Source organism: Chiloscyllium punctatum, chromosome 19, assembly GCF_047496795.1.
Source record: "Chiloscyllium punctatum isolate Juve2018m chromosome 19, sChiPun1.3, whole genome shotgun sequence".
NCBI lineage: Eukaryota > Metazoa > Chordata > Chondrichthyes > Orectolobiformes > Hemiscylliidae > Chiloscyllium > Chiloscyllium punctatum.
Window position 1 is genome coordinate 30,745,720 of NC_092757.1, and position 68,706 is coordinate 30,814,425.

A 68,706-nucleotide genomic window follows, 5' to 3' on the forward strand; every position below is an offset into this window, starting at 1 on the left:
CCTCCACCACCACTGTCTTCTACCTTTGAGCCAGTTCTGTATCCAGATGGCCAGTTCTTCCTGTATTCCATGAGATCTAACCTTGCTAATCAGTCTCCCATGGGGAACCTTGTCAAAGCCTTACTGAAGTCTATATAGATCACATCTACTGCTCTGTCCTCATCAACCCTCTTTGTTACTTCTTCAAAGAACTCTTGTATACCTGCAACAAGGCATTCCAACTCCTGTACTCCATTCTCTGCAATTTGTTCAATTGTACAATAAACCGGTTAGTTATTAATTATTTCTTATTATTACCTGTCTTCAGTTGTACATAAAGCGATATTCAACTTGTCATAAACATATGTTTATTACACAAACAGTCATATGTTTAAGTGTGTAATTATTCCCAGCGTTCGACTTTAGTGACAGTCTGTGTTTGACACTGGGTCAGAGATTGGTCAGCGCTGTAACTGTTCCCCTGTGGGAATGACAGGGTCAGCATCAACAGTGTGTGTAAAATCAGTCGGGATCAGGTCGTAGTTTGGAACCAGTGACCATCTGCACGTGTGCCTGTCCCACTCTCATCAAATACACTGGAGACCCCGCTAACAAAACTCTGAAAGAAATCACATTTGTAAGGGAGGATTAATTAAGTAATCTCCCTCCCAGTCCCTAAAAGACCATTTTTTGATGCTCCCACTGCATTCACTGTGACTTCACTTTGACCATCTCTGGTCCCTATCTCATGTCGGGTTGCAGGGTCGGGTCGACTTGTCAGTGTCCAACGGCAATTTTGTCAATTTGTCTGTTAAATATTTGCCTCTAACGCAGATCTCCACAAGGCTCCATTCAGTCTTAGAGTTCAACAAATGGTGCATCGTCCAATGGTAAAGACTGGAAAGGACCCAGCATTTCATTGTGCACCCGTGTGTTCAATTCAGGCTGCACTCAGCTAAATGTTCAGACATCAGTCTCCCACACTGTTGACTATGTATTACTGTAGACAAATACAAAACGTGCACTCTGCTAACTGTCCACATGTCATTGTCACACACTGTAGACAGCATATCACTGTTGGAAGTTCACATTTTGCACACTACAGAGTGTCCGTATATTAGTTATCAAATATTATAGATGTTGCATTACTGTAGATATTGTATTACTGTAGACAGTGCATACATTGCACACTGTGGACTGTCCATACATCAGTTATCTCACAGTGTAGACATTGTATTCCACGCCAGCACTGTAGCTGTACTGGCACACCTTTATTAGGCATGTGACAATTTTTAGAGACTGATGTTGTCAGGATGCACAACCTTTGCAGTATACAGTGCGACCAGTCAGGTGATGGCAGCTTAGTGGAACAGGGAGGGTTGAACCTAGACTAAGTGTGGGATATCCAGTGACCAGGACCCAGCCCGTGCCATCCACACATCCACACACAAACTTCTCTCTCTGTCAGACTAACTTGTTAGAACCAGCCGAGATTGCTGCAGATCTGTTCCAGTCCCAGAGTCACAGCTTCTTGATGCTGTTCAGACTGAGCTGGAGGGAAAGGAATTGCTGGACCCTTCCCTATTCCAGCAATTATTTCACACAATTCCCACGGGATCAACAGAAGGTATGAATGAGATTGACATGAACCTGTAAAGTCAGCAAGTTTTACTTTTTTATTGAGTTTCTGAGGGTAAACATCAATCCTTTTCACAGACGGCCATCCAGTGATTACACAGATTTGTTGTACAAGTTTATTAATTGTACAAATGACCATGAGATTCAGCTCTTCCTTGACAACAAGCTAAGGGACACTGAGGTAATGCCAATGGTTCTGCAACATTATACAATATTGGGGTGAAGATATAGCCACAACTACTCCTCTGTTTTCATTGATTTGATTCCAGTTTCTTCCATCTGTGGGAAAGTTGGCATGGTGGCTCAGTGGTTAGCATGACTGCTTCACAGTGTCAGGGACCTGGGTTCAATTCCACCCTCTGTCTGTGTAGAGGTTGCATGTTCTCTCTGTGTCCATGTGGGTTTCCTCCTTCATTCCAAAGGTGTAGAGGTTAGGTGGATTCACTATGCAGTAGTGTCCAGGGGTGTACAATGCTCGGTGAAGTGACCGTGGTAAATTGGGGTTACAGTGGTAGGTTGATGCACTGAATTTAGGTGGGATGCTGTTTGAAGGGTTAGGGCAGACCCAATGGTCCTAATCACCACCTTCTGCATTGTAGGGATTCTATGATTTCGAAAGATTGGGCAAAGAGAATGAATGAGCAATTGACTTCCGAAACAGGCTGCATAAGAATAATAACAGAGCACAACTTCACACAGAATTACCACCATCTGAAATAGTTTAAGAGAAAAGAAAAAAAAAAATTCAGTCTCCTCACTTCAGGGGCTGATTCTGAGCTGGCTACCCACAGCCAGTGTACTGTGCACATGTAGATAAAAGGTGACCTGATAATGGGATACCAGCTCTGTGCAGTGTTTTCAGAATCACAATTATTTTACCATCTACAACACTACCTGCATCCCCCTACACACCATTCCCCAGCAGCATCTCATTTATCCACCCACAAAATCAGCCAATAGAGAAATGCAAATGTCAAGTTAAGATATTAATAAACCTTCCATGCTTTGGAAACACTAGGATCTGTATTTGGACACTCTATTTGTTCATTACAATGCTGATTTATGGAAAAGAACATTTCACTGCTTTCTTAATCTGGTGCCTGAATTTGGACTGTGTTGCCCCACAAATAAATGCATTTGTGCAACCACTTAAATTCACCAAAATAACTCCGAATTGTTCAAATACGTGTAAAGAATGATTTCCATCGATGGGATAAGTTCGAGGAATAGTATTGCAAATGAAATTTATCATATATGTGGATCACAAAATAACAAAGCTGCCAGAAATGGTAGAGTAAAATTATAGACCTCCTTCTGCTCTCCATCTCTGGATCACTGTAATTCTCTTCTTTGTTCTGACCCCTCAGTCCCTTACGGACTCGACTGGCTATTATAATATGTCTAACTGTCAGAGCGTTGAGCAGCAGAATTAGATCAAATGGCAACAATGGATTAAGAACTGTAAGGAGCCATTTAAATCCCACCCAGCTGGGATTCACTATAATAGCTCGGCTTTGAAATACAAAACCATGGTAGGTTGTTGTTAGAACTACAACAGCATTTCTCTTTGTGCAATATTTAGTTTTTCATTTTCTGGAAGCAAATAGTGACAAAACGATCAAAGCTGAAAGTGACATTGAACCAAACAGAGCAAGAAGTGGCTGTTATTGACAGGACATAGTTTATGCTTCACACAGGAGTTTTATCCAAGAAAGGAAAGGGAAATAATAAACATTGATCTGCCTCAGTATGACCTCAGTGATAACAACCATCAGATCAGATGCTGCCATGGCCACCAGGTAGCAAGAGGTGCAGGAAGACAGGCCACACTTTCCAGAGACAAAATATTAAGTGCCACTAAATTCACTGTTGCTTGGGAGAGAAAAGAAAATAGACCAAAATAGTTTGAAGCAAACATACTGTCCGAGTCCAGGCTATCATATCTGTATTTTGATACAAAAAGACATGGACTTTGAATTAAGCAAATGGTTAAACATCACAACTGTGATCTAATTTAATCTCAGACATGCCTATTCCAAAGTTTAATACACAGAGTTTATGGGATAAACCTTAGTCCACTTCCTGAAAGCTGATTGACATCTTTGTAAGTTTCAATGAGATTTTTGAACCTTGATTTAACTGACTTTACAGTTTGAGCATTTCCCAGACTGGTGTGGGAAATCATGAAGCTGAAAGAAGGCAAACCCAGAATCAGTGAAAATGTAAGCACACTTCTTGTCAGGCTGGACAAATGGGAATGGTTTTCTTTGACTTAGCTCACCTATTTTAGAGTCACGAGAAGCTAAAGCTGCACAATGTTGAAGATCGGATCCCATTCCGGTTGTAACTTCGGATCGTACTGGGACTTGGTCAATTTAAGTTTGGTCATACATTCCTCATTTTAGACATTACCTGGACCAGAATTCCACTCCAGATTCCACCACGTTACCCCATTTCCCATCACACCTCTGGATGATGAGTTGAGTGGCCTCTTGCAGATGAGTATCAGAAGGTCCAAATACGGAAGAGTTGCCTTCTGACCAAAGTTTAAACACATTGCCAAAGAACTATATCATGAGCAGTGATCTCAGTCACCAAAGTGGACCAAATGCAGCTGGACCTCAGTTTGCTCTGGATTCCCCGTTTGGGTAGGGGTGGGAGCAGGAGAGCAAGATGAGCTGGGACGATGAAGCAAATAGAAACAAAACCAAAGCTTTTGGAACAGATTCAATTCTGTAGAAGGGTCACCAGGCTCAAAACGTTGACTTTGCTTTCTCTCCACAGATGCTGCCAGACCTGCAGAGTTTCTCCAGCAATTTCTGTTTCTGATTCGATAATATCAATTTTTCTTTTGCAGGCATTGCTGGTTCAGATATCATTGTACTAAACCGACCAGTTTGAAAATATATGATAAAAAGTGACCTGGTATCTGCAGAAAGACGGTCAGTAGTATCAGTCCCACAGTAAAACCAGCATATTTACACAGTTTCTGTACAAACCCACTTACCCGGAATACCAATGATGGCCAGGATCATGTCATATATTTTGTTGACATTGCGAATAATTCCGTGCATTTTCTGACTGCATTACTCTGCCTCGAGCAACCCGACTGAATTAAACTTGGAGTCAATGAAGCCAATTATCTATATTCTCTGGAAATCTCCACAGGGACATTCAGATTTTCAAAGATTTTGAGTACAGTTTAGAACATAGAAAAATACAGCGCAGTACAGGCCCTTTGGCCCTTGATGTTGCGCCGATCCAAGCCCACCTAACCTACACTAGCCCACTATCCTCCATATGCCTATCCAATGCCCGCTTAAATGCCCATAAAGAGGGAGAGTCCACCACTGCTACTGGCAGGGCATTCCATGAACTCACGACTCGCTGAGTAAAGAATCTACCCCTAACATCTGTCCTATACCTACCACCCCTTAATTTAAAGCTATGCCCCCTCGTAATAGCTGACTCCATACATGGAAAAAGGTTCTCATGGTCAACCCTATCTAAACCCCTAATCATCTTGTACACCTCTGTCAAGTCACCCCTAAACCTTCTTTTCTCCAATGAAAACAGCCCCAAGTGCCTCAGCCTTTCCTCATACGATCTTCCTACCATACCATGCAACATACTGGTAAACCTCCTCTGCACCTGTTCCAGTGCCTCCACATCCTTCCTATAGTATGGCGACCAAAACTGCACACAATACTCCAGATGCGGCTGCACCAGAATCTTATACAACTGCAACATGACCTCAGGACTCCGGAACTCAATTCCTCTACCATTAAAAGCCAGTACACCATATGCCTTCTTCACAGCACTATTTACCTGGGTGGCAACTTTCAGAGATCTGTGTACATGGACACCAAGATCCCTCTACTCATCTACACTACCAAGTAGTCTACCATTAGCCCAGTAATCCATCTTTTTGTTACTCATACCAAAGTGAATCACCTCACACTTACCCACATTGAACTCCATTTGCCACCTTTCTGCCCAGCTCTGCAGCTTATCTATATCCCGCTGTAACCTGACACATCCTGCCTCACTGTCAACAACTCCACCGACTTTCGTATCATCCGCAAACTTGCTCATCCAACCTTCTAGCCCCTCCTCCAGGTCATTTATAAAAATGACAAACAGCAATAGTCCCAAAACAGATCCTTGCGGAACACCGCTAGTAACTGCACTCCAAGATGAACCTTTACCATCAACTACTACCCTCTGTCTTCTTCCAGCCAGCCAATTCTTAATCCAAACCTCTAACTCACCCTCAATGCCATACCTCCGTATTTTTTGCAGTAGCCTACCATGGGGAACCTTATCAAACACCTTATTGAAATCCATATACACCACATCTACCGCTTTACTCTTGTCCACCTCCTTAGTCACCTTCTCAAAGAATTCAATAAGGTTTGTGAGGCACGATCTGCCCTTCACAAATTGGATAAACAAATTCTGGCAGCTATCCACATCAGAACACTGATGAGGGAGAATATGATGATACTGAATTGTTGAGTAATACAACTGGATAATTTATGTGAATCAATGATTTTTTTTGTTGCAAAAGTATGCAGCACTTTATGAAATAATATGTGCAATACAGTCCATTAAAGTCCATTTCAAATCATACAAAACAGAAAAGGCAAAGTGACCATAGTCCTGATCTCTCATTAGACAGAGGTCACTGGTGGTGGTTTAACCTGAAGATCACGACATCTCAGACAAAGGGAAAGGTTGAGAAGGAGAGTCCTTCTTGGTAACCTCAGCCAGGGTGCCATTTGAACTTCTGCTATTAGTATTACAAGCCAGCTGCCCTGCCAACTGAGCTAAACCAATGGCTCATAGTGTTCAGCACTGTGCAGGTTAGGTGCATTAGATTGGGGTAAACGTAGAGTAGTAGGGTAAGGGAATGGGTCTGGGTGGGTTACTCTTCAGAGGCTCAGTGTGGACTTGTTGGGCCGAAGGGCCTGTTTCCACATTGTAGGGATTCTGGAAAAAAAAGGCAATTGTGATTGTTGGCCCTTATTTCAAGGAGGTTGGAGTATAAGAGTAGGGAAGTCTTCCTGTAACTGTACAAGGTGCTGGTGAGACGACATCTGGAGTACTGTGAACAGTTTCAGTCCCTTTATTTAAGGAGAGGCATCATTCCATTGCAGGCAGTTCAGTGAAGATTCGTTCGGATGGTCCCGAGAATGGATGGATTGTCTTACGGACAGTTTGGGACTGTACTTACCAGGATTCAGAAGAATGAGCCGTGATCTCATTGAAACATAGGCTTTGACAGGGAGAATGCAGGGAGGATGTTTCCTCTCATGGGAGGCTTGGCCAGTTCACCGAACCTGCACATCTTTGGAATGTGGGATGAAACTGGAGCATCCTGAAGAAAGCCACACAGACACAAGGAGAACGTGCAAACTCCACACAAACAGTTACCAGTTTGTTGATGGCATTTGGAGGTGGCAGAAATGGGGCTTATGCTGTGTAGAGATACCTAACTCAATTCTGGTTTTCTTCCATTGACCAGTCCCTTCCCACTTACATCTATAATTTCTCTGATATTTTACGTCAGTTTCAGAATTTTCAGTTTGCAGGCTCTAGCCACCTCCCCTTTACCGTGGACAAGCAATCCTTTCCCCATCCATCCCCATCAGGGTGGTCTCAGGGCTCTCTGATTCTTCCTGGAAAAATGGCTTGATGGGCCCTACCCACCACCACCCTCCTCCACCTGGCTGAGCTTATCCTCACCTGAACAGCTTCTCTTCATGGCACTCACCTTCTTCAGGTCAGAGAGGTGGCCATGGATACCCACATAGAGCCCAGTTATGTTGCCTCTTTGTGGGGTATGTGGAGAAGGGAAGAAAAGCAGAATGGAGTTAGGTCTCTCTACACTCCATAAGCCCCATTTCTGCCACCTCCAAATGTCATCAATAAATATGTCCTTCCATCTCCTCTCCTCCTGTGTCAGCCTTCTGCAAGGACCATTCCCTCTGGGAGACTCTGGTGCACTTCTCCTTCATTCTGCAACCCCAGAAGGTGGAATATCTGCCCATTTATTTCCTCCATCATCAATATCTCAGCGGCTAATCACACCTTCTAGATGAAGTCATACTTAATCTATACTTCACTCGATTTAGTTTACTGCAATCCCAGCTCAAAATGTGGTCTCTACTAAACTGGGGAAACAAAGCATAGACTGGGTGACTGCTTTGCAGAACATCCATGTTCTGTGTGCAAAAAAATGTCCCTGAGCTTCAAGTTGCTTGAAACTTCAGCATCCCATCTTGCTCTCTGGCCTACATCACTGTGTCAGGCTTGCTGCATTGTTCCAGAACAGTGCCTCATTTTCTATTTGAGAGCTCTAGAGCCTTCCAGACTCTGAGTTTAACAATTTTAGAACTTGAAACACCTTCTCCCATTCCTTGCCCCAACCCCAAGCCTTGTCCTTGCATGGTCTGCTATTACATACAACCCATTATTAGCCATTAATTTATCCCCCTATTAGCTATTTGATTTCCCAGGCTGCTCCACTTCGCCGTCTGCCCGACTGTTTATCTCTTCTCTCTGGGCTCCATCTCCACTTTACTCCTTCCCTCCCCTACCCCCACCCCCAACCCACTCTATCTTCTGCATAAAAAAAACAATGCTTTCCTAGTGACTAGCAGCTCTGTGGAAGAGTCACTAGACCCAAAATGTTAAATCTTGATTTCTCTCGACCCATCAAAGCACAACCCACCCGGACTCATTCCCCCCGCCCACTTCACCTCATACTACAGGCAATTTAGCATGGCCAATTCACCTAACCTGCACATTTTTGGACTGTGGGAGGAAACCGGAGCAAACCCACACAGACATGGGGAGAATGTGCAAAATCCACACAGACAGTCACCTGAGGCGGGAATTGAACCTGGGTCTCTAGCGCTGTGAGGCAACAGTGCTAACCATTGTGCCACCATACCGCCCAGACTTGCTAAAGTCTTCCACCAAATTCTGTTTTTTTTCTTCTTTTTTTTTCTTTTTTAACATGAACAGCCGTGTATGAGAAACAGCAATTTACAGGGAAAGGGGTGGAAAGCCTGACCCCAAACCCCACCGTTCAACCAGTTTTGAGGGAAAATAAGGGCAACCTAATTCTGTTTTTGTTGGTGATATGTTGTGATTTGTTTAATTAAATGCTGATTGGAAGCTGTTGCGGTTCCAGACCAATCATGTAATGCTCAGTGACCGAGGGGCATCGCGATTTGCTGAAACACTGGGGTTTCTCGTAGTCCCAATGGAGGCTTTGATTACAGAACGTTTAGGGATTGATGGCAGCGAAACGTCCAAGCAGCTTCCACCCCAGTGGATTCGCAAATGGGAGAGTATTTAATTCTATCTTATTTTGTTCATTAAACTATACCTTGTACAGAATCCTGTACAATGATTTTTATTGACCTCAGTATCATTACGGTTATGGGGTTTTAGTGAGGGCTCATTTGATATAATTAGCATTTCTTACAATATGGTACTTGTTTGAATCAAGTTGCCTGTTACCTTCCCTGTTTTACTGTAGTGTTAGATGTGGAGCTGGAGTTGAGCATGATTTTCTGAATTTCCATATCTGCAGAATCTGAGCCAAAATGTAGAAAGAAACACGAGCCTGGATTATGGCCAGAGCTACTTTTACACTTGGATGTTATTCATTCACTCTCCATTTGCCTAAAATAGTCACATTCGCAATAGTGTTTATCACATTGTACACAGATCGTCAGAATACGGTCACCGGGCATGTGATATCAGAGTTAATCACTTCTACTTGCAGTAACCAGCAGTTTCCTTCTGCTATGTTAAAGTTTTAGGTGAAAGTGAGGACTGCAGATGCTGGAGATCAGAGTCAAGATTAGAGTGGTGCTGGAAAAGCACAGCAGGTCAGGCAGCATCTGAAGAGCAGGAAAATCGATGTTTCGGGTAGGAGCCCTTCATCAGGAATGATGCTGGGAGCCTCCAAGGTGGAGAGATAAATGGGAGGGGTGTGGGGATGGGGAGAAGGTAGCTAAGCATGCAATAGGTCAGAGAGGAGGGTGGAGTGGATAGGCAGGAAGGAAGATTGGCAGGTGGGACAGGTCATGAGGAAGGTGCTGAGCTGGAAGGTTGGAACTGGGGTAAGGTGGGGGGAGGGGAAATGAGGAAATGGTGAAGCCCACATTTCAATCCCAGGGCATCAGTGTTCTGAGACGGAAGATTAAGCATTCTTCCTCCAGGCGTCGGGGGGTGAGGGAGTGGCAGTGGAGGAGGCCCAGGACCTGCATCACCTTGTCAGAGTGGGAGGGGGAGTTCAATTTCTGCCGTCACTCATAAAAGATTTTATCTTTGTGACAAATGCTGTACAGAAACGTGAGCATAACTTCAGTACACCATGCACTAACTTCATGTCCCAAAGTTTGACTGTCTGCGAATAATATTACATCATAATTGGAGCATTAACACTTGTCCTCTTAAACTGAAGCAAGTAGAGGTAATTTTAACCTAGTTGCTGTGCTTAATTGGTTAAAGTAGTTTAATACTGAAGAGCTGTGCACTGATACTTCATATATGATTTCCAATTTCTTAAGCTTCATTTTTTGCTAACATAGTGACCATGTGCTATTGCATGAGACAGTTTTGGGAATGTGGCCTGTACCACCTCCACTGGAGGCCTAACCAACACCTTGGTCGGCCAGATTGGTGATAGCCCCTGCATAGGTAAGTAATTTCTCTTGTTGCTTGCATGGTATTCCTAACTTATCTGCTTTTGCACGCTCTATCCATGCAGTCACAGAGCAAGAGAAACCAACTTCCATTCACTGAGGGTGGAGCAAAGGGGAGGTTGGAGGGCTTGAGGGAGACTGGGGGGAGATGTGGAGGTCAAGGAACTATAGGAAGCAGGGGAAATGGAAGGATTGGTGAATGATGGTTGGGGGTGGGGGGGTGGGGGCAGGGAGGGGAGGGAGAATAGGGAATGGGGCTGAATTCTGCCTGGGGAAAAGGTAAATGGAGATGGAGAAGATGGACACTTGGAGGGAAGTCCCATGTAGAGCCAAACCACCTTTTATCAACTATCATTCGTCCATCAAATACATGCACTGGCCATTCATCCTGCTGTCAGTGGAGCCTGTTTCTTTTTCTATAAACAGTTTCTATCAAATCTTCCCTTCACCTACTCTGCTGTAAGAAGTATATTCCTAGCTTCTCTTGATTCCAACTATTCTTGCTATCATCCTTTATCCTCAATACCATTTCAGTGAATCCCCTTTTTGTGCGTTGCCATTTGTCCTATATTATGTTACCCAGTGTTGAGCAGAGTTCTCTGACTGGGACTTAACCAATGATTTTTCAAAATCGGGAGAAAATCTTTTGCTTCATTGTAATCTTTGCATCTATTTGCTCCTTCATAATGTCAGAGGTGAGAATATTTACTGATGACCGTACAATGTTAAGCACCATGTGCAGCTCCTGTCCTTACTGTATCCTGGAGCCACTTGTCAAACTGTTCCTTCCAATTCTTGAATCTCCATCATTGAAAAGGACAAAGTTGACAGGTGCATTCACATTCATGTCCTACCTTAATTTGGAACTAGATTGGTATTCCTACATTGTCACTGAATCAAAGTCATGAAAATCCCTGCCTAACATCAGTATAGACGCATCTTCACTGGAAAGACCAGTTGTTCAAGTCAGCAACTCACCAGCACTGTCTCAATGGAAGTGAATGACAAGTCTTGCTAGTGTTGGCTCTGTTGCAAAACTGTAAGTTAAAAACAAGATTGCTGGAAAATCATGTATCCATAACCTGTCAACACAAATGGAGCTCCATTTCAGGTGCATTGTTTGTAGATATGTTCTATGTTCAAAGTTATTGCACATCTCTGGAGCAGGTGGGATTTGATCCCAGGCCTCCTTGACAAGACACACACATTTTACCATAAGAGACCTTCAAATTATGGATTTATGAGTGCAATTTTGGATTGATTGTCTAATCTATGTTATAACTCGGTCTGTAGATGCGCTATTTAGTTCCTGTAGAGGGAAGTAAACGTTTTGCCTTGGGAGCAGAGCATGATAATTGGAGCTGTTCTAGGAACGTCCTTAAAACAGGTAAACATCTTACAACTCCGACAACTTTTCATAAGACACAACAGGTTTCAAAACTAAATTGGTTGGTCAGTTTGTCTGAAACATCCTACAAAAGCAATAAAAATCATACTAAATATGAAACCTTTCTGCCTTCTCCCCATGCGCAGTAATTGGACTGCATTTTGCAGCTGAGGATGATGTAAAAATGCTGAAAATGTGTTGCTGGAAAAGCGCAGCAGGTCAGGCAGCATCCAAGGATCAGGAGAATCGATGTTTCGGGCATGTGCCCTTCTTCAGGAATGGACACATCTTCAGCTCTGATCTCCAGCATCTGCAGTCCTCACTTTCTCCTGGATGATGTAAAAATGTCCTGTACTAAAAACTTTTAAAATTGATTAATGCTTTGCTGCTTTTAGTTAGAATTTTCCAGACACATCAATGTCAGCAGCGCTTCCACTGACTGCCTGATTTTACAATATCATCTCAAAGGTCTCTTCTGTTTTGAGCAACTGACTATGCAGTGATTTGGAAAAAATAAATGATGTTTTGCAGTGCCCTTCCTGAGTGACTTCTGGATTCTCACCAGAACTGAAATTCATTTTGAGTATATTCTGTCTTCATTTAGATCTCCGTCTAACCTGCATCTTTATGTCCAAGACCTTTCCAAATGCTTGTTCCTTTTCAAAAAAACCTTGAGCAAAGAGAGTTTTAACTACTTCAAGTTAAAGTAATAGTGGTGCAATATAGTTTGTATTTTGAAATACTTCCATTGGAAGCTTTGACGAAAGAAAGAGTAACAGGGATTTTAATGCTTGGCTTTTTATTTAAAACTGAAGACAATTCTTTGAGAAATCTAATCTAATCTAAAAATAAAGTGACAAAGTTGATTGATGAGGGAAGGGCTGCAGATGTCATACTCATGGACTTCAGTAAGACATTTGATAAGGTTCCCCAAGGTAGGCTGATGGAGAAAGTGAAGTTGCTGGGGCTCCAGGGTGTATTAGCTAGATGATGGAGATCTGGCTGGGCAACAGGAGACAGAGGAACAGTGAAGGGAGTTTCTCAAAATGGAGAACTGTGACTAGTGGTGTTCCACAGGGATCTGTGTTGAGACCACTGTTGTTTGTTATATACATCAATGATCCGGAGTGATGTACAGGTGGTCTGATTTGCAGATGACACTGAGATTGGTGAGTTAGCAGATGATGAAGGAGACTGTCAGAGAATGCAGCAGAATATAAATAGATTGGAGAGTTGGGCAGAGAAATGGCAGATGTAGTTCAATCTGGGCAAAATGTGAGATGATGCAATTTGGAAGATCCAATTTGAGAGCAAACTACACGGTAAATGGAAATGCCCTTGGGAAAATTGACGTACAGAGTGTTCAGGCCCTGAAGGTGGCAATGCAGGTCGACCAGGTGATCAAGAAGGCGTACGGCATGCTTTCCTTCATCGGACGGTGTTGAAGAAAATCTCAGATGCAGACCTTGGAAATTGACCAAGCTTATTACATCTCATAATATGTCATGGGTAGCAGCCAGTCCATAAAACAAATGGATCGCGACTGCGCCGAAAAGCTCCAGTTCAGTGGGGATTTATAAATGGCCCAACGACAATTTGCTTAACTAGACTCAGTACCACAAATTAGCCACTAGATGGCCGACTTACACTTGCATGCAGCAGAGTTGAGACCTTGCCAAGAGTGGGTATTAATGGTGCATTATTCTCAGGACTTGTGTCAATACTCTGTATTCACATGCTCATTAGCGACAGTCTCCAGATAAGGCAGTTCATGAGTTATGCGAGAAAGCATTCTATCTCATAGGTAAGGCAAGTCTATTTCTAGAGCAAATTATACAATGATGGAAGAGAAAGTTAAAAATCAGACAACACCAAGTTATAATCGAACAGGTTTATTTGGAAGCACTAGCTTTTGGAGTGCTGCTCCTCCATCAGGTGGTTGTGGTGTATAAGATTATAAGACACAGGTCTTTTTCAATATATCATTTCAGTTACATCACACTGTCAACTTTTGCTATAAATTCTGTGTCTTACGATTTTATATTCCATGACCATTGAAAGCACTACGAAGGCTAGTGCTTCGAAATAAACCTGTTGGACTATATCCTGGTGTTGTGTGATTTTTAACTTCGAACCAAATGCAATATTCTAAGTATGGCTTAACCAACATAATATAAAGCTGCAACATGACATCCTGACTCTTGGACTCAATGTCCTGACCAATACTGGAAGTATGACACACACCTTCTTAACACCCGATCTACATGTGTGGCCACTTTCAGGGAGCTACAAACTTGAACCCTAATATCCCACTGTACATCGATATGTTCAGGGTTCTGCCCTTAACTGTATACTTTTCCTTAACATTTGATCTCCTAAAGAGGAGCACCTCACACTTAGACAAATTAAACGCCCTCTGCCACTTCTCCGACCATATCTGATCTATATGCCGCTCCATCCTCTCACAACCTTCTACAATATCCACAACTCTACTGATCTTTGCATCATCTACAAACTCACTAACCCACCCATCTACAACTTCATCCAAGTCATTTATATCTGTTACAAAAGCAGAGGCCCCAGTCTGATTCCCTGCAGAACACCACTAGTCACCATTCTCCAGCCTGAAAAACACCCTTCCACAACTACTCTCTGCCTTCTATGGGCAAACCAATTCTGAATCCATCCATTACTGTGGATCCCATGCATTATACCCTTCTGGATGAGCCTACCATCAGGGACCTTGTCAAAAGCCTTACTAAAATCCATGGAGACAATATCCACCCGCTCTACCCTCATCGATCACCTCCTCAAACAATTCAACCAAGTTAGTATGACACGACATGCCCTACACAAAACCATGCTCACTGTCCCTAATTAGGCAGTGCTTTTCCAAATATGCTTAAATCTGATCCTGGAGAATTCTGTCAATAGCTTCCCAATGACTGATGAAAGACTCACCAGTGTATAATTTCCTGGATTATCCCTAATTGCAGTCTGGAACAGAGGAACAACATTAGATGCTTGCCAGTCCTACAGTACCTCTCCAGTGGCTAGTGAAGATACAAATGACTTGGTCAAGGTCCCAGTAATCTTCTTTCTTGCCTCACTCAAAAACCTGGTGTAGATAGCATCAAGCCCTTGCGACTTATCAACCTTAATGGTCTTCAAAAAACCCAATAACGCTTCTTTCTTGATCTCAAAATGCCCTTGCATATTAGCATGCGCCACACTAATCTCACTATCCTCTAAATCCTTCTTCTGGGTCAATACTGACACAAAGTACTCATTTAGGATTTTGCAAGCCTCCAAGCACAAGTTACTCCTTTATTCTCAAATGGTCCTACCTTCTCCCTCATTATCCTCTTGTTTTTATTTTTTAATGTATGCCTAGATTGCCTTGGAATTCTCTTTAAACCTATTTGTCAATTTCATGGTCCCTTCTTGCTCTACTAATTCCCTGCTTGAATTCTTTCCTGCTTTCTTTATATTCTTTACAGTCCTTGTCCAATTTTAGCTTCCTAAACCTTCAATTTGCTATTTTTTTCTTTTTGAGTAAATTCACAACCTCCCTCTTTGTCCATGGTGCCCTTACCTTGCTATCCTTATCCTTTCTCCTGACTGGAATATGCCGGTCCCAATATTGACCCGTTGGGAACTCCACTCCAAACCTTCCTCCAGCCAAAAAATATCCACTGACCATTGACTCTCTCTTTCCTATCACTCAGTTAATGTTGTATCCATGTTGCCCGTGCCTCTTGTACCATGACTGTAATCTTCCGCACAATTTGTTGTATGCTATCTTCTGGAAATCCATGTTAATCTCATCAGTAACATTGCCCTCATCGACCCATTCTGTTAAGTCATCAGAAAACTTTAGCAAGATAGTTTACACAATTTCCCCTTGACATTTTTAAACCAACTCACCTTTATCCATGTGATTATCAGTTTTATCACAATAGTTGTTTCCAGAAGCTCTCCCAACACCAGTGTTAAACTGACAAGGCTGTCAATTCCAGGATTAATTTACAAATCTTCACAGAACAAGGTCATAATGTTGATAACCCTCCAGTCTCCTGACACCTCCTCTCAGTCCAGAGGAGACTGTAATGTTGTGGCCAGTGCCCCCTCTCACTTCAATCAGGATCCTTGGATGGATCTCATCCTGATCTGGTGTCCTGTTAACCCCGAGTGCCAACAACATTTGGACAGGTAATTGGATAGAAAACCTTTCCTCCTCAGTGTTTCCGCACATTAACAATTTACTGATTAGTATCATCGCTGTTTTCTCACCTTCACTGGAAAGATTTAAAAATAAACTCGCGCAGAGTCGGTTAAACGGCCGCGCCTCGAGACCCCGCGTGAGCCCTGAGGGCGGGCCTTTACTCACATCCAGCTCTGATTGATCAGAACATCTGTCAATCTCGTGCTTATAGCCAATAGAAGTGCGGTCCCGCGTGGGGACGTCATCGGGAAGTGAATGTGGATGAAAAGAGAAATCGCTGGAGAAACTCGGCGGGTTTGGCAGCTTCTGTGGAGTTAAAACAAAGGTAACGTTTCAGATTCAGTGACCCTTCATCAGGACTGAAAGTATCTCGGAAAAAAAGTGCAGTTAGTGGCTCTCACTCCCGCAATAGGTGGCGATAGAGCCCAGAGAGAGAGAGAAGAGACGCAGATATAAAGGGGATGGATAATTGTGAGACAGGGAGAAATAAAAGCTGATACAGGGGAAAATGTAGGAGCAGATTACTGCAGATACTGGAATCTATTGAAAACAAGTCACATTCCTGATGAAGGGCTTATTTCCGAACTGTGGACGGCACAGCATTTCTGCGTTTTTGGGGTTTCGCTTAAGGGAAGGATAGGATTGATAAATCAATGGCTGAAAAGGTGGTGCAATGTGCAGGGATTCAGTTTCTTGGATCGTTGGGATCTCTTCTGGGACATAAAAGATCTGTTCATAAAGGATGGGTTTCACCTGAACTGGAAAGGGACCAATATCCGACTGGGGAGACTTGCTAGTTCTAGTTTCGGATCCTGTCAACATTTTGAGTGGTGAGGTGGGAGCTTCTAAGTAACAGTACATAGACAGAAATATGAGGATGGTTCTGAATCAGAAAAGAACAAGTTAATTCAAAAAGACAGACATGAGTGGTCAGAGAATGATTTAACTCTCAGGTAAGGCTGATAAGCTCAGCGCATGTATGGGAATGTGGGTTTGGGATGTCAAAGCTACTACAGAAGCTTGGCTGAGGAATTGACAAGAGAGGCAGCTCAACATTTCAGGCTTTAGGTGTTATAGGAGGGATAGTAAGAGAGGAGAGGGAATGGCATATTTAATTAAGGAAAACATTACTACTGCAATTAGAATAAAATTAAAAATCACACAACACCAGGTTATAGTCCAACAGGTTTAATTGGAAGCACACCAGCTTTCGGAGCGTTGCTCCTTCATCAGGTGATTGTGGAGGGCTCAATCGTAACACAGAATTTATAGCAAAAATTTACAGTGTGATGTAACTGAAATTATACATTGAAAAATTGATTGTCTGTTAAGCCTTTCATCTGTTAGAATAAAGTGATAGTTTCACTTCTTTCATGTGTAAATCACAAAACCTTTTTTTTAAAGTTGCATTCTCGGGTTAGCTGTTAACAATGTTGATAGCTAGACAATATGTTGAAAGTGTTAGCCCCCTGTGTTCTCTGTCTATGACCTGATGTTTAGATTGATTCCAATCTAAAAAGTAAGATCAGAGTTTTACATAAATTCATTCAGTTTTGAGCTCAGAGTTCTACATCAATGTATGCAGTTTTTGAGCAAATTGCAATGTAACTCTGCAAGTACAAATTCACCCCACAAAATATATGTGTGCATGTGGGTCTTTGTCTGTTTGTGTGTGTGTGTGTCTGTCTGTCTGGGGTGGGGGTTGTGAGTGTGAGAATGTGTATGTGTGTAGTGAGTGCAGATTGTCTTAAGTCTGCGAGGGGGTGCATGTGAGTGTGGGAGTGGGTGTGTCTATAAGGGTGTGTGTGGGTGTCGTGTGCGCGTCTGTGTGTACCTGTGTCCATGTGTATGTGAGAGAATGTGTGTGTGTGTGTCTGTGTGTGTGTGTAGGAATATCTGTGTGTGTGTGTAGCGCAATGGTGATCACCTGTAATGTGACATGAGCCCACGGTCCTGGTTGAGGCCCTCCCTATGGGTACCGAACTTAGCTATTAGCCTCTGCTCGGCCACTTTCCTCTGCTGCCTGTCCCGAAGTCCACCTTGGAGGATGGTCACCCGAAGGTGGCAGGTCTGGCTAATAGGGTAGTTAAGAAGGCGTAGAGGATATGTGCCTTTACTAGTCAAAACGTCGGTTATAAGAGCAGGGAAGTGCTGTTGGACTTTGTTTAGGCCATAGTTGGACTATTGTGTGTAGTTCTGGTCACTGCAGCATGGGAAGGATGTGTTTGCATTGGAGGGAGTGCAAAGGAGGTTCAGCAGAGTGTTGCTTAGGCTGTAGCAATTTAGCTGTGAAGAGGGAGGCTGTATAAGCTCGGGTTGCTTCACTAAGAACAGAGATCGGAGTATCTATGAAGACCATCGACAGGGTGAATAGAAAGCAGTTGTTCCCCTTAGTCAAAGGGTCTATAACAGGATACTATAATTTTAAGCTGAAAGGCAGGAGGTTTAGAGGGGACATGAGGAAAATTCTTCCCACCTAGTGGTTGGCGAGGGGCCTGAAATTGAAATCGGAAACCTCATGAAAGTCCTTGGAAGAGCACTTGAAATGTCATAACATTCAAGGCTATGGGCCAAGTGCTATATAATTGGAACTGATGTAGATTTAGTGTCATTTTGGTGGGACAAACACAATGGTCCAAAGGGCCTCTTCTGTTCAATGTGATTCTGTCATTTGAGAATTCTGAGGATAAGGATCTGAATTTGTTCCTGTTTTTCTTTGTATTTATTTTAAGAAAGTATTGCCAAGTGTGAGTTCTAGCAGTTGTTGTAGTCAGCATCAGCTTTTGGTTCTGTACCAGGGTGCTCATTGACAGATAGAATTTCTGAAATGAGTTACAAAACTGAATGAACAAGAAAAGCAGTGGGATAACTGTATTTAGTAAAACAGCTTTCAAGGTGTTCTACAACATGAGGTATTGATTGGCTGAATAGCCTCAGCAAAATGAAGGTCATCGCTGAAAGGAATATTGAAAGATATTTCAATATTGATGGGACTGATAGTGGGTGAAATCATGCAAGTCTTATTGTTTGAATACAAATTGGAATTAGCATTTGAGACCTAATAGGTTCAGATTAATCCAGTCTTTGGAGTATTAAAGTACAAACATAAATCTCAAATGATATCATATCATTAAAATAAACCTGTTGTCATTCAATGATTTTGAAAATAATGAGATACCACACAAGATAAAATAGTCTCTGAAACTGTCTCTTCTTCAATTATGAGATAATTCTCCAATTCTGAGACATTGCCAGCAGCAGGAAGGGAGAGGTTATTTCACAAACAACAACATGTACTTTCCAAGGCTAATTATCTTGAAAGTATGCTACATCATCCTTCACATTGTTAGTATGCCTGGTAAATCTTGTAACAACTTATGTTACATAAATCTCTATATTTCCACTGTACACCTGATATGCGAAATGACTGTGTGCTCACTAACTGAGTTTAAAGTGAATAGTTTGTCAGATAGGAGGCTCCTCGGTATTGTGCAGTATTGTGGGTTTCTCTATGCAATACAGAATGTGTATACACTGAGGCCACATTGATGGAATTTAGCTGAGCACTGACCCTATCTGGTCAAGAAAGTGTTCAGCAAGACAGTCTTTCCCTGTAGTAGTTTAAAGCCTGCTATTTCTCAGATGTGTTTTGTAATGACCCACTTCTCAGTGACATCTGGTGTTTCCCATTCCTTGATGTAAAGAGATTTTGTTGGTGGATCTTGCTCAGGCAGCTTACTCCAAATGGGAGCCCAGCTACAATATTAGCAAAAGGTGAGTTGAGCAGGTCGTTATGGAGTGACAACTGATGGTGAGCATGGATGGCATTGACTATCTGTGTGTTTTCATCAATCAATGGATGTTTGGGGACATGATATTTTTGAGGACAGGTCGCTGGGAGCGGTGTTAAGCACAAGGTTCCATTTATGATGTGTATTGTTGAATTATTTGTTTGTCAAAAAGACATGAGTTATGCTATTTGTAGAAAGAGGCATAGTGCTGTGGTGTACAGTTTAACAGGACAAACACTGAGATCTGGAGTGTTGTGATAGCAGCTGTCCCAGAGAGGATCAAACAACTTTGTCAAACAGGACGTTTCCCATCTTGCCCTTTGTTGCTGTTATCCTCTGGTGTTCCACAAATGATAATGGTCTATGTGAAGATACTCCCATGTACATTGGGATTGTTATTTCATTTTAGGCTATTAATTTGCATAAGTATTTATTATTGCTATTATTATTTTGTTAGTACTGACATTTTAGAGATAAATGTCTGGATATATTTTTAGACCAATTCACTGTGAGGCCATAGTGTTACACCTTGATGCAGTACGCCATCAACTTTGTGAAATCTGTTGTTGGACCTGGTCCAGAGGCCTCACCACTGTGGAAATTGGTTGGTCCAAAAGGATTTGTCACAGATGAAAGCCAAGTTGGTTTATGATGACTGACATGTGATTTAGGATATTTGATATTTTTGTGCTGCTCCAAGGCTCCAATCAGGATCAAGAACATTTGGCCCAACAGAGTGAAAGTCAGTGCTGCTATTGTGTATTCCTGATGAAGAGCTTATGCTCAAAATGTCTATTCTCCTGCTCCTCGGATGCTGCCTGACCTGCTGTGCTTTTCCAACACCACACTCTTTAATTTAAATCTCCAGCATCTGCAGTGCTTTCTCTCTGTTGTGCCCTCCAGTTGAACTGAAATTCAACATTGAGAGACTTGTGAGTTGGAACCTGTAAATGGATCATAGTCCATCAGCAGCACACTGCTAAAAGAATATGAATCATCTGTCAACCGTGATTTACAAGATGCTCTTTGCTTCATGGTGTGGGACGTCATTGCACCGATTGTCACATGGGATGTCTGTCCAAGCAGTGATGGTGATTCACACCACAGAGGCAGATTTATACAGATATATAAATTCCAACCGTATTAATTGCTGAAGTACAAGTCAGTTCAAGATCTTGCTGGGCAATTTTAGCCAATCTGCTTCTTAGAATGTTTATTGCATCTTCCTTGCATTCTGGATGATTGGAAAGGAGGAGAGTGGGAATGACTGCTCACCTGTGTTCACTTTATGACTAGTTGTTCATGACTAGACCTTTTGCTGGTTGGGGATGGCTATTCAGGGAACTTACCTCACATAGGGCAGTTTAGTATGTTCAGCTCCTGTTTGGATGACAGTTCTGAGGTAGGGCCACTTAAATTGAAATATTACCTCTGATTTCTCTCCACCAATGCTGCCAGACCTGCTGAGCTTTTCCAGCAACTTTTGTTTTTGTTTTGATTTACAACATCTGCCGTTCTTTCAGTTTTTATCTGTCATTTTTCATGTTGTTTGAATCACTGTGTGAAAGTGAGGTGATTTATTGAAGATCATATTTAGGTGCTGAATAACCCCAGATTGCTTTGTGGTTATTGATGGTTGGAAAGTATATCAGGGTGGGAGTAAGGTAATATTGAAGGGACTTGTTGTTGCCAGCTAACAATGGAAAGTTTATAAATGTTTGCAGTAACAACAACACTGAGCTGAACATTCCCCCAGTACATTGTATATGTCAGGGCAGCTGCTGGCACAACATGTTTTACATCAAGGGAATAATGCAGTGGATCAGACGTTTTGATGGAATAAGAACCTGTTACTTCAATTCCAAAAAAGTTCACTTGAAGGAAATGCTGTTGATGCTTGTGCAATGGCAAGGGGTGTTCAGCAGAGGGGATCATTTTAAACACAAGAGAAAGAGAAAGAGGGAATTAACCCCCAAAACAAAAGAGACTCCATTGGACAGAGACACAGACACAGAGATTACTCACAAATATACAACACACTGATACATTCCCAGGCTGAAGCAAACCTCATGGGAGAGAAGGAAAATGAGAAACCATCAAGAGAGCTGGGACTAACTGGAATATGAGTATCACCACTTCAGTCTGTCCATGTCTTAACTTCTGTTTGTCCCTGTCTGACTTTTCCTCTTCTCTCTCTCTGTGTCCTTTTGTCTGCCTCCGTCTTTCTATCTCCTTCTCCCTGTCCTTCTCTTTCTCTCTGTCTCCATTTTTTTCTTTCTCTCTCTCTTCCCTATCTCTCGCTCTGCCCTATGCATTATCTCAGTGATCAGAGCTACCTCTTTCCATCTGAAATGAACTGATTACTCCATAATCTAAGAATGAAATAAATGATTAATAACCAATCAATTAATAAGGTTAAAATTACAGAATCATTTGTATTTTCCAACTGAAATGCACACATTTTGAAATTAAACTGTAGCAGCTACACAGTAACAAATGGCGTAAATGGTGGGGGAGAGAGAATTGAATGAGCTGCTGTGCACACAGACAGTGCTGTAGGAAACTAAGGTGTTGATATTTGAGGAATAATGTAAATTATGATGTAGTTGGACTGGGGGAACCTCACTGGACTTGTAATGCAGTGACCCAGGATACACATACCAGCAATTGGCAGAATTTAATCTCAAATAATTAATCCATCTGGAATTGAAAGTTAGTTTCATAGTCTCATTGCAGAACCAAACACCAATTGCTGTAAATACACATCTGCTTCACTCATGTCCTTCACCAAAGGGAGTTTGGGAATCTTACCTGGTCTGGCCCAGAAGTGTTTTCAGAAGACATTAAATAGTTCTGACTGATATATAATGTATGGTTAAAGATGTATGTTTCAGACATGAGTGAGGAACGAAAACAGGAATGCTATTAGGTTTCAGCTTCGACATTGAAATTGGCAACACACAAAATGAACACAGTAAAGTACTTCTTCCTAACAACTAGTCGCAAGACAGACATGGTCAAGATTGTTTTTACTGATTATTACATCACTTCCCTCCTAAATGTTGATTCCCCTTTAAACACCACCTCAAAGACATGCTTCAAATGGCAAGGACGGAGAACAGATTCTGACTGGGGAGCATCAGATTCGCAGTTGCAGCACTAGGGACCAAATTCGTCACTTTGTCTGGACATTGTCAACCAGACTAGACCTGAAACTCGCATGAAGGGAACCAGTAAGAGAGAACAACTTACTTGTGTCCCACTCCTCCAATAGATGGAGCCCAGAAAGAGAGAGAAGAGCAGTCTGGCAGACAAAGGGATGAATAATTGTGAGGCAGGGAGAAAGACAAGCTGATCATGGAGCTACAGGTGAAAATGGAGTTGGCTGGGCCTGAAGCAGCCCATGTCATGACCAGGGCCTGGGTTGTGGAGGGTCGATGCAAACTCAATGGGCCAAATGGTCTCTTTCTGCAGTGTAGGGATTCTATGATCTTTGCAAGTTGAGTACCTAATGCAATTAATCATTAAAGCAAACATTAAAAATTAGAGGTATACAAACCCTGTTAATTGAGCTAAATGTTGAACTGGGAACTGAACTGAACTGCATTGCCAAAGAATTCATCAATCTTGGAGAGTTGGCACAGGAAGATTACCAGGAGGGTACCAGAGCTGGAGAACTTTATTTAAGTTTGCTCACAAATGGAAGCATCATTGATTGGGCTGGCATTATTCTCCATCCCCAGTTGCCTAGAGGGGTAGTTAAAGGTCAAGCACATTGCTGTGGGTCTGGAGTCACATGTAAGCCAGACCAGGTCAAATGGCAAATTTCCTTACCTAAAGCACATTAGTGTATCAGACAGGTTTTCACAACAATGTTGTAATGGGGAAGACTCCTTCCTTTTCGCCTGAAATTGAATTCAATTCCCACGATCTGCCGCGGTAGGATTCAAACTCATGTCCCCAGAACATTGACTTGATTTTTTTCTACCCTTGCCCAGTCCCTTCCCACTTCCATCTGTGATTCCTCTGGTTCTGGATGCTGCCAGGTTTATAGTGTTGTCAATCACAGGGACCTTGTTTCAAAAACTCAGTCAACTTCCATGACAGAATAGTCATCTCAATCCTTGTGCTCCTCATGTTGTGGCTCAGACTGGGAACACTTCACAGTTCCCATCTTCATATCCCGCAGTTTGACCTACACTGCTGTCCCACAGGGACAAATCACCTTTGGGTGTAGAAGGATGGACTGGGCAAGGAATGGGAATTTTAATCAGTCACTAAATTAGTTTGGAAATATCTGCTGCACATTATATTCCATCTACTAATTCCTTCCTCACTCAGCGAAGTTGCCTGTATCTTTGGTCATCCCCACAGCTTTCTTTCCCACCCACCATAGGTCTTTTCAGTGAACCTGGAAACATTACATTTGTTCCCTTCAGCTACTCATTGCTATCAATTGTAAGTGCCTGTGTCTTTAGCAGTGACCCTACAGGCAGCCCCACTTGGTACTAGCTCGGAGAAAGTGAGGACTGCAGATGCTGGAGACCGGAGTTGAAAAGTGTGGTGCTGAAAAAGCGCAGCAGGCCAGGCAGCATCTGAGGAGCAGAAGAATCGATGTTTCGGGCATAAGCCCTTCTTCAGGAATGAGGCTAGTGTGCCAAGCGGGCTGAGATAAAAGGTGGGGGGGAATTTGGGGGAGGGGCTCTGGGAATACGATAGGTGGAAGGAGGTGAGGGTGAGGGTGATAGGCCAGAGAGGGGGTGGGGGCGGAGAGGTCGGGAAGAAGATTGCAGGTCAAGACGGCGGTGCTGAATCCGGGGTTTGGGACTGAGATAAGGTGCGGGGAGGGGAAATGAGGAAGCTGGAGAAATCTACATTCATCCCGTGTGGTTGGAGGGTTCCTGGGCGGAAGATGAGGCGCTGTTCCTCCAGGCGTCGTGTGGCCAGGGTCTGGTGATGGAGGAAGGCCAAGGACCTGCATGTCCTTGGCAGAGTGGGAGGGGGCGTTCAAGTGTTCAGCCACGGGGTGGTTGGTTGGTTGGTGCGGGTGTCCCAGACGTGTTCCCTGAAACGTTCTGCAAGTAGGTGGCCTGTCTCCTCAATGTAGAGGAGACCACATCGGGTGCAGCGGATACAGTAAATGGTGTGTGGAGGTGCAGGTAAATTTGCAACTGATATGGAAGGATCCACTGGGGCCTTGGGGGGAGGTGTGGGTGCAAGTTTTGCACTTCTTGTGGTTGCAGGGGAAGGTGCCGGGAGTGGAGGTTGGGTTGGTGGGGGGGTATGGACCTGACAAGGGAGTCGCGGAGGGAGTGGTCTCTCCGGAACGCTGATAGGGGTGGGGAGGGAAATATATCCCTGGTGGTGGGGTCTGTTTGGAGATGGTGGAAATGATGATGGATGATACGATGTATCCGGAGGTTGGTGGGGTGGAAGGTGAGGTCCAGTGGGGTTCTGTCCTGGTGGCGATTGGAGGGGCAGGATTCAAGGGCGGTGGTGCGGGAAGTGGAGGAGATGTGGTGGAGAGTATCATCGACTACGTCGGAGGGGAAATTGCGGTCTTTGAAGAAGGAGGCCATTTGGGCTGTTCGGTAGTGGAATTGGTCCTCCTGGGAACAGATGCGGCGGAGGCGAAGGAATTGGGAATATGGGATGGCGTTTTTACAGGGAGCAGGGTGGGAGGAGGTGTAATCTAGGTAGCTGTGGGATCGGTCAGTTTGTAGTAAATTTCTGTGTTGAGTCAGTCGCCCGAGATAGAAATGGAGAGGTCCAGGAAGGGGAGGGAGGAGTCTGACACGGTCCAGGTAAATTTGAGGTCGGGGTGGTACTAGCTCACCAAGCTGGAAATGACCTTGTTTACTGCCCACCAGCTACTCCTCCATCCTCCAGGGCACACCAAACACTGTGACATTCATGGTACAGTCTCTCTTAACATCGCAATGGTGTCACGAACCCACAGAAAACCCACAGAAAGCAGCGATGAGGGAGGGAGGCAGAGAAGTGAGAGGCAACGAGAGAGAGAGAGAGAGAGAGAGAGAGAGTCACACACAGGAGAGAAATGGGGAGACAGAAGAGGAGAGACAGACACAATATCTATGCTTATGAGGGAGAGAGAGCTGTGAGGGCTCACTGGGCTGAATACATGCCTAAATGATGAAACAAAATTCAGAGACAGATCTATAGTCCTATGACAGTGTGGAGAAGGCATTTCAAACCCATGGCCAAAGGAACAATGAAGGGCACGTAGTTGAGGTGTGTTCTTCCTCTGTACCTAACACCATTCTATCTCTGTCCTGGGAGTGTTTGATGAGGATGGAGTGGAGGGATCAATCCCAGGATTGTTCCTACCCTGGATGTATACAGATGGCATTACATGTGGCATCACAGTGGCAGCATTTCTCTTTGTATAGCTTCTGCTGTCATTGCCCTGTCAATTTTGGTGGGAGATGGATAAAATGGAGATATCTGAGTCCTTGAAGTATGAAGCAAGCTCCATTAAACAATCCCTGAATGTTAGACTAACACAGGACATTCACACACATAGGTCAGCTTCCGTCATTTGTACAGAAACCACCCTGAACCCCTTGATTAGATTCCAGTCTGAAACTCACTCCCGCATATCTGGTATTCTTTATACAAACCACCCCGAGACCCTCAATTAGATGTGGACATTATTACAGTGTTCTGATTTCTGTTCATTAAACAGCCATAATCATTCTCACTCAGTCCCATTTAGTTCCCATTTCTACAAGTAGATTCTATCTCATTTGTTTTCTTTTTGACTGTTTTCATTTCTATCTGCATCCAAATGATATCCAGTGTCACTATTTCCGGTGTTAGTGTCTATAGTTAAAACATCTGACATCGCAATGTCCAGCATTACACTGTCCAGGGTCACAGTCTGATCTCACAGTATCTAGTGATAGTGTCCAGAGTTACAGTGTTGTAACCGGAGTGACAGTGGAGTGTCTGGACTGACAGTGTCATACAGGGAGTGACAATGTCCCAAGTTATTGTGCCCGGAGGTACGGTGTCCGGAGTGACTGTCACTCCCTGTATGACACTGTCAGTCCAGACACCGTACCTCCGAGCACAATAACTCTGGACATTGTCACTCCCTGTATGACACTGTCAGTCCAGACACCGTACCTCCGAGCACAATAACTCTGGACATTGTCACTCCCTGTATGACACTATGTCCAGAGTTATTGTGCCCGGAGGTGCGGTGTCCGGAGTGACACAGGAAAATGAAGCTGAACCAAAACCAACCTCCCAATCACTGGATTTGCAACACAGTGACATTCAATGACCCTCAAAATCGTTCAATTGTTCCTTACCAGAATTTACAAATAACAGATCTTGGATAACAAGTTTATAAGTTAATAAATTGTTAATTTCTGTTTATGTCACTTTAGCAGAATACAGATGATCATAAACCCATGCAAACCTCCCCCCCCCCCCCCCCCCCCACCCACCCCCCCACCCCCACCCCCAATTCGCACACCAGCAGACAGTTAAGAGATAAACCTGTTTAAAATTTTAGTTTCAATGATAAATCGAGGTCATCATGAAATCCTTTGATGCTGGGTTGTATTACAGGCACAAGAACTGTATACCATGTTTGAACTTAAAGTCACCAGTCAATGCGAACAAATTCTGAAGACCTGTGGAGACTAATACTCATTCCCGAAGACTCACATTCTCATCTCAGACCTTTTAACAAGTTAACAACTGGGGAAATAACTAGACAAAGTCAAACCAAAAAGAAGACCAGACCAGTCCAGCAACTTCCAAAGAAGCACTTCCTCCAAGCCCAAAATCCAGTCAGAGCGAGGTCACTCATGGTTTTTGCTTTCTTTCTCACCATTCTCTGTGGTTACCTGCCCGGCAGCATTCCTCTTACTGACTGACCCATTCACTATCCATCCAGCTGTCAGTCCCTGAGCAGAACTACATCTCGGTGCTGAAGCGTCTGCTGTGTTCAGAGAGCAGTAATTCACCTGCATTATCTTTCCTGGCCAGATCCTAACAGCAAACATCAGTCTTTTGTCTCTCCACTTTTTTTAAAAAGAAGAACTAGCCACTGTTCAAAGTTCAATTCTCAATTTGGACTCACAGTTCCAAACCAAAATGAGAAAAATAAAAAAAAGTGATGGTCACAACACTGGTCTTGCAGTGTCCAGCTGTAGAGTGCCCACTCGTGCAGTGTTCCAGTAAGGCAGTGCCCACTCGTGCAGTGTTCCAGTAATGCAGTGCCCACTAGTGCAGTGTTCCAGTAATGCAGTGCCCACTCGTGCAGTGTTCCAGTAATGCAGTGTCCACTCGTGCACTGTTGAGTATTATTAGTGGATGTGTCCCTGTGAGACTGGGCACAAATAACTCCATTGACCTGTAGCCAACCACTTCAACTCCTCCTCCCACTCCACAATGACACTTCCTGCACCACCAAATCCAAGCTATCTGACAACTGGAGGAAGAACACCTCATCTTCTGCCTTGGGACCCTCAACCACATGGCATCAACATTAACGACACTAGTTTCCAAATCTCTCCTCTTCCCGCACCTCATCCCAGATCCAACCCTCTAAATCTGCTCTCTCCTCTTGACCTGTCCATCTTCCTTCCTAACTATATGTTCGACCTTCCCCACCGACCAATCACAATCACCCCCCCCCCCCCGCCCCCCCAACACCGATGGATTTACCGAGCACCTTCCCAGCTACCTTCCCCAAAAGCCCCACCCTCCCTCTATTTATCTCAACCCCCTTATTCCCCCACATTCCTGATGAATGGCTTATACCTGAAATATCGGTTCTCCTGCTCCTCGGATGCTGCCTGACCTGCCATGCTTTTCCAGCACCATACATTTTGACTCTCACAGTAACTAATGTTACAGTGCTAAGTCTCACAGTGCCCAGTGTTACAGTGGATAGTATTAAGGTATCCAATCTCGACAGTGCACAACACTACAGTGCCCAGCCTCTCACTGTCTCGTGTTACAATGGCCATGTTACAGCATGCAGTCTCACTGTGCCTGGCCTCCACAGCACCCAGTGTTATAGTATATAATCTCACAGTGCCCAGTTTCACAGTGCCCAGTCTCTTAGTGTTTCCGATGTCTCACCCACCACCCCTACCACCATTACTGAGGTTTACTCTGTCCCAACCTCCAACCCAGCCCCAATTTTACCAAGTGTCCTGTTTCGGAGATATTCCTCCATGCACTGTACTGCTGTGTTGTCCATATTGGGGTCAAACTTATTTGCAAAGAAACATCTCTGACGGACCACCCACTGTAGATCTCCTGCCCCGTACACACAAACCAAGTGGCGATACCTTCCCGTGCAGGGAGGGTATAGGGCACCCCTCGCAACGTCACCAGCCTCAAAGGACCACTTTACTGCCCGGCCAAGTGTCCTGGTGGCTCCTTGGGTGTACGGGATGGAGCCGGGTACATTGGGCATTCTGTGCAGGGTAGCCCACACATGCTCGTCCGGGCTGTAGGTGTCCTCCGACCACTTGAGGAAGGCCTGGATCTCGGCACTATCAAACACATGGCTGACAAACTCTCTGGAGGCCATGAAGTAGGCGCTGCCCACGAAGATGGAGGTGCTGATGTTCGGCTGGTCTTTCAGTTGCGCTGTCAAGACGACTTGGTCGAGGGTATCATGGTGGTATTGCCAACGTTTCTAAAAGGCAGGCACAAGAGAGAGTGAGAGAGACAAGAAAGCAGAAATGATAGCTTTTCAACTTTGCCTATGGCTTTTTCCCTCCCCAACTCCTTTGCACTCTTCTTGCCCCCAGCTCCGGCAAGATCCATGCACACTCCTTCTCTCAGTTACTCACCTTACAGTGGAGAACAAGGCCATTCAGCCCCTCAGGCTTTTCTCACTCCTATTGCCTAGTGCCAGTCACCTGCCTACTTCCCCAAATCCCTGCCTCCCAAACCATCTCCCAATGCTCATTCGCTGAGCAAACATAAAACTCATCCTCAAACTCTCCCAGTGGATCTGGCTCCAAAAATACACTTCAAGCTGTGCCCTCTGGTCATAAAGGTTGAGAGCACCAGAAAAATAGATCCTTCAGCCCATCGTATCTGTGCTGGCAAAACAGGCTCCTTGCTACTCCAGTCTCATTTTCCAGCACTTGGAACATTGCCTTTCATGCCTCACCAGTGCAATGGAGACACTTTCCTGTGGTCATCAACTCCTGGAGTGGGACTTGAACACAGAGCTTTTGCCTTCGAGAGAAGGACATGGTGTGCAGGGATATAGTTCTTTGAAAGTTGCATTGCAGATAGACAGGGTGGTGAAGTAGGTGTTTGATACCTTTACTTTCATTGGTCCGTGCATTGAGTATACGAGTTGGGATGTAATGTTGCAGCTGTAACAGAGATGGATAGAGCTCTGAAAGATAGTGGAATCAAGGGTTATGGGGATAAGGCAGGAACAGGATACTGATTGTGGATGATTAGCCATGATCATAATGAATGGTGGTGCTACTCCTGCACCTATTGTCTATAAGTAGGAGTATCTTTGACTATCTCTGATATGCATTTGCCATTACCAAGTGTGATCTATTGTCTGTAGAAGACATTGGTGAGGCCACTTTTAAAATACTGCATACAATTCTGGTCACCCTTCGAAAGAAAGGATGTTGTTAAACTTGAGAGGGTGCAGAAGAGATTTACCAGGATGTTGCCGAGATTGGAGGGTTTGAGCTACAGTAAGAGGTTGAATAGGCTGGGGCTATTTTCCCTGGAGTGTTGGATGCTGAGGGGTATCCTTACAGAAGTTCATAAAATCAGGAGGAGCATGGATCCATGTTGAAATGATCAGCCGGATGATAGTACACTTCACACAGCTTCCTTTATCACATACATGCAAGAAGACTCGACCAGCCGGGTCAAAGCCCACCCTTGCCTGGAGAGTCTGAAACAGGCAGTTGCAATCACACTTTTACACACAAATCAGCGTTCCCTTTTCACGAATTACATTTTGATTTCAAGCCTTAGCAACACAACTGATCAATCAGATCCTGATCTATTTACATGACGTTTAGCATTAGATCATTGACCTTAAACTTCTACAACACCTGTTGAGTGTTGTTTCGGTCTTCCTACCTTCTCACTTAGCTGGGGCCAGTTTCAGTAAGCTAGCTAGCTTGCATATGTGCTTGGCTGCACTTTTCTGTTGCTGCTCAGAATTGTTTAGCTGACCTCCTTTTCTGTTCTTGCCCCATTTTGATTCCTTCCACATCGGCTGTATAGCCAAAGGTCTTTTCCCAAGGGTGGGGGAGTCCAAAACTAGAAGCATAGGTTTAAGGTGAGAGGGGAAAGACCTGAGGGTCTTTCATGCAGTGGATGATGTGTGCCTGGAATGAGCTACCAAGAGGTGGTGGAGGCGGCTGGTACAATGACAATATTTAAAAGGCATCTAGATGTGGACATGAATAGAAATAGGTGAGAGAGATATGTGCCAAAGGCTGGCAAATGGGACTAGGTCAGATTGGGATGACTGGTCAGCGCAGACAGGTTGAACATAGAACATAGAACAATACAGCACATAACAGGCCCTTCGGCCCACGATGTTGTGCTGAACACTTGTCCTAGCTTAAACACCTATCTATGTACTTATCCAATTGCCGCTTAAAGGTCACCAATGATTCTGACTCTGCCACTCCCACAGGCAGTGCATCCCATGCCCCCACCACTCTCTGGGTAAAGAACCTACCCCTGACATCCCCCCTATATCTTCCACCCTTCACCTGAACTGAAGGGTCTGTTCCATACTGCATGATGCTATGACTCCATGCTCTCTGGTTATTGAGGTTTAGAGCATCAAAATAATAAGTTGCCCTTCAGCCCATCGTGTCTGCACTGGTCAAAAAGACAAGCTCTGAGCTGTTCTCATCACATTTTGCAGCACTTGGCCCATGCTCTTGAGTGTCTCACAACAGCAATGAAGACACCTTCCTATGGCCATCAGCTCCTGGAGTAGGACTTGAATCCAAAGCTCCTCCCTCAGAGTGAAGGACACCACACATTAGATTCTCTACAGTATGGAAACAGGCCATTTGGCCCAACAAGTCCACACCAATCCTGTGAAGAGCAACCCATCCATACCCATTACCCTACCCGATATTTACCCCTGACGAATGCACCCGAACACTATGGGCAATTTAGCACGACAAATCTACCTGGCCTGCACATCTTTGTGGATTGTGGCAGGAAACCAGAGCATCTGGAGGAAACCCACGCGGACATGGGGAGAATGTGCAAACTCCACACAGACAGTCGCCCAAGGCTGGAATCGAACCCAGGTCTTTGGCGCTGTGAGGCAACAGTGCTAACCACTGAGCCACCGTGCCACCCCTTCCGCAAGACACAAGACACTTTATTTACATTGTATCAAAAGATATCTTTTATCCTCGGTCCTTGTGGCATCATGCATGGGAGATATGGATCCTTGGTTACCAAGGGGAGGATAGATTATCGATGGTATGCAGGAATGTGGATGGTGGAACAGGATCAAAAGGGCCAATGGCCTACTCTTGTTCCTTGTATGTATGGGTGCTGATTTTCTTTTATACAACTTACATCGGAACTTGCCATCATCTCATACAAATGTAGTTTAGGCTTAATTTGCATTTCAATTCCTCAGATCTCCCTACTATGCCTCTAACCCAAAATCTTACGTCTGCATTCCATTGCACTTGTACAATCGGTAAACAGTGAAGTATATTTCCTTGTCTTAATTACCGAGTGCTCACCCATTGAATAAACCTCACTCCAATCTCCTTTATTCCAATGGGAGCATCGTTGACCTTTCCAACTGAGCCATCCAACTTAAACCCTGGCACCATTCTGCGAAATCTCCTCCCTATCCTGAGGGTCCTCACATCATTTTATAGTCACCGGAAATGACCACAACAATCCAACTGGGGCTAAACCAATTCGACATGCAGCATAACTCAACCATTTATTGGCATCAATGCCTCTATTTATGAAGCCTTCTGCTTTTCTACCCTCTTATGGCCTCCCCCATCTTCTAATGTTGATGAATGTTTATCGCCAGATCCCTCTAATCCTGCGCACTCTTTACGATTGTGCCATTACATTTCTATTACCTTCTCCCAAAACATATCACCTTACACTCTTCTGTATTCACCTCTGACTGGATGCTGTCTGTTCATTGTGGTGACTCTGAACAATTCACATCATCCTCACCATTTGCTAATCCTCCAGGTTTATCATTGTCCCGAATATGGGCATTTTGCCACATACTGCAAGATTGATATCACTGACATATTGAATAAAAGCAGTCGTCTATTTAGGGCTGAGATGCGGAAACATTTCTTAACTTACAGGATAGTGAAGTTATGGAATTCTGTACCACAGAAAGCTGTGGAGTTTGAGTCATTGAATATATCCAAGAATGCGATTAACAAATATTTAGGTTTCAAAAGCATCAAAGGCATGGGGAGAAAGTGGTAGTATGGCATTGAGATTGAGCATTAGCCATGATCATATAGTATGGTGGGCCTCATGGAGGGCCAAATCATCTTCTCCTGCTCCGGGTCTTGATGTTTATATGTCCCAGCTCTGTGGATCATTCCCATCTCCCAACCACCCATCCAAAACAAGATCCATGAATCAGGGCTTGTGTTGTCAATTTTGTTGTCCAGCCGTTTTTATCTAGTGTCTAGTGAAACACTTCATTGAATCCAGTTCAGACAACATTCTCTGCATTCGAATTCTCAGCTACTTCATCAATTACCTTTTGAAAACCTGCATTGGCTTCGCTTCATTAATTTGATCTAAGGCAGGTTGGTGCGAATTGCAGCCATAACTGCCAGCATCAATGTCAAGTGCATGATACAAAGTAAACTAGGATCCATGCGGTGTGAGCCTCGGAGACCCAGGTTTAAGTCGCTTTTGCTCCAGAGTTGTGCGATAACATCTTTGAACAGTTTCATCAGTAAATGTAAGACCATTAACAAGTCGGGACAGGAGTCGGCCATTTGGTCCCTCAAGCCAGCTTCACTAGGATCGTGGCTGATTCAACATTCCTCAAGTCCATGTTCTTGCCCTATCCCCATAACGCTTAATTCCCCAACTGAGCAAGAATCTATCCATCTGAACCTTAAATATATGCAAGGACAGCTGTCTGTGGCAAGGAATTCCAAAGATTCACAACCTTCTGAGAGAGGAAATTCCACCTCATCTCAGTCTTAAACTGGTGCCCCTTTATTCTGAGACAGTACCCCCCCTGGTCCTGGACTCTCCCATGAGGAGAAACATCCTTTCAGCATTTATCCTGTCAAGCCCCTTAATCCTGTCCATTTCAATGAGGTCACCTCTCATTCTTCTAAACTCCAGTGAGTAGAATCCTGTTTAGCCTTTTGTTTTTAAGACAATCCCTCCATAATGGGGGCCATCCCACTGAACATTCTCTTAACTTCCTCCAATGAAACAACATGTTTTCTTAAATAAGGTGACCAGAAGTGCTCGCAGTGCTCCGGATGTACTCCCACAAGCACCTTGCACAGTTGCAGTAAGACTTCCTGACTTTTATACTCCAACCACCCCCCCCTTCAAGTAAGGGCAAACATTCCACTTCAGTTCTGAAGAAAGGTCACCAGACTCAAAACATTGACTCTGTTTTCTCTCCACAAATGCTACCCGACCTGCTGAGTCTCCCCAGAAATTTCTGTTTTCATCCAATATTCCATTAGTCTTCCCAATTACCTGCTGCCCCCGTGTGCGAGCTTTCCATGTTTCATTCACTAGTTCCCCCAAGTCCCTTTGTATTGCAACTTTCTGAAGCTTTCTCCATTTAAATAATATTCTATTCTTTTGATTTCCCTTCCAGATGAACAACTTCACATTTTCCCACATTGCACTCCATTTGCCAACATTTTTGCCAACTTAACCTATCAATATCTGACTGTAAAGCACATAAGACAACATTTTTTACTGTAACTCGATTATATATGACAGTAATACATCAGCAAGGTTTGAGAAGGTTTGTAGCTCAGGTTGAGGTTCTAGATGTAGATTTGTTCGCTGAGTTGGAAGGTTCACTGAAGATGTTGCCTAGTATGGTGACAAACATCTGAAAATGAACCTTCCAGCTCAACGAGCAAACCTACATCCAGAGTAATATTTCAAGTCAACCTCCGCGTACAACGGGATCTTGATCAGATGGGCTAATAGGCCGAGGACTGCCAGATGGAGTTTAATGTCGAGAAATGTGAGGTGCTCCATTTTGGAAAGGCAAATCAGGGCAGGAATAATACACTTCATGGTAAAGTCTGGGGAGTGACGATGAAGCAAGAGATCTTGGAATGCTGATTCATAGTTTCTTGAAAATGGAGTCGCAGATAAACAGGGTAGTGAAGAAGTCGTTTGCTATGCTTGCCATTATTGGTCAGTGCATTATGTGTAGGAGTTGGGAGGTCATGCTGTGGCTGAACAGGACATTGGTTTGGCAACTTCTGGAATACAGCATGCAATTCTGGTCTCCCTGCTATAGGAAGGATGTTGTGAAACTTGAAAAGGTTCAGAAAAGATTTACAAGGATGTTGCCAGAGTTGAGTGAGGAAATGCAGGAGATTGGTACTAAATGTGGAATAATTACAGACACAATGGGCTGAATGGCATCCTTCCGCAAGAATTCTTTAATTCTGTGACTGGTGCAGAGGGAGATTAACTTCAAGGTTCATGTTATCAGGAGGACCCTTTCCTTAGCTGAGTGGTCAGAAAACTCCCTACTCTTTATTTGAACTAAGGTATAACCTGTCTCCACCAATATCATAGCAAAAGTCAGCCATTCGTCCCTTCAAGTCTGCTCCACCATTCAAGAAGATCACTGCTCTTCTGGTTGCAATTTCAATTCCACATTTCTATTGGTTGCCCCGGGGTCCTTATCTTTTTTTAAAAAAAGGTCACCTTGCTCACCCTTTCATAACTTCATCAACTCAGCCTTCACAACTTTGTACAGAAGAGATTTACACAGTGCAACAGCCGTCTCAGGGGAAAATAATTCTGCAAGGCATTGGTGAGTTCACTTTTGGAGTATTGGGTAAATAATGTGATCGACCTGCTGTTGGAAGGGTGTTGTTAAACTGCAAAGGATGCAGAATAGATTTACAAAGATGTTGCCAGGACTGCAGGGTTTTAGTTATAAGGAGAGGCTAGATAGGCTAGGACTTTTCTCACTGGAGTATCGGAGGGTGAAGGGTGATCATATCGCGGTTTATAAAATTGTGGGGGAAATCAATAAAAGTGAATAGCCCTGGGATAGGGGAGTCCAAACCCAGAGGGCATAGGTTTAAGGTGAGACCTGAGGGTGGTGCAAATACAGAGCAAGTTGCCAAAAAGAATTGTTGTAGTGGGTACAATCACAAGATTTAACAGACCACATAAATAGGACAAGTTTAGGGGGATATGGACCAAACACAGGATAATGGGACTAGTTCCAATTAGGATACCTGCTTGGCATGGATGAGTTGGACAAAAGGGTATGTTTCGGTGCTGTAGGACTCTGACGATATCTTATTGTACAGAACCTACAAGAGAAAGCAATGTCCCATCAACCACCTTATCATGTCCCCTCAGAGAAATTTATACATTTCAAAAAGATCTCTCAGATTTCCAAACATAAATGTATAAAAGCCAATTTGTTCAACCTTCCTTCATAAGATAAACCCTTCATTCCCAGGAAAAAGGCAGGTGAAACTTGCTGTCAATGTAATTATTTTATGTTTTAAATGAGAGAAAAATGTACAGACTGATTCTGATGTGGTCTCATCAAGGCACTCTCTCCACCCCTCAGGCCTGGAAATGGACACTACATTTTGAAGAAAAATGTCTGTGCTAATGGACTCTGGACTAGAAAGGACTCTGTTTGTTGGTAATTAACTGTCATCTGGTTTGTTGGGTTTATCACCTGCACTGTCTTGCATGTCCCTGGGTCTGGCAGGTCTTACCGTGAGCTGGGAGGCTCATGGGTCGTCCTGAAAGCTGTCACCCCGAGAGCCTCCCACTCAAATATGAAAAGACAGCAACAATGACATTTATGCATAAGACAATCCTGTTACATTAAAAAGTGCAGATAATACAGACCCAGCAAGACCCCGTCCCTCTCACCTTCCGACCACTCTAAGGCAGCCCGCCCCTACGTGCCTTCCGGCTCTCAGTCCGCCCTGACACACCTTTCGACCACCTCTAGGACTGCCCGCCCCAGTACCCACCTGGGGTGAGTGGGTAGGCCATCCTGTGAACCTGAAGGTTGGTAGGCCACCTTATGACAGTCTCCCGAGAGCTAGATGGTGGGTAGACCGTTCTGAGCACTGTCATCCTGAAAAGGGGTAATCGGGACGGGCTGTCCTCGAGGTGGTCGAAAGCTGTGTCAGAGCAGCCGAGAGCCAGAAAGCGCGTAGGGACGGGCTGAGATCCAGAAGGCTTGTGGGCTGCCCTGCACACTGTCGACCCAGGGAAGGGGACAGGCTGTCCTAGAGGTGGCCGAAAAGTGTGCCAGGATAGCCACTGGCCAGATGGCGCATCGGGGTGGGTGAGAGCCCAATGGTATGTAGGGGCAGACCGAGAGCTAGAAGGTTGGCAGCCGTCCTCAGCGTTGTCACCCAGGTGGGTACTGGGGCGGGCAGTCCTAGAGGTGGTCGAAAGGTGTGTCAGGGCGGACTGAGAGCCGGAAGGCACGTAGGGGCGGGCTGCCTTAGAGTGGTCGGAAGGTGAGAGGGACGGGGTCTTGCTGGGTCTGTATTATCTGCACTTTTTAATGTAACAGGATTGTCTTATGCATAAATATCATTGTTGCTGTCTTTTCATATTTGAAACTGGGATTTATGGTTTGTCCTCAATTCCCTGTGAACTGGTTGAACGGTAGGGTTTGGGGCCGAGATTTGCTGCTCCTCTCCCTTGCAAAATTTCTGTTGTATACAGCTGTAAATGTTAACTGTTGTGCTGTAACCTCTTTTTTGTACTTGTTTAATAAAATAAAACAAAAACAGGGGAATGCTCCTCTCCCTTGTAAAATTGCTGCCTCTTGTGTACAGTTGTAAATGTTAACTGTTTTTATAAACTGTTTCATAAAATTTATAAACAGGAGATTCAGAGGTCTTCTCGATTTAGGGGACTGACTCTGTGCTGGCTGGGTCACAGTGTGTTACTGTTGGTTTCTGCTTGTTTTTTGTGTGGGGGATACCTGATTCCTGAACTAGCTGAATTATTTAGCCAGCTTGTTAACTGGTCTTCCTTTAGTGAGGACTGATTGTTAAACTCCTGATGCACATAATGTGTCTCAGGTGTAACTCAGTTCTCATTAGGGGATTGTTGTTTCACTGGCTGGTTACAGTCTGTGTGTTACTCTTTTCTTCACTTTTGAGAAAAGGACAATGTTAATTTTGTGGTAGGGCTTAGCCCTTGGACTCTAGTTTTCTTTGTTTTTTTGTATGTGTCCTCACTGTTTGGACTGAGCCCTTGTGGAAGACATACATTTTATCAGAGGAGCTGTTCCTGTGGGGAGGCCTAGCCCTGAGACTGGGCCTCTGAAGGTTGAACACCTGTGTGTGTGCTGGGAGATGAGCACTTGCTGTATCCTGGAGTTTGGGAGAAGACCTTTCCTTCAGGAGTGGACCAAAACCCCTGTGAGGTTAACTACCTTTACAATGTACTGTGTTCCTGTGAGTGGGCCTGGCTCTCCAAGGATGTGCCAGGACTCCATGGAGACTGAACATCTATGTGCTCTGGGGTGTGCATTTGCTGCCTTTGGGAGTGGACTCTGCCCTTGGTTGTAGACCCTGTTTTTAGCAGTGGTCTCTATTTCTGACAACACATGTCGTAAACTGGAATGGACTCTGTTCCTGAGAACTCTTTTTTTTTTGAAGACTCAATATTTGGACTCTGTTTTTTCACAATTAACTCTATTGTGTTTCTTGTTGGGCTTATCACCTGCACTGTCTTGTGTGTCCCTGGGTCTGCAGGCCTTACTGTGAGCTGGGACATTCATGGGTGGTCCTGAAAGCTGTCACCCCTGAGAACCAAAGGGTGGGTAGGCCACCCTGATGCCTGTTGCCCCTAAAGCCAGTAGGTGGGTAGGCCATTCTGAGCGCTGTCGTCCTGAGAAGGGGTAATCTGGATGGGCTGTCCTACAAGTGGTCGAAAGGTGTGTCAGGGCGGACCGAGGCCCGGAAGGTGCGTACGGGCAGGCTGCCTTAGAGCTTCCAGAAGGTGGGAGGGATTTGGGGGGGGGGGGGAAGGCTTGCTGGTTTTTTTGGGGGTCTGTATTGTATGCTCTGTTTCTTACACAATTGGACTGTCTTATATGTATGAATGTCATTGTTACTGTTTGTAATGATTGAAACTGGGATTTGAGGTTTGTTCTCATTTCCCTGAAAACTGGTTGAAGGTCAGGGTTTGGGGTTGGCTTTGTCATTCCCCTCCCTTGTAAAATTGCTGTTTCTCTGTATATCGCTGTAAATGTGATTGTTTGTATAAACTGTGAATTGTTTAATAAAATATAAATAAACAGGACTGTCTGTTTCCTTTCTTCCTGGTGATGGAATATAAATTGTGAGGAGCAATTACAAATGTCTGCGAAATCACAAAGCTAAATCATGAAAGAGGAAGGGGAGTGTAGGTTAAGCTAGATATGCTTTGTACAAACACCGAGAAGCATCTGTTTCCCGCTTCTGCAAAAACAAAAACCACAATCAAGAGGCCATAAGGCTCAGTGTGGACGAAGAATGAGAGGAAATGTTGCTTTAGAAAGCAAGGAAGCAGATGGCAGTGAAGGAGGATATACGCCAACAATAGACCACAGAGGGATGTGGTGAAATGGCCAAGCAAAACCTGTACTGTTACGCACAAGGCCAGATAAGGCAAGAGATAAACAAGAGGAATGGGTGCTGGGTTTAGAGTAGTGGGAGGAGGGAAAGAGAAATGAATTGAATCAAGGTTTTGTACTGTGTGCCTATCTTGTAGACACCACTCTTGCAAGAGTATATCAGATGATACTGCTGCTGCAGATCTTGTCTTGGACTGAAATTATGAAGTGAGTGGGTTCTATTTCCCACATAAATTAAGATTTACACACTTGTTGTTTTTCACTGCATCTGACACCTACACACATGACATGGGTACAAGGGAAAAATACGCACGACTGCTGTTGGGTGGTAGTGGAAGAAAAATAAACAGGCATGTCAAGGGATCTGCTCAGAGAGCTGGCTCAGCATATGAAGGACTCTTCAATCCTCTTGAGAAGAGACTGACTTTGAAATAGCCTCAGTGTGTCTTATGTGCTGCTGTTGGTGTCCTCCTCCTGAGGAGTTTATTTTTTTTTTCATAGTTTGTTGTGGTTTCTTTCTGCTTATTTCTTCTGTTAATTTGAAGCTGTGCTCAGCTACTACCACCACTGCTGCTACAGTCTGGGTCTGTGCCTGCTCCTGCGACTGAAGCCTGGACCTCACCTGCGCCTCTGCTGCTGCTGCTGCCTGGGCCTACCTACACCTGGGGACGACTTCGACTGCTACTTCTGAGGCCGCTTCCGAAAAAAAAATAAACAGGACGATCAGATGCTCTGTTCACTCTGAGCTGGCTCTGAGGAAGTTGGATCCGTGTCAAGGGCTCCATGTGTAAACAAAAGGGTGAGTTGGTGACTGGATAATGGCCTCTGTGAAGTTATTCCTGATGTAGAGGTTTCCTGCTCCTCGGATGCTGCCTGACCTGCTGTGCTTTTACAACACTGCTCTAATCTTGACAGTAATCTCCAGCATCTGCAGTACCCACTTACAGTCCTAGAGATGTACAGCACGGAAACAGACCCTTCGGTCCAACCTGTCCACGCCGACCAGATATCCCAACCCAATCTAGTCCCACCTGCCAGCACCCGGCCCATATCCCTCCAAAGCCTTCCTATTCATATACCCATCCAAATGCCTCTTAACTGTTGCAGTTGTACCAGCCTCCACCACATCTTCTGGCAGCTCATTCCATATGCGTACCACACTCCATGAAAATGTTGCCGCTCAGGTCTCTTTTATATCTTTCCCCTCTCACCCGAAACGAATGCCCTCTAGTTCTGGACTCCCCGACCCCAGGGAAAAGACTTTGTCTATTTATCCTATCCATGCCCCCCATAATTTTGTAAACCTCTATAAGGTCACCCCTCAGCCTCTGACGCTCCAGGGAAAACAGCCTCAGCCTGTTCAGCCTCTCCCTATAGCTCAAATCCTCCAACCCTGGCAACATCCTTGTAAATCATTTTGGAATCCTTTCAAGTTTCACAACATCTCTCCAATAGGAAGGAGACCCAGAATTGCATGCAATATTACAACAGGGCCTATCCAATGTCTTGTACAGCCGCAACATGACCTCGTAACTTCTGTACTCCATACTCTGATCAATAAAGGAGCATATACCAAACGCTGCCTTCACTATCCTATCTACCTGCGACTCCGCTTCAAGGAGCTACGAACTTGCACTCCAAGGTCTCTTTGTTAAGCGACACTCCCAAGGACCTTACCATTAAGTGTATAAGTCCTGCTAAGCTTTGCTTTCCCAAAATGCAGCACCTCACATTTATGTGAATTAAACTCCATCTGCCATGTCTCAGCCCATTGGCCCATCCAGTCCTGATCCTGTTGTAATCTGAGCTAACCCTCTTCGCTGTCCACTACACCTTCAATTTTGGTGTCATCTGCAAACTTACTAACTGTATCTCTTATGCTCGCATCCGAATCATTTATGTAAATGACAAAAAGTAGAGGGCCCAGCACCGATCCTTGTGGCACTTCACTGGTGACAGGCCTCCAGTCTGAAAAACAACCCTCCACCACCCTGTGTCTTCTATCTTTTGAGCCAGTTCTGTATCCAAATGGCTAGTTCTCCCTGTATTCCATGAGATCTAATCTTGCTAATCAGTCTCTCATGGGGAAACTTGTTGAATACCTTACTGAAGTCCATACAGATGACATCTACTGCTCTGCCCTGATCAATCCTCTTTGTTACTTCAAAAAACTCAATCAAGTTTGTGAGACTATTTCAATATCAACCTAAGAACAATCCTTTACATGCTCTGAACTGAACTTACATTCTTCTGTTCACTCTTAACTCTTAAGGGGTAGCCATGAGCACCCACATGGGCCCCATCTATGCCTGCCTCTTCATCCAGCGGTACCATTCCCCACGTTTTCCTCCACTACATTGATGACTGGATTAGCACTACCTCGTATTTGCATGAGGTAGTTGAAAAGTTCATTAGTTCTACCAACACCTTCCAACCTGACCTCAAATTCACCCGGACAATCTCTGACACCTGCTTCCCCTTCCTGGACCTCTCCATCTCTGGCAACCGACTAACCGTGGACATCTACTACAAACCCACCAACTCCCACAGCTACCTGAAATACACCTTCTCACACCCTGCCCCTATAAAAACACTATCCCTTATTTCCCAATTTCTCTGCCTCTGTTCCCAGGAGGACCAATTCCACCACAGAACATCCCAGATGGCGTCCTACCTCAAAAACTACAATTTCCTCTCCCACATGGTTGACAATGCCCCCCAGTGCATCTGCTCCATTTCCTGTACCTTCACCCTTGAACCACACTCCTCCCAACGTGACAGGGACAGAACCCCTTGGTCTTCACCTTCTGCCCCACCAACAGCCGGATACATTGCATTATCCTCCACCACTTCTGCCACTTACAAACAGACCGCACCATTAGGGACATATTTCCCTCTGCACTCCACCTGCATTTCAGAGACCATTCCCTTTGCAATTCCCTTGTCAGATTCACACCCTCTACCAACCCACCCTCCCCTCCTGGCACCTTCCCTGGCCTCTGAAAGAAGTGCAAAACCTGCACCCACACCTCCCCCCCCCCCCCCCCACCTCCCCTCCGTCCAAGGCTCCAAAGGATCCTTCCACATCTGACAGAAATATACTTGTACCTCCACCAATGTCATCTACTGCATCCATTGCACCCAATGTGGTCTCCTCTACACCGGGGAGACAGAACTCTGACTTGTGGATTGTTTCAGCGAACATTTCTGGGACACTCACACCCACCAACCAACCCCACCGCCCCATGGCTGAACACTTTAACTCCCCCTCCCACCAAGGGCATACAGGTTCTGGGCCGCCTCCATCACCAAACCCTTACCAGCTAATGCCTGGATATTCCACCTTGGAACTCTGCAACCAGGTGGATCAATGTCGATTTCACTAGTTTCCTCATTTCCCCACCCCAATTCATCGCAGTCCCAAGCCTCCAACTCAGCACCACCCTCCTGACCGGTGCATCTTGCTTCCCACCTGTCCACTCTACCTTCCACACACACCCCCCCTCCCCCACCCCCCAGCATACCTTCATCTATCTATCTCATTCCCAGCTACCTTCCACCCCCAGCCCCACACCCATCCCACTTACCTCTAAGCCCCCTGGTCCACAAGCCTCATTCCTGATGAAGGGCTTATGTCCAAATCAGATCCTGCCTGACCCATTGTGCTTTTCCAGTGCCACACTCTTGTCTCTGATCTCCAGCATCTGTAGTCCTCACTTTCTCCTACACTCTTAACCTACCTACATTCCTGTATACTCGCGTAATCCGTCACTATCCCTCCTTATCCCAGGCCCAGCCCTCTCTCTCTACCCCATCCCTTTCACCTGACCATCTTCCTTTCCACCCATCTTGTCCACCCCACCCACTGTCCAATCACAGCCACCTCCTCCCTACATCCACCAATCACCATCCCATCCACCTTTCCCCAGCCCCACACCCCCATTTATTCTGCAGCCCCTTTCTCTCCCCTGGTTCTGATGAAAGTTTCCGACTTGAAACGTCAATTGCCCTTCTCCTCTGCAGCTCAACTCTCCAACTCCTCTATATTCCTTTGTACATTCTGAACCTCCCTCCATGCAATTGAACACTTTTAACAACTCTGTATCTCTTTGTACAGTCGAGAGGTAAAGGACTGGAGGGGAGAGAGAGAGGGAGGGAGGATGGAAAACACTTGGATGAAGAGAGGCCGAGCAGACAGGAAGGCGGTTACCTTTTTGAACCCTGGTGCAGGATCCGACTCAATCACGTTGGAGCCGTTCAGAGCTCTGAGGCTGCGGACTATCTCCCGGTTGGTCTTCAGGGGGAAGTCTTGGCCACACACATTGATGAAGTACCTCCAGGGGACAGGGCTCTCCAACAGCTCCTTCATGCAGTTGAGATCTGCCTGAACTCTGCTCCATCCAGCATAGGTGACCCACTCCAGCTTGGCTGCGACAAAGACATTGTGGAAACACGAAGCGATGGCCTGAACGGCCGCATGAAATTGACTCGGGGATTTGCGGTCCACGTGGATACAGTAGACATTCTGTGGGGCGTAAATGCTCCGTAGAAGCCTCTCGAACATCTCAATGCTCTGGTGGATGACCATGGAGTAAGCCAAGGGGAAGTGTTCCTCCTCAGGGCTCAGGGGGACAGTGATATACTTGCGGGCCCTCACAAACGATCTGCAATTTCGGGTCATGTTCAGATAATCTCCCTCAGTGACGGCCTGGTGCTTGAGGGAGACACTAATGGAGTTGAGGAGGGCCCTTTCCACCTCCTGCCTGTCCCCCTGGATGATCTGCCAGCAGGTGGAGTTCTCTTCGACCAGCAGGAGGTGTTCCTGCATTGGACTGGCGCCTGGTTTCACCAGCCTGAGGGTCAGCCGGCCCCCTCCTCTCTGGACCAGCAGCCATTGGCACAACAAGACCACACTGAGTACACACAGCGCTGATCTGATGCACGACCAACGGGTACAACGCTGGCTCAACTTGGGCATGGCACTTTCCAGAGGGCAGTGTCCCCAGCCTATAGGCGATAGGCAAACGCAGAATGGATGCTCTCAGTGCTGGGCAGCACTGCCTCCACCAGGCCGTGGGGAAGGAGTGACTGCAATTTGCTGGAGAGGTCGCACCAGCCAGTCCCCTCGTTGTTAGACTCTTGTCTTCCCTTTTCCCCAAGATTCAGCGAATGACTCCGACTTTTACGCCCTCTTCCCCCCGGAACTGCTCTCCCTCTGGAATTCCTCTCCCACTTTAACACCTCTCCCTCTCTCCGTTATCCCTTTGTAACCCCTCTCCCTCTTTAACCCCTCTCCCTTTGTAATCCCTTTCCTCCACTAACTCATCTCTCTCCCTCAGTAACTGCTCTCTCTCGTTCCTCCTCTCTCTGTCCCTCTGTAACTCCTCTCTCTCTTTCTCTGTCCCTCAGTAACTCCTCTCCTCCCTCTCTCGGTAACTCTCTCTCTCTCTCTCTCTCTCGGTAACTCCTCTCCCTCTCTCTGTGTCTCTCAGTAACTCCTCCCGCCCTCCTCTGGATGAAACCCAGCCAATGTTCCGTTGTTTCTCTCTCGGAGTCCGGGCTCCTCTCGCTGCTGTCTGCCTGCCTGGCTACAGGCGTTTCCTTCCCCGGTCTCTGCTTCTCTCCGGCCGTTCCTGGATCGGTGTTGCCCGGGTGAAGGAAACGAGAGGATCGCGATGGTGTGCAGTCTGGATCGGAGAACCTACTACCAGAGAGACACAGAGCCAGCCGAGCCCAATAAACCACGCCCCAGCCTGGGCTGAGATGCTCTTTCAGGAAGGAACCTGCCATCGAGCCCACAACAATGTGGGAGGGGTAACCCTTGGATGAAGAGAGAACCAGGAGACGGGAAGTGGTTACCTGTTTGTACTGTGACTCTTAACTGCCCTCTGGGCTATTAGGGATGGCCAATAAACACGGGCCCGGCCAACGGTGCCCCCATCCCATCAATTTATTTGAAAAAAAGTGACAATAGTAAATCAAGTTAAATCAAACTTCACCACCCCTCATCTCTTTCTCTCTCTCTCTTTGATGCGAAATTGGAATTATGGTGATTTGGCCGTTCATAATAAAGATGTGAATCTGAGTACAGCAAGTTGATCTGAATCCAAAAAAAAATTCCCCAGTCGAGAGTGACTCAGAGGTTAGCATTGCTGGAGCACAGTGCCAGGAACCAGAGTTTGATTCCAGCCTTGGGTGGCTGTGTGGAGTTTTGCATGTTGTCTGCTTGGGTACCCTTCGGGTGCTCTGATTTCAAAGATGTTCAAGTTAGGTGGATTGGCCATGCTGAATTGGCCATAATGTCCAGGGATGTGCAGGCTAGGTGGGTTACCATAGCCACACACACACACACAGCAGAACACTCCTGCAGGTTTAGGCAATGCTCAATCTAATGCAACATCCTGGTGGATCTCCTTTGCCCCCCCCCCCAGTACAATCACATCCTTCCTATAATGCGATGACCAGAACTGCACCCAGTATTCCAGTTGTGGTCTCACCAAAATCCTGTAAAGCTCCAACATGACACCTCCCTGCTCATGTATTCAGTGGCTTTGACCCTTCTTAATTCCCTTACCTGCCTATCCTACTGCCTTCATGGATGGCTGGACACACAAACCAGGATCCGTCTAATCTTCTGTGCTTGCCAGGGTCCTCCTATTTAACATGTACTCCCTTGCCATGTTCGTCCTCTGGAAATGCATGTCACAGAAATTTGGGCATTCAGTAGCACAGAATGGAGAACAAAAAATGACTGGCATCAAGAGCTGGCATCTTTTAAACATTGTAACTGTGTCCACATATATTACTTCACCTGGAAGTTCATTCCATCACAAACCACTCTGGGGAAAAAAGAGTTGCTCCTCAATCTTTAAATATTTTTCCTCTGACCTTACAAACATGGCCCTGAGTCTGAACTCCCCCACACGAGGGAAAAGACCCTTGTCATTCACCTTATCAATATCAAAATCTGTCATGATTTTATAAACCTCAACAAGGTCACCCCTCAATTTCCTATGCTGCAGTGAAAAACATGTACAGTTCTGATGTGGATCCTTCAGAGAGGGGACAGAAAATGTTTACCAGGACGTTGCCTGGAATGGGGGATTTTACCTGTGAAGAAAGATTGGATAGACTGGGTTTGTTTTCACTAGAATGCAGGAGATTGAGGGGCGACCTTATAAAAGTTTATAAGATTGTGAATGGCATGGATAGGGTGGAAAGTATATGGCCTTTGCTCAGGGTGGAGTGTCAGTTACTCGGGGACACAGGTTCAAGGTGCAGGGGTCAGGGGCATGTTTAAAAGAGATATGTGAGGCATGTTTATCATGGAAAGGGTGGTGAATTCATGGAACACACTGCCAGAACAGACAATGGAAGCAGACATAATTGTGGCTTTCAAGAAGCATCCAGCAGCAGGCATGAATAGGAAGGGAACAGGGGAATACGGATCCTGTAAGTGAAGACAGTTTTAATATGGAAGGCAAACTGTGTCAGTACAGGCTTGGAGGGTTGAAGGGCCTGTTCCTGTGCTGTAATATTCTTTGTAAAATGTCCCAGCCTCTCCAGTCTAATTTTATATCTCAAACCCTGCAACATCCTGATAAATCTTTTCTGAACCGTCTCCAGTTTAATAATATCGTTCCTACAGCAGCATGAGTAGAACAGGACACAGTTTTCCAGAACTGGCCTTACCAACTTCCTGTCCAACCTCAGCACACCATCCCAACTCCAATATTCAGAGGGCTGAACAATGAAGGTCATCACACTCCAGCAGGCATTGTTTCACCCTGACTCCCCTTGTAACTGTCCACATCTCGCTGGGACACTGATGTGAAACATCTTGGCTCTTTGACTGATTCGACCAAGTCTCATTTCCTCTGTTTCTGTGTATCCCTCAGAACAGGAATGTAATGTGCATTCCCATGGCAACATCACAATGACAGACTTGATTATGGATTCACATGAAGTGGGCATCAATGACTGGGACAGCCTTGTTACCCATCCCCCTAATCTCTCCGGCATAAATGATAAGGAACTCTCCTCTTTAACTCCACTGTCCTTGTATTTTAAGAACCCTGACCACAAATGCAAAGTCACATGGGAGAGAGGTCCATGATTCTGTCCCAGAAAAACTGAAGGAAGGATGATTAATTTCAAAATTGGGATTAAGGGTAAAGTGGAGAAGGAGTAGGAGTAGTGCAGAAGGAGTAGTGTTGCGTCATATTGCTGGCCTTGTCTTCAAGGTGATATTGATGTTGTGTTTACAAGGTCCTGTTGAGGGACCCTTCCTGAATTACTCCAGTAAATCCACAACAGGTATAACATTGTTTCCAGGAAAAAATGGACAGGATTCATCAGAGAAGGAAAATGCAAATTGCTCAAAGTCTTATGAGATGATAACATGGAGGGACCAAGCAGCTGAAGGCCGGTGGAGTGATGGAATTAGGGGATGATCAAGAGGCTGGAATTGCAGGAGGGCTGACATCATGGAGCGATAATGAGCATTGATGTTACAGCTAAGAGAGGGTTGTTGGGACTGGAGGAGGTTTCAGAGATAGGGTGGGGTGTAGGGGGTGGAGGAGGTTCTGGATTTAGGGAAAGTGTCAGGGCTGGATGAGGTTACAGAGATAGGGAGGAGTTTATTGGGTGGAGGGGCTTACAGAGTCATAGAGATGTACAATGCAGAAACAGTCCCATCAATCCAACTCGTCCATGCCGACCAGTTCTTCGAACCTAATCTTGACTCAATTGCCCGCACTTGGCCCATATCCCTCTGCAGCTTTCCTCATTATATACCAATCCAGATGCCCTTTAAATGCTGTAATTGTACCAGCCTCCACCACTTCCTCTGGCAGCTCATTCCACACACGCACCACTCCTCAGCCCATTGGCCCATCTCATCAAGATCCTGTTGTACTCTGAGGTAACCTTCTTTGCCATCCACTACACTTCTAGTTTTGGTGTCATCTGCAAACTTACTAACTGTATCCCCTATGTTCACATCCAAATCATTATATAAATGATGAAAAGCAGTGGACCCAGCACCGATCCTTGTGGCACACCATTGTCACAGGCCTCGAGTCTGAAAAGCAACCGCCACCGCACTCTGTCTTTTACCTTCAAAGTCAGTTCTGTATCCAAATGGCTTGTTCTGCTTGTACTCCATGAGATCTAACCTTGCTAACCAGTCTACCATGAGGATCCTTGTCGAACGCCTTACTGAAGTCCACATAGATTGCGTCTACGACTCTGCCCTCATCAATCCTCTTTGTTACTTCTCTGAACAAACTCAGTCAAGTTAGTGAGACATGATTTCCCACACACAAAGCCATGTTGACTATTCCTAATCAGTCCTTGCCTTTCTGAATACATGTAAATCCTGTCCGTCAGGATTCCCTCTAACAACTTGCCCACCACCAATGTCAGGCTTACCGGTCTATAGCTTCTCTCAGCTTTAAAGCATCACCTTTTCATTCTGAGCCTATGTCCTCTGGTTCTAGTCTCTCCTTCTCGTGGAAACACCTTTCCATATCCAGTCTACCACGGGGTCTCAGTATTCTGTAAGTTTCAATCAGATCTCCCTCACTCTTCTGAACTCCATTGAGTCCACACCCAGAGTCCTCAGCCACTCCTCATGTGACAAGCCTTTCATTCCTGGGATCATTCTTATAAAATGCCTCAGGAATGCTCTTAACTTACTTGTGAGAGATGACATTACACTGAATTACATATTTTGACTGCAGGCTATAAAACTACCAAACTTTAGCAGCAAGCTATGTTAGTGTCCCTTTCTCATGGACTGCTGCTATCTCCTGAACAGTTTGAAGGGTCTATGATGTGTAGATACTAGACAATACAAACTGAGCGTACACATCTCTCTGTAATGAGAACAACCCATGGTCTACTCAGACTATGTGGAGAAAGTGAGGACTGCAGATGCTGGTTGATCAGAGCTGAAAATGTGTTGCTGGAAAAGCGCAGCAGGTCAGGCAGCATCCAAGGAACAGGAGAATCGACGTTTTGGGCATCAGCCCTGAAGAAGGGCTGATGCCCGAAATGTCGATTCTCCTGTTCCTTGGATGCTGCCTGACCTGCTGCGCTTTTTCTACTCAGACTATGTGGATGTTACCTTTACCTTCACTAAGCATACATTGATATGATTAAGAAAACATTTACTCAACAACAAGAATGTTGGATGATTACAAAAGTAACTTGGTCCACATATATTTTGCCCTAACCATGGTTACTCCGATATAACCAAAAACAAATATACATGAGGAAGTCTAAACCCAGTTTATTCATCCTAGACGTGTGTTGCAATTCAGTTCTTTCTGTTTTCTTGTCTTTGACAGTGCATTACCCTATAATGTAGGTATGTCTGCTCTCATGTATGTTCACCCTGTTCAATGTCCTTGTCTTTATCTTCATCTTCACTCTCAGAAGATTACTGCTGATCCCCTATTTCCTCTGCCGACAGTCCACACTCTGTCAACTGCACTTGAGAAAGGCATAGTGCACCATTTCTGATCTATACTGCAATGCCCCACTGGAGCTTCCAACTTATCTTGAAGTGGTTGAGTTCTGATTGTTCAACTATGGCCCTGGTGGAAGCATGGGCAGTGTTGTATCTTCATTTTGCCTCAGGGATGCACTAGCACCTTGATAACATTCATAGACCCTTATTTCAAGGAGATTGGAGTGTAAGAGGAGGGAAGACTTACTGCAACTGACAAAGGTACTGGTGAGACCACATAGAGGCATACAACACGGAAACAGACCGTCCGGTCCAACAAAGCCTTGCCGAACATTATCCCAAACTAAAGTAGTTCCACCTGCCCGCTCCTGGCCCATAGCCCTCCAACCCTTTCCCACTCATGTACTTATCCAAATGTCTTTTAAACCTTATAATTGTACCCACATCCTCCCTTTTCTGAGGAAGTTCATTCCACATGCGAACCACCCAATGCATAAAGAAAGTTCCTCATCTTTTTAAAATCTCTTTCCTCTCACTTTCAAAATATGCCCCCTAGTCTTGAAATGCCCACCCTTGGGAAAAGGCAACTAGCATTAACTCTATCAATACCCATCATTCTTTTATAAACTTCTATTAGTCTCAAGTAATGTGGGCAGTTTTGGTCCCTTTGTTTGGGGAAATTTCATTGGAGGCAGTTGAGAGAAGGTCTACTAGGCTAATCCCCAGAGAGCAGGCATTGTCTAAATAGCAAATGCTAAACAGGTTGGGACTCTACTCACTGGAACTTAGAAGATCTAACTGAAAAATATGAGATTCTTAAGGGGTTTTACAGGGAAAATGCTGAGAGGAGGTTTCTCGTCATGGGGGAGTCTAGGACCAGAAAGCATGGTCTCAGAATCAAGGGATGTCAGTTTAAGACTGAAACGAGGAAGAATTTCTTCTCTTTGTGTCTTTGGAAGTCCTTGTCACAGTGCCCCCTGTGGGGGCAGAGTCCTTGTGTATATTTAAGGCTGAGATGGATAGATTCTTGATCAGTCAGGGAATCAAGGTTTCCAGGGAAGGTGAAAGTGAGGAATGTTGGATCAGTCACGATCCTATTGAATGGTGGAGCAGGATCAAGAGCTTAAGGGCCTACTCCTGTTCCTGTTTCTTATGGCATTATTGTCATGGGATCATCCTGAGCACTAACCCACTGTTCTGGAAATCATGGTGTTGAATACTATCATAGCTGATGGTGAAATATGAATTCAATAAAATCTGGATTTAAAAACTAACCATATAACCATTGTTGATTCTCAGATTACAGGTTTATTAGTGAAATTCCAGATCCATGGCAATTACGTTGGCTCTTAACTGACATCTGAAATAGTCAAGTAAGACACTCAGTTCAAAGGTAATAATGGATCGAAAACAAATGGCAGCCTTACCAAAAAAGCCACATCCCAGGAAAGAATAAGAAAAGAAACATGTTATGAACCAAATTTAGAGAATTTTTCATTTAATTCCCTGCAGCTCTTCTTCTGTGGCCCAAGGTCTTTGGAAGGAGGCAGGATCTCGGGACTTGTCTTCTACATCAACATCATGGCAGCTCCAAGACGGTCTGAAACAATCCTTCAAACTCTGGCATCGATGGTTCCATATAAGTTAAACATTGTTGAAGTGACAAAACCTTTCCACTCTCCAGCTCTTGCAGGTTGATGATAGGGCAGTCTGAAAGCAACATGGGTACAGGCTATGGCACCCTAGCTGAGGGAAGGTAGTGATGGCAGAGAATCCCACTGTCCAGGTTGCTTGGCTCTCCTTGTTATGGGTGAATGATATAAACAAGTCTAATCTGGAGAAAGAGGCATCAGTGACAGCTTGAATGCATTTGCCGGTCGCCTCAACTGGGAGATGCGACAAAAGACTCGATATAAAATATATGTGTGTGTAAAATGTATGGGATTTTGAACTAATGACAAATATGTTTTGTCCTAATTATTTGAAAGGAATTAATAATTATCTAGGTATGTCTTTCTGGAACCATGAGTTAAAGGTGGAATGTGCCTCCTGGAATATTAATGGTTATTTGTTATATTGTGCTAGTTTGTAAGAAAATTCATTGACAGATTTTGTTCTGAGCAAGGATCACTGGACCCAAAACATTAACTCCTGATTACTCTCCACAGATGCTGCCAGACCTGCTGAGTTTTTTTGTTTTTGGAATGACTGCAGTTTTTTGAATAGGAAATGGGACTTTATTTTGTGTTTTGAAATATTTTATAATATATTGCAAATAGAAAGGAAAACAAAGAACTGCAGATGGAACTGGAGATCTGAAAGAACCAAATTCAAACCATGCCTGAGAAATTCAGAGGCTCTGGTAACATCTGTGGCAAGAGAAACAGAGTTAACACTGAGTCTAGTGTGACTGTTCCTCAGAACTCTGTTTCTCTTTCCACGGGTGCTGTCAGACTTGCTGAGTTTCTCCAGCATTTTCGATGTTTGTTTTGATTTCCAACATCCACAGTTTATGCCTTTAGTCAGATCTGAAGATAAAGCCGTTCATATCTCTGTCTTAGGGAACACTGTTCGCAAGTAATCCATGGCTGATACATTAATCAATAAAGATATTTGAGAGTGCAGGTGGGAGACAATTTAAAACAAGGAAAAAGAGTAAGTGCTGAGGGAATGCAGCAAGTTTGCAGTGTCTGTGGAAAGAGAGACAGACAAACAGACAGAGTTAACATTTTGAGTTCAATGTTCAGTTTTCTTGACAATTTAAGGTCTCCTCTGAATGACAGAACCTCCCACTAGTTCCGTTCTGGTGGCTCAGGACTGATGTTCATGTTCAAGTTTTGTACCAGGGCCAGATCCTACTCAAATGGCTACAGTTTAAGCAGTTAAAGCCTGTGTAAATTGTGGGAATTAATATGAGGGTTTTGCAATTAAAGCCCAGCTACCAAGACAAATCAAGCTACAATTGAAAATAATGCATTTCCATTGGCTTAGAACAAGGCAAACAAACAAAATAAATTGATTGCAAGAATGTTTCATCATTGAGTTTAGTCTGCCCTTCCCTCTGAACATAATAAAACTGCAATGAACAATGCACCTGTTTCTAGAATTTGTTTTATTTCAACAATAAATACTTTGTACAGTGAGCAATAAAATCTTCCTGAGGACACAGGACAGTGAATATTTTCTCTGTGCTGACATTTGAAACACAGATGGAAGTGATATGGGATATTTTGGAACTATCATGGTCCCTGGATCACGAAACATTAGATATGTAAGTAAGATACATACGGAAATCCTGATAATATGACTCGCATGTTTCAAATTCCCATGACCCTCTGTCGACCCCTCTCCCTGACCATCAAGAACACCCAAGGCTTAACTCCCAGCTCCCCTGTGTACCAGCTCCCCAGCCTGTGATATCTAACCTTGGTTTATTTAGACATTTCAAAGCAATCCTCCGCCTTCTGTGCTGAGTTTCAGTCACAGACATTGCAAAGTCCTCGTTAGTTTCCTGGCAGCTGATTGCTAAATCTAGGCTTCAACCACCTCTTGGGTAACTAAACTATTGATAGCATCATCACACACACTGAGTATCTTTCCCATCTATCATTCTGTTCCTATCCAAGCCCACACATTACCTTCTGAATACTCAGTGACTGAGTGAGTAAGCTAACCTCCAGATCCAGCCCCACAAACCTCCAGACCCTCCGAACACTGTCAGCTGAAACTACAAACATACATCATGGATCATCCGATTTCAACCCCATCCCTTACCCTCCCCTTATCTGACCTGTCAAACACCTTGATTGTTAGAACCATCCTCCAACCCAGAACTGATCAGAAAACACCACCACCCACACATTCTAATTACTCCCACTAACTGGACTCTGCAATTCAACCTCAACCATCCAGCTTTTGCCCCCAAACAGACACAATTAACCCCATTGAAATGCATTGACACAATAGAGTCAGGCCTGAATATACAGCTCCTTTTCCCAATGATCCGGATACACTCAAGGCAGAATGACCAGCTCATCCTTGTACCAGCTCAGCAATCTGCATTATCCAATCTTCGTTTATTTATCAAAGCCATCCTCTGAAATGTGAAGGAAGGATGTGATTCAGGAAACACATAGATTTGACAAAAATCTTCTGTGAAGATTGCAGCTCTGTATCAGCTGAGCGACAGAATTCCATGATTATGTGCGATGAATCTGTCATAGTCACATTCTATCAAATTGCTCTGGAGAGTTTCAGAGATCAAAACTCTGGGTCGGGGACAGAATTGTCACATTCAGTGGATTTCCAACCAGAATTCTTGAGACCAAAGTTTGGTTTCTGGTCACTGGATTCAAAACGTTAACTCTGATTTCTCTTCACAGATGCTGCCAGACCTGCTGAGCTTTTCCAGCAATTTCTGTTTTTGTTTCTGATTTACAGGATCTGCAGTTCCTTCCATTTTATTTGATTATCAAGGACCTGAATGCTCAGCATTTTGTCCAATATAAAATGTTCAAATAGCCAATCACTACGAGACAGAGACTAACAGTTAATAAGTCTGTTGTCCACCTGTAAACTTGTGAAATACTGACTCTCTTTGTCCCTGTGCTGCGTAACTGACTTACTCAAGGGCTAATGCAACAGGCCAGACAGACAGTAAGTCAGGTGGCATGTGAGACAGTATTGAATGCCCATTGAATGCTCATTGGCATTTGGTGCTAAAGGTTTGGATTATGACGCAGTCTGGATAAGTTAGATATTGCAAACAGGAGATAATCAAATGGACAGTCACTATTTTCAATAATATAAAAGAAAGAACTGTGGATGTTGGAAATCTGAAGCACAAATAGAAATTGCTGGATATTTCTCTCTGCATTCTCTGTACCGATGCTGCCAGACCCGTGGAGTTAACATTTTGACCCTTTTGCAGAATTGGACTTGAAATGTTAACTCTACTTTCTCTCCACTGGCTTCAATAAGCAGCTCTGCCACCCCCATTTTGGAGCAGATATTTTAATCTTCGTTTGCTGAGGAACATCAACTCAGACAGCTCAGTTTCCAGACATGAAAGTTTGTGTTTTGGAAATGTGCATGCAATTTAAATCCCTCTCATTTGCCCTGTTGAAAAGGTTTTGGCTTCTTTTGATGGGCAACATAAAGACAGACCTTGAGCCTGTCCAATATGTTTGTATTAAAACAAATCAAAATAATAGCTCTGTATCTGAACGTGGGCAGCTTTCGCGTCAACTTAAACAAATCCATAGCGCACATTGATGTAAATAAATACAGCATGAGGACAGTTAGGGGAAAGCAGCCACTCAAGGGGCTGATCGATAGGCCCCCTGATGTTAGACATGAAGAGATATTGGCTGCTTGTGATAGTGAGATGGCAATCATCATTGCTGACTTGAATCTACACAAAGACTGTGTAAATCAGGTTGGCAGCAGTAACGGGGATGAGAGGTTATTGATGACCTTCGAGAAAGTATCTTAGAGCTGCGTGTTCTGAAGCAACCAGACAGAAGGTTATGTTATTATCATCTTATTGATACTGTGTAATGTGACAGGATTTATGAAACAATCTCAGTGTAAAGGCTCTCCTACGTAGCAGCCATCACAATATAATTCAATTTTAGATCCAATTTGAATGGAAGAAGATTGACTTTGAGGTAAGTATTTCAAACTTAAACAAAGTCCACTCTGCGGGCTTGTAAACTAAGCCAGCTGAAGTGAATGGCATAACTGGCTCAGAGAGAGATCAGTAGACACAGTGATGGCAGAGATTTAAGAGGATACCTCAGAATATTCAGAAGAAATATATTCTGACTGAAAGAAGAGACTTTAAAGGGAGGACTCGCTTTCTGTGGTTGACTGAAAAGTTGAAGAAACCATCCAACTTGAGGATATTGCAAAGATGGGTGGCAGGTCAGATGATTGATTAGAAAATAAAGTATGGTTGAGAAAAAGGTTAATTGGAAGGAGGAAATTGGAATCTCAGAACCCAACTCAAAATCTTAAAAACAACAAAGCAAGAGTTTCCATGGGTATTTAAAAACAAAACCTGTGCGCAATGTGAGTGTCACTCCTCTAGGGAGTGAGAATATTGAGTTATTGGTAGATGATAGGTGGCAAAAAGTGCAGAGCTGGAAAAGCACATCAGGTCAGACAGCATCAAAGGAGCAGGAGAATCGATGTTTCAGACATAAATCCTTCATCCATAGATGTTAAGGAAATGGCGAATTAAATGAATAAGTACTTTGCTTCTATCTTCACTATAGAAGATACAAAAAGCATTTCAGTAATAGTGGTAAGTATCTGTTTTGCTGACATTGAAACTTCAGGCCAACTGTGTCTGCATGCTGACTCAGAACTGCGCACATGCACAGTTCCAGATTGTCTGCATCATCATCCCAATCTCCCTCACCCTCTCCCCTCCTCTCTGAATCTGAACATCACCACCATTCTCCGCACCACCTCTACCAGCCCCAACCACCATCAGACTGGACATCAATCTCTCTCTTCTCCAGGTCACAATCTCCCTCTCACCCTCAGACTTTCTCCCCCACCCCCACTCTATCCCTCCAAATCTCAACATCCAGTGAAACTGAGCAGACATGGAAAGAAGATGCATGATTGAAACACTTCAACCAATCGCATTCACCCATGCATGAGCAAGCATCTCCCGAGAGAATACTGCATATGCTCCTCAGTGTCAACCCAACTGTAAGTCAGGAAGTAGGAGGGAGGGATGAACACAATGTAATTACAGTCACTAAGGAGGCTGGACTCAGCAAACTGATAATAGGTCTCATCACCTTCTGTCTTCATCCCAGAGTCTTAAAAGAGGTTGTTAATTCGGTTGTAGATGCATTAATGCAAATTCTTTGAATTTCCCAAGATTCATTAGACTTCACTCAGTCAGAGATCATTTAATCTGTCAATGTTTTGCCCCATCCCTTGTCAGTGACCATCACCTCCCTGCCTCTAAACTTCTTCTGGCCCCAAGGCCTATCTGGAATGACTTGATGGCACTAACTGCTGTTTGTAGACTCTTGCTGACACTAACCTCTAGGATGCATAAGGTTCACTTGGTACAAGGTTCATTAATTGAAACCTGCTGTTTTTCTATTACTATGGTATAATAATGTCTATTTAACCCTGACCGTATAATTCATTTCAACAGTCCCTTATTTTGAAAGAGGACGTAAATGCATTAAAGACAGTTCAGAGGAGGTTTACTCGATGAATACTTTGAATGAGTGACTTGTGCAATCGGGTTAGGTGCTCAGACTGGGTTTGTTTCTGCTGGAGTTTAGACGAGTTAAGAGTGATCTGATCAAACTGTATAAAGGCTCTTAATGATCTTGACACAGTGAATGTGGAATGGATGTTTCTTCTTGTGGGTGAGTTCAGAATTAGGGACCATGTTTATAAAATTAGTGAGGGATCACACTTTTTGGACAGAGATGAAGAGAATTCTTTGTTCAGTTGTTTGGAATTGTCTGTCCCAGAAAGTGGGAGAGGTGAGGACAATGGATATTTTTAAGTCACAGGTAGATTTATTCCCTTGCATAACAAGAATCTAAGGTTACATTGGGTAGATGGGAACTCAAAACATAAACTTATCAGCCATAAACTTATGAAAGAGTGGAATAGGTTCAAGCGAGCAAATTAATTTGTTAAATACATTCATGAAAGTTTCCTCAAGCAGCATATAGAGGATCCTACTCAGGAAGGGACAAAACTCGACCTACTCATGGGAAATAGGGCAGGACAGGTGATGGAGGTGATAGTAGGGGAACACTTTGGGACCAGTCCTATTAATTTTAAAGTAGTTATGGAGAGGAACTGGTCCACAGGTTCAAGTTCTAAATTGGAGAAAGGTGAATTTTGATGGAATTAGGCAGGAGCTGACAGGGGTTGATTGGAGTAGTTTGTTTGCAGGTAAAGGGACCTCCAGCAAGTGGGAGGCCTTGAAAAGTGAGATCGCTGGAGTTCAAGGTCTCTATGTTCCTATGAAGGTGAAAAGCAAGGTTGACAGGAATAGGGAACCCTGAATGACAAGAGATATTGAGGCTTTGACCAGAAAACGAATGAGGTATGGCTGGGACCAAGGGAATCCCTGGATGTATACAGGGGATGCAGAGTTTTACTGAAGAAGAAATCAGGAAAGCAAAAAGGGGGCATGGGATGGCCTTGGCTGAGAAGGTTAGGATGCATCCAAAGAGGTTCTTTAAGTAAAAAAGAGTAAGAATAACTAGCGAGAGAATAGTTGTTTCTTATTTTCTAAAGGCAAGTGTAAGTCATTGTGTTCCAGAGGCAATTCAATTGGACAAATTGATAGGCTTGAAGCAAAGCGCACTTTATTCTTACACTGCAGTGAAAATAGTGATTTTAAAATAGCGGCAATTCCAAGATAGAGGTGGAGTAAGACACCTGAGATCGAGCTTGTCCACTCCTCCCATTTAAAGTCATCGGGTCATCGGGTCATCAGGTCATAGAGATGTACAGCACAGAAACAGACCCTTCGGTCCAACTTATTCAGATATCCCAACCCAATCTAGCCCCATCTGCCAGCACCCGGCCCATCTTCCCTCAAACCTTTCCTACTCATATACCCATTCAGATGCTTTTCCAATGTTGCAATTGTATCAGCCTCCACCACACCCTGTAGCAGCTCAATCCATACATGCACCACCCTCTGTGTGAAAAAGTTGCCCCTTAGGTCTCTTTTATATCTTTCCCCTCTTACCCTAAACCTATGCTGTCTAATTCTGGATTCCCCCACCCCATTTGTCTATTTATCCTTTCCATGCCCCTTATGACTCTATAAACCTCTATATAGTCATCCCACAGCCTCCGACGCTCCAGGGAAAACAACCCCAGCCTGTTCACCTCTCCCTACAGCTCAAATCCTCCAAACCTGGCAACATTCTTGTGAATCTTTTCTGAACCCTTTCAAGTCTCACAACATCCTTTTAAAAGGAAGGAGAGCAGAATTGCACACAATATTCCAAAAGTGGCTTAACCAATGTCCTGTACAGCTGCAACTAACTCCTGTATTCAATACTGTGATGAATAAAGGAACGCATACCAATCGCCTTCTTCACTGTCATATCCTACCTGCAACTCTACGTTCAAGGTGCAAGAACCTGCACTCCAAGGTCTCTTTGTTCAGCAACACTCCCTAGGACCTTACCATTATAATTCCTGCTAATATTTGCTTTCCCAAAATGGCTCCTACCATCACTACTTTACAGTTGATAAACATTTGCACAAACTCCCTGAAAATTTATTTTTACGTAGCTTTCCCATGCGTTCTTGGCCGATAGAATACAGGCCTAATGCACTTTATGGTCTCTTAAGAACGTCAACCTCTGTGTGGCAAATTCCCAACTGCAGCATTGCCATGTGCCCTTGCAGATTAGAGGGATAATTAGTGGGATTAGTTCAGCCTTGTTCAAAAGAGGAGAATTACTTGAATATCGAAGTAGTACTTACTATTCAAGCTCAATGAAGGAGGAACAGAATATCGGTTTGCTTCAGCATTGTCTCATATGCTGCAGGTGGGAGCCCTGTGAGTATTCCTTCATTTGAAAAGGGGATTTTCAAACTAAATGAGAGAGAATAATTGGATTAGATGAAATCAATCAAGTCCCATTCGCCAGCACCTGGCCCACACCCCTTCAAACCTCTCCCACTCAAATACCCATCCAGAAGCCCCTGAAATGTTGCAATTGTACCAGCCTCCACCACCTCCCCCGGCAGCCCAGTCCACACACCTTTCCTTTTCATTTTTCTCTTTTCCTTCTTCGCTTTTCCGTTTTTGATCTTTCTCCTCTCTTCTTTCTTCTCCTAGCCATGGGACTCCTGGCCTCAGACTGTGCACAACCCCAGCCTGACAGCCTCTCGGCCCAGCTGAGCAATCTCTCAGTGGGCCAAGGTGCCGCTCTCTCAATGGCTGAGCATGTGCAGTCTCTTGGCCAGGTGTGTTGATCTCTCTGCCTGACGTGGTGATCTCTCGGCCGGCTGTGGGGATCTCTCGGCCTGGTGTGGGGATCTCGCAGCCCGCCATGGTAATCTCTCAGCCAGCGTGATGATCTCTCAGCCCAGTTTGGTGATCTCTCAGCCCGGCATGGTCAACTCTCAGCTGGGGGATGGTGATCTCTCAGCCTGGCATGGTGATCTCCCAGCCTGGTATGGTGATCTCTCAGCCTGGTGTGGCGATCTCTCAACCCAGCGTGATGATCTCTCGGCTCAGCGTGATGATCTCTCAGCCCGGTGTGGTGATCTCTCGGCTCAGCGTGATGATCTCTCGGTTCAGCGTGATGATTTCTCAGCCCGGTGTGGTGATCTCTCAACCCAGCGTGATGATCTCTCAGCCCGGCGTGATGATCTCCCAGCCTGGTGTGGTGATCTCTTGGCCCAGCCTGATGATCTCTCGGTCCGGTGTGGTGATCTCTCGGCCCAGCATGTGCAGTCTCTTGGCCAGCTGTCGCCTTAGCGTGGGCCTCTGATCTCAAGGTGATTCTTTGAAGTGCGGTCCAACTGAGATTAAGCACTTAAGAAAGACTGTAATGTTTGAACCTGCATCTTTATTCCTTTATTTTCCACTTAAAAATAAGAATGTCTGCAACGTGTAACTATTAAACTTACATCGTGTGTTTTATGTTATAGTATATTTACTTGAAAAATAAAAAGTATTGAATTTTTAACATTGTTCTTTCTTCATACTTGTGGGTGGCACGGTGGCACAGTGGTTAGCACTGCTGCCTCACAGCGCCAGAGACCTGGGCTCAATTCCCTCCTCAGGCGACTCTCTGTGTGGAGTTTGCGCATTCTCCCCGTGTCTGTGTGGGTTTCCTCCGGGTGCTCCGGTTTCCTCCCACAATCCAAAAATGTGCAGGTTAAGTGAATTGGCCATGCTAAATTGCCCGTAGTGTCAGGTGAAGGGGTAAATGTAGGAGTATGGGTCTGGGTGGTATACGCTTCGACGGGTTGGTGTGGACTTGTTGGGCCGAAGGGCCTGTTTCCACACGGTCAGTAATCTAATCTAATCTAATACCTTCTTCTGAAGATTCTGTGCCGAAGTATTTGTCCCTAAGATAGTGCATTATACACTTCTCACTGTATTCCTGTACCTTTGTACTGAGTACATGTGACAATAAAATCAAAATCAAATTACAGTCAAAAAAAAAGAAGAGTTGGAATAACTATTGGAAAACGTAGCAGGATAATGGGTTATTTATCTCATAAACAGCAACTGCTCCAATAGAGTAACACATCCTTGGCACAGGCAAATTCAATAAAGTAGATTGTCTCACATGCAATTCTGGACAAGGACTGTAATAGAGTTGTTCAAGATTACATTTACTTTCAGTGTTCAGGAAACAGTTCAATATTTTTGTTTATCCCTTTAAATCTTTCCTATTCATGTCCCTGTCCAAATGTCTTTGAAATGTTGTAATTGTACCTGCCTGGACCACTTTCTCTGGCAGCTCATTCCATACATACACCCCCTCTGCATGAAAATGTTACCCCTCAGGGAGGGAGTAGTGAATAAAAGGAGGGAGGTCTTGTTCCAACTGCACGGTCACTGTTTAGACCACACACCGAGTATTGCGCTCAGTTTTGGTTTCCTTTATGAAAATGATATACTTGCATTGGAAGCAGTTCAGAGAAGTCTCAGTTCCTGGGAGGAAGGGATCCTTGTTTCAAAACTCCAATTAACCTGGATTAACTCTCTTATCCCTCTACACCTGCTGCGGTTCTCCAGTGATTTCTTTTTGGTGTGTTCCAAGAGGTTGATATCGAGAATAATCAATACCCCGGAGTGAGTTATGGACTGGAATCTAATCAAGGGATTTGGAGTAGTGATCTGACTGGAAAGCCACTGGAATTCTGAAAATGTGATTGCACTGATATTTTTGTCTCAATAGTATCCAGCGGAGGTGTCTTTTTAAAAGTAAAACACAATATTCAAACTTCCATGTGCACTAGTCTGGGAAAGCCACATCTGGGACTGTATCCTCCAAGGTGGGTCTGTATCTCAGTGACCTGGAGTTGTTTCATAGCATCCCTGTTGCAGTGTTTTAAATACAGGAAGAGCTCACTGAACAGAGAAGAACAAAGAACAATGCAGCACAGGAACAGGCCCTTCGGCCCTCCAAGCCTGCACTGACACATGTTACCTTTCCACACTAAAACTGTCTTTATTTCCAGGATCCGTATCCCTCTATTCCCTTCCTATTTGTGTATTTGTCCAGGTATTCCCTTGAATGCTGCTAATGTGTCTGAATCCACCACCTCCTCTGGCAGGACATTCCAGGCACTCACCACCCTTTGTGTGAAAAACGGGCCTTGCACATCTCTTTTAAATTTCCCTCCATGTGGTTTGAACCTGTGCCCCTCGTAATTGACGCCCCAACCTGTGAAAAAGCCTCATATTTCCACTTCATCCAATGCCATTCACAATCTTATAAACTTCTACATTCCAATGTAAACAAATCCAGTCTATCCAAACTTTCTTCATAGCTAAAACCAATCATACTAAGGCAACACCCTGGCAAACCTTTTCTGTACCCTGTCTAAAGCATCAACGTCCTTCAAGTCGTGTGGTTATCAGAACTAGACACAATGTTCCTAGTGCAGCCAAACTAAAGTTCTACAAAGCTGAAGCATAACGTGCCTATCATAGAAACCATAGAATCCTTACAGTGTGGAAACAGGCCATTTGGCCCAACAAGTCCACACCGACCCTCTGAAGATATCCCACGCAGACCCATTCCCCTCCCCTATTATTTCACATTTCCCCTGAATAATGCGCCTACCTTCCACATCCCTTAACGCTATGGGAAATCTAGCTTGGCCAATTCACCTAACCCACACATCTTTAGACTACTGTTATACTCAATGCCCATTCCAATGAAGGCAAGTATGCCATAAGCCTTTTTACTCCCTTATCCACCAGCAAGAAAGGAAGCACATGTCAAGTATAGACAGGATAGATTGAGTGAATCCTCAGAAGAGTATACATAAGAGAGAAATCAGGAGGGCAAAAAGGGGACATGAGATAGCTTTGGCAAATAGAGTTAAGGAGAATCCAAAGGGTTTTTACAAATACATGAAGGACAAAAGGGTAACTGGGGAGAGAATAGGGCCCCTCAAAGATCAGCAAGGTGGCCTTTGTGTGGAACTGCAGGAGATGGGGCAGATACTAAACGAGTATTTTGCATTGGTATTTACTATGGAAAAGGACATGGAAGATATAGAATGTAGGGAAATAAATGGTGACATCTTGAAAAATTACAGAGGAGGAAGTGCTGGATGTCTTGAAATGCATAAAAGTGGACAAATCCCGGGGACCTGATCAGGTGTACCTGAGAAATCTGTGGGAAGTGATTGCTGGACCTCTGATATTTGTATCAGCAATAGTCACAGGTGAGGTGCTGGAAGACCGGAGGTTAGCTAACGTGGTGCCACTGTTTAAGAAGGGTAGTAAGGACAAGTCAGGGAACTATAGACCAGTGAGCCTGATGTCGTTGGTAGGCAAGTTGTTGGAGGGAATTCTGAGGGACAGGATTTATATGTATTTGGAAAGGCAAGGACTGATTAAGAATAGTCAATATGGCTTTGTGCATGGGAAATCATGTCTTACAAACTTGACTGAGATTTTTGAAGAAGTAACAGAGGATTGATGAGGGCAGAGCAGTAGATGTGATCTTAATGTACTTCAGTAAGGTGTTCGACAAGGTTCCCCATGGGAGATTGGTGAGCAAGGTTAGATCACATGGAATGCAGGGAGAACTAGCCATTTGGATATAGAACTGGCTCAAAGGTAAAAGACAGAGGATGGTGGAGGAGGGTTGTTTTTCAGACTGGAGGCCTGTGACCAGTGGAGTGCCAGAAGGATCGGTGCTGGGTCCACTACCTTTCATCATTTATATAAATGATTTGAATGTGAGCATAAGAAGTATAGTTAGTAAGTTTGCTGAAGACACCAAAATTGGAGGTGTAGTGGACAGTGAAGATTACAATGGGATCTTGATCAGATAGGCTAATGGCCCGAGGAGTGGCAGATGGAGTTTAATTTAGATAAATGTGAGGTGCTGCATTTTGGACAAACAAATCTTAGCAGGACATACACATTCATGGTAAGGTCCTAGGGAGTGTTGCTGAACAAAGAGACCTTGGAGTGCAGGTTCATAGTTCTATGAAAGCGTAATCTCAAGTAGATAGGTTAGTGAAGAAGGCATTTGTTATGCTTTCCTTTATTGGTCAGAGTATTGAGTATAGGAGTTGGGAGGTCATGTTGTGGCAGTACAGGAGTTGGGAGGTCATGTTGTGGCAGTACAGGACATTGGTTAAGGCACTGCTGGAATATTGTGTGCAATTCCAGTCTCCTTCCTATTGGAAAGATGTGGTGAAACTTGAAAGGGTTTAGTAAAGATTTGAAGGGATGTTGCCAGGGTTGGAGAATTTGAGCTATAGGGAGAGGTTGAATAGGCTGGGACTTCTTTCCCTGGAGCATCGATGGCTGAGGGGTGATCTTATGGAGGTTTATAAAATCATGAGGGGCATGGATAGGATAAATAAACAAAGTCTTTTCCCTGGGGTGTGGGAGTACAGAACTAGAGGGCATAGGTTTAGGGTGAGAGGGGAAAGATATAAAAGAGACCTAGGGGGCAACTTTTTCATTCAGAGGATTTTACATAAATGGAATGAGCTGCCAAAGGAAGTGGTGGTGGCCAGTACAATTGCAACATTGAAAAGGCATCTAGATGGGTATGTGAATAGGAAGGGTTTAGAGGGATATGTGCCAGGTGCTGGCAGGTGGGACTAGATTGTTTTGGGATGGCATGGATGAGTTGGATGGAAGGGTCTGTTTCCATGCTGCATATCTCTATGACTCTATGACACTGTGACACTGCCACCTTTAGTGATCTGTGGATGTGTACACCCAGATCCCTCTGCATGTTAATGCTCCGAAGGGTTCTGCCATTCACTATATAATTGCCAGCTGTATTTGACTTTTCAAAATGCATCACCTCACATTTGTTAAGATTAAACTCCATCTGTCATTTTTTCTGTCCATGTCTCCAACTGATCTATGTTCTGTTGTATCCTCTGACAATCCTCCTCATTATCCACAAGTCCACCAATCTTTGCATCGTCCCAATCTTTGTATCTTCCACAAACGTACTAATTAGACCCGTCACATTTTCCTCCAAATTATTGATAAAGACCATGAACAGTAGAGGTCCCAGCTCTGATCCCTGTGGAACACCATTAGTTACAGCCCTCCATTCTGAAAAGCATCCTCCACCACTCCCCTCTCTCTCCTATGATTGAGTCAGTTCTAAATAGGAAAATCCATCTTGCCAGCTCACCCCAATACCATGTGACTTCACCTTTTGAACCAGTCTGCCATGAGGGGCCTTGTCAAAGGTTTTACTGAAGTCCATGTAGACAACATCAACTGGTTTTCTCTCATCAATCATCTTCATCATCTCCTTATAAAACATGGTCAAGTTAGGAAGGCACGACCTCTCCCGCACAAAACCATGCTGTCTGTCACGAATAAATCCACTTTCTTCTAAATCCATATAGATCTTGTCCGTCTGAATCTTTTCCAATCATTTCCCTAACACTGACATAAGGCTCACAGGTCTGTAATTCCCAGGATTATCCCTGCTACCCTTCTTAAACAATGGGACAACATCAACTATTCTCCAGTTCTCTGGGACCTCACCTGTGACCAGAGAGAATACAAAGATGTCTGTCAATGCTGCAGCAATTTGTTAGATTAGATTAGATTACCTACAGTGTGGAAACAGGCCCTTCGGCCCAACAAGTCCACACCGACCCGCCGAAGCGCAACCCACCCATACCCCTACATCTAGATCTAGATCTACCCCTTACCTAACACTACGGGCAATTTAGCATGGCCAATTCACCTGACCTGCACATCTTTGGACTGTGGGAGGAAACCGGAGCACCCGGAGGAAACCCACGCAGACACAGGGAGAACGTGCAAACTCCACACAGTCAGTCGCCTGAGGTGGGAACTGAACCCGGGACTCCAGCGCTGTGAGGCAGCAGTGCTAACCACTGTGCCACCGTGCCACCCTCAATATTCTGGTCTCCCTCAATATTCTGGGACCAATCCCATCAGGACCCAGGGACTTATTTACCTTAATACTTTTTAAAACACACAGAATGTTTCTGTGTCCATGTTTAACCTGATGTCATGAGACTTCATGGGGTCTGGCATTAATGCTGAGCACTTCCAGAGCACAGCCCTTTTGACTGTATCCCACGGAGCTGTTCCCTCTGCTGGCTCTGTCCTGCCAGTGGGACAGGACCTGCCCTGAGATGGTCATTGTGTTGTCTGGGACATTGTCTGTAAAGTGGGATTCTGTGAGTGTGACCATGTTCAATTGTTGCTGGATTAGTCTGTGAGGAATATACTGCAGGGCAGTTTTAAGTGTTATACAAGAAAGAGTTAACACCTCTTGATTTCTTTCAATTTTAAAATCATGCGGAACTAAATTTAGTTCTCGTTTGCCTCAATAATCAGAGTACACACCCGATTATTTCTCAATTCAGTAAAGAAAGTAACCAACTGAGTCATCTCCCAACACACTGCCCGACCAAATACATTGAAAACAGCTTCGGAAAGGCCTGAATTCAAATATAGTGCTGCTGCACCTCACTGTCCCTCCAATAAAGAGTGAGTCAATGATGGGATCTGAAATCTGTCCAGAGAGCTTCCAAACTGGATCCAGGCAATTATTCAAATACCCCCTCACTACAGACAATTCAGAACTATCTCAGAGAGGGTGCAGAATATTCCCAAAGGGGAGAGGGACCAGCAGGATGTTGCTGTACACATTGGAACCCATGATACAGGATGGGAAAAGGACGAGGTTCTGAGGGGAGAAAATAGGAATTTAGGCAGGAACTTAAAAAGTCGATCCCGGAGGGTAGTTGTAGGAGGGGGGTGAGGGTGTGAGTCCTTTTAGGGTAGAGAGTACGGGCAAGAATATCAGGCTTATATGATTTAACCAAATCAGAAATTATATATGTACTTAATAAAAGCAGAGGGGTTAGTAAACGGATTCCCGCGGCTGGGTTTTGAGATTTCACTCCCTATTGCTGGTTTATTCCCTCATTCATTCCATTTCACGGAAGCGCGATTTGACAGTAACTTTCTTAAAGGGGACAGGGACCCCATTCAATCTGTATCTAACAGGTCCGTGCTGATGGAGACAACTTGTTTGATGTCCTGCAAGCTGTTCAAGTCCCGGTAGATGGTTCTGAGGGGGATTAGTATTCTCATCTTTTCATAGTTTCGGGTGAGATAGTGCGCTGGGGAGTGGGGAGACCACAGTTTGATGAAATGCGGAAGGAGGAAATACCGAGCGATTGTGAGTGGGTTGGCAAATAAAGGGCCTTCATATAAAAATAAAGAAACATATCGTACAATATCTCACAAACCCATAGAATCAGATGTTTGAAGGTGATTGACTCTCTGCATCAGTAAAGACACGCCAGCGAGCCCAGGGAGACATTGGTAATGATTAACTGATATGGGTGAGCAGGGCAGAACCTCAGCAGATCACAGGGTATTCAGGGACAAAGGTTACAAGATAAACAAGTGACCACATCAGCGAACAGGCCCCGTGTGTTTGAATCTGACTGGGAGATATGTAACTCACAATGACCTGATGTAATCAAAATGCCGAGTTAATTGGATTGTAAATTTGATGTAATGAATTTACAGACCTGATGGAATTAACTTCCTCCCCAACTGATTTACAGACCTGATGGAATTAACTTCCTCCCCAACTGATTTAAAGACCTGATGGAATTAACTGCCTCGTCAACTGATTTACAGACCTGATGGAATCATCGCCCAGTTGATTGACTTGTGGACTTGATATGACCAACTGCACACGAACAGTTAATTTGTAGACTGACATAACTTTGATGTCAGAAAGTGTAAGATTGGTATTGTGCGGGTGTTTGACAGAGAGAGCTCGATTGTCCTGTGTGACGGTCTTGAGTTCCTCTCCTGGCTGTAATCGATTCCCGCTGGAATAAACTGCTGTTCCTGCTGAATTGCCCAGGCCTTCAGAGTCTTCTTGCCTCAGAGACAGTGGTCACTCCTACAGCAGTAATATCTGGATTACTCCCAGTGCCGTGTCCCAGTGGGAGTAGGAACAGGACGGTGGAGCAGATCAATGTGTAGCTGAGGAGCTGGTGGAGGGGAAAAGGATTCACATTTTTGAATCATTGGAATCTCTTCTGGGGTAGAAGGGACCTGTATAAGAAGGGACAGTTGCACCTGAATTGCAAGGGGACTGATATACTGATGGGGAGATTTGCTCAAGCTGCTTGGGTTGGGGGTGGAGAGGTTTGGAATTGATACCCAGGGAGATAGTGGGGAAAGAGATCAGTCTGAGACAGGTATCGTTGGGAAGACGAGCTTGTCAATTACACCAGGGCAGGCAGGAACACAGCAGAGAACGAGGTAGGACTGAGGAATTAAACTGCATTTATTTCAATGCAAGTGGCCTAATAGGTAAGGCATTACAAATCAGGGCATTGTAGGAAC

At 44.5% G+C, this 68,706-nt stretch overlaps 1 protein-coding gene across 4 annotated transcripts; it reads right to left on the reverse strand.

Moving 5' to 3' along the window:
• Window positions 1-28,867: 28,867 nt before the first annotated feature.
• LOC140491265 (beta-1,3-galactosyl-O-glycosyl-glycoprotein beta-1,6-N-acetylglucosaminyltransferase 3-like) lies at window positions 28,868-59,978 on the reverse strand. 4 transcript variants are annotated; one of them, XR_011963258.1, is made up of 3 exons: window positions 59,870-59,978; window positions 59,589-59,700; window positions 29,402-29,434 (listed from the first exon to the last, which is right to left on the reverse strand). XR_011963258.1 is itself a non-coding variant. In XM_072589236.1 (2 exons), the coding sequence occupies exons 1-2, from the start codon at window positions 44,589-44,591 to the stop codon at window positions 28,898-28,900; spliced, it is 1,305 nt and encodes a 434-aa protein (XP_072445337.1). In that variant the 5' UTR covers window positions 44,592-44,623; the 3' UTR covers window positions 28,868-28,897. The 4 variants fall into 4 exon arrangements, 1 of the variants encoding a protein (XP_072445337.1); XR_011963257.1 differs by lacking the exon at window positions 29,402-29,434 and adding an exon at window positions 51,388-51,797; XR_011963256.1 differs by lacking the exon at window positions 29,402-29,434 and adding an exon at window positions 51,870-51,921.
• Window positions 59,979-68,706: the final 8,728 nt, after the last annotated feature.

What these genes read in the sequence shown, in the direction of transcription:
- LOC140491265 (XM_072589236.1), bottom strand. Translation starts at nt 44,591, where the DNA reads ATGCCCAAGTTGAGCCAGCGTTGTACCCGTTGGTCGTGCATCAGATCA. An exon ending in CTGCACCAGGGTTCAAAAAG is followed by an intron (nt 29,435 to 43,823) that starts GTAACCGCCTTC and finishes CCTGCCTTTTAG; the next exon opens with AAACGTTGGCAATACCACCA.